General features: G+C 41.4%; 1 protein-coding gene and 1 non-coding gene across 2 annotated transcripts; both read right to left on the bottom strand.

The window, feature by feature from the left end:
• Positions 1-9,617: 9,617 nt before the first annotated feature.
• TIMD4 (T cell immunoglobulin and mucin domain containing 4) lies at positions 9,618-39,707 on the bottom strand. The gene is made up of 8 exons (XM_005902617.3): positions 39,553-39,707; positions 34,757-35,098; positions 31,389-31,670; positions 29,515-29,601; positions 14,102-14,148; positions 12,429-12,522; positions 11,043-11,082; positions 9,618-10,045 (listed from the first exon to the last, which is right to left on the bottom strand). The coding sequence occupies exons 1-8, from the start codon at positions 39,608-39,610 to the stop codon at positions 9,973-9,975; spliced, it is 1,023 nt and encodes a 340-aa protein (XP_005902679.1). The 5' UTR covers positions 39,611-39,707; the 3' UTR covers positions 9,618-9,972.
• Positions 11,359-11,431, bottom strand: TRNAG-UCC (transfer RNA glycine (anticodon UCC)). Its single transcript has one exon. It is a non-coding gene; the product is annotated as a tRNA-Gly (tRNA).
• Positions 39,708-72,089: the final 32,382 nt, after the last annotated feature.

The following is a 72,089-nucleotide window of genomic DNA, read 5'->3' on the forward strand; positions in this document are numbered from 1 at the left end:
GATTGTTATGATGAAATAAAACAATGTATGTATAGTGCTTAGGGCAGTGCCTGGCACTGTTTCCTCCTTCCTCCATTGACTCCAGACACTGGCATCAAAGTCACAGCTGCAAGGAAGTGTGCAGGCAGAATTCCAAACTTTCATTCTTTTAACCTCTCTTCCTTCTTTTTGCCTCTCAGGTATATTAGAAATGATTCAAGTCTCTATATTTTGCGCTTAGCCTAATAAAGACAGAAATGGCTTTAGAGACTATAAGTGTCTTGGAATGAGGAACAGGTCTCTCTAGTTCATTCTTAGACCCCAGCACCCAATAGGACCCTTGGAATATAGGAGACATCCATCACGCTTTTGTTAGATGAATGAATGTGCTTGAAATCAAGACTGTTTCAGTTCAGTTCAGTTCAGTTCAGTTGCTCAGTCGTGTCCGACTCTGCGATCCCATGAATCGCAGCACGCCAGGCCTCCGTGTCGTCACCAACTCCCGGAGTTCACTCAAACTCACATCCATTGAGTCAGTGATGCCATCCAGCCATCTCATCCTTTGTTGTCCCCTTCTCCTCCTGCCCCCAATCCCTCACCAGGGTCTTTTCCAATGAGTCAACTCTTCGCATGAGGTGGCCAAATTATTGGAGTTTCAGCTTCAGCATCAGTCCTTCCAATGAATACCCAGGACTGATCTCCTTTAGGATGGACTGGTTGGATCTCTTGCAGTCCAAGGGAATCTCAAGAGTCTTCTCCATCACCACAGTTCAAAAGCATCAGTTCTTCAGTGCTCAGCTTTCTTCACAGTCCAACTCTCACATCCATACATGACCACTGGAAAAACCATAGCCTTGACTAGATGGACCTTTGTTGGCAAAGTAATGTCTCTGCTTTTTAACATGCTATCTAGGTTGGTCATAACTTTCCTTCCAAGGAGTAAGCATCTTTTAATGTCATGGCTGCAGTCACCATCTGCAGTGATTTTGGAGCCCAAAAAATAAAGTCTGACACTGTTTCCACTGTTTCTCCATCTATTTCCCATGCAGTGATGGGACCAGATGCCATGATCTTAGTTTTCTGAATGTTGAAATTTAAGCCAACTTTTTCACTCTCCACTTTCACTTTCATCAAGAGGATTTTTAGTTCCTCTTCACTTTCTGCCATAAGGGTGGTGTTGTCTGCATATCTGAGGTTATTGATATTTCTCCCGGCAATCTTGATTCCAGCTTGTGTTTCTTCCAGTCCAGCATTTCTCATGATGCACTCTGCATATAAGTTAAATAACCAGGGTGACAATATATAGCCTTGACATACTCCTTTTCCTATTTGGAAGCAGTCTGTTGTTCCATGTCCAGTTCTGACTATTGCTTCCTGACCTGCATATAGGTTTCTTAAGAGGCAGGTCAGGTGGTCTGGTATTCCCATCTTTTTCAGAACTTTCCACAGTTTATTGTGATCCACACAGTCAAAGGCTTTGGCATAGTTAATAAAGCAGAAATAGATGTTTTTCTGGAACTCTCTTGCTTTTTCCATGATCCAGCAGATGTTGGCAATTTGATCTCTGGTTCCTCTGCCTTTCCTAAAACCAGCTCGAACATCTGGAAGTTCATGGTTCAGGTATTGTTGAAGCCTGGCTTGGAGAATTTTGAGCATTACTTTGAGATGATTTCAATTGTTCAGTATTTTGAGCATTCTTTGGCATTGCCTTTCTTTGGGATTTGAATGAAAACTGACCTTTTCCAGTCCTGAGGCCACTGCTGAATTTCCCAAATTTGCAGGCATATTGAGTGCAGCACTTTCACAGCATCATCTTTCAGGATTTGACATAGCTCAACTGGAATTCCATCACCTCCACTAGCTTTATTTGTAGTGATGCTTTCTAAGGCCCACTTGACTTCATATTCCAGGATGTCTGGCTCTAGGTCAGTGATCACACCATCATGATTATCTGGGTTGTGAAGATCTTTTTTGTACAGTTCTTCTGTGTATTCTTGCCACCTCCTCTTAATATCTTCTGCTTCTGTTAGGTCCATACCATTTCTGTCCTTTATTGTGCCCATCTTTGCATGAAATGTGCCCTTGGAATCTCTAATTTTCTTGAAGAGATCTCTAGTCTTTCCCATTCTCTTGTTTTCTTCTATTTCTTTGCATTGATCACTGAGGAAGACTTTCTTATCTCTCCTTGCTATTCTTTGGAACTCTGCATTCAAATGGGAATATCTTTCCTTTTCTCCTTTGCTTTTCGCTTCTCTTCTTTTCACAGCTCTTTGTAAGGCCTCCTCAGACAGCCATTTTGCTTTTTTGCATTTCTTCTCCATGGGGATGATCCCTGTCTCCTGTACAATATCACAAACCTCTGACCAGTTCATCAGGCAGTCTGTCTATCAGATCTAGTCCCTTAAATCTATTTCTCACTTCCACTGTATAATCATAAGGGATTTGATTTAGGTCAATACCTGAAAGGTCTAGTGGTTTTCCCTACTTTGTACAGTTTATATCTGAATTTGGCAATAAGGAGTTCATGATCTGAGCCACAGCCAGCTCCCGGTCTTGTTTTTGGTGACTGTATACAGCTTCTCTATCTTTGGCTGCAAAGAATATAATCAATCTGATTTTGGTGCTGACCATCTGATGATGTCCATGTGTAGAGTCTTCTCTTGTGTTGTTGGAAGAGGGTGTTTGCTATGACCAGTATGTTCTCTCAGCAAAACTGTATTAGCCTTTGCCCTGCTTCATTCTGTACTCCAAGGCTAAATTTGCCTGTTACACCAGGTGTTTCTTGACTTCCTACTTTTGCATTCCAGTCCCCTATAATGAAAAGGACACCGTTTTGGGGTGTTATTTCTAAAAGGTCTTGTAGGTCTTCATAGAACTGTTCCGCTTCTTCAGCATTACCCAACAACTATGCCCAGTTTCTCCATGTAGACTGATCCTAAGTTTTGCCTGAATGGCAGTGTGCATAGCCTGTAATAATTGGTGTAAATTGGTCCCAGACAGCTTTCAGTTCCCCTTGCTAAAGGATGGGTCTGTGACCCAGTGAAATGTATGGGCAGTGAAATATATGGGGAAGTTCTCTGGTTGATTCTAGGAAATAGTTCCCTTTTTGAAAAAAGGTAAGTATCATATCAGGGGGAAAGTCCCATTTCCCATTTCCCATCTACCTCTTCCTTCCTGCTTGTGATGCTTTTGTGGAAGGGTATTTTAGAGCTGTGGCAGCCATCTTGGGATCAAGAGGGTAGAGTCAAGGAAAGTCACAAAGACTCTAACATCTCATTGTCAACTAAAGAATGTCACTCCCCATCTGGCTCAACAAGGATTGAGTAACTGGCCCTCCGGCTGCTGATCTTTAACATATCCAAAGGAAGTTCAGGGTAGAGATCAGGAATGAGGTACTCTGTTCTCTGGGGAAAAGGGCAGAACAGGCCTTCTGATAATTAGATATTTTCAGGGGGAAATTTTTATGAACTTGGATTCTTGCATCTTCACATACTTAGAAGAGCACTAAAACCATTAACTGTTCCTTGCGATCAACAGTAACCTGGTGTCACTGCTAAGATATCCATTCCCTGTAACTAGCAGTGGCCTTCTACAAAGGTGTGTGCTTGGTGGTTGTACTCCTGTCACCAAATTCACACATACACGGGGACTCCTGTTGCAATTAGGTGCCAAAGGGCACAGGCTTGCCTTTGACCAAGTTGCTTCTTCGACACAAAGGCTTCCACTGAACCCTTTCTCCACATGTCCCTTGTCATCTTACTGCCATCTCATTATCCCTCTGATATCTCTTAACAGATTAATAGCATCACCTTGCCCCTCCAGACATTCCTTCTCTGTTTATCTTTGCTGTTTTCTCATTATCACTTTCCACAGACCAAATATTATATCTTGGTTTTTAATTACTTTAATGGGCCTTGTCCACAGTAAATGGGACACTGAGGTCATTATCTTGTCATTGCAGATCTTCTTGAGAAATTTTATTGATCATTTCTTGGAGCAAACTCACATGGGGGTACTAGACCCACATTAACTTGTGACTTAGGCCAAGAGTTATCCTGATTAATTAGCAACATTGCTTTCTGGTGCAAAGCTGCCCTCCCTGTAGACCAGTGCTTTGCAAACATGGCTGTATAGTAGAATTACCTGAGATGCTTTCAAAACTCCTGAAACCCAGGTCTCCCCCATGGAAATTAAACCAGGAGAGCAGAGGGGAATCCAGCTTCAGGATTTTTTTAAGTTCCCCATAATGTTCTAGTGTACAGACACGTTTGAAGATCAGTGCTTTGGACAAGTACTTCTTGATCTTTAATGTGCATATGAATCACACAGAGGTCTTGTTTAAATGCAGATTCTGAAGGTCTGGGGTGCCACGGATATTCTGCATTCCTAACAAGCTCACAGGTGATGAAAAGAGCTGTCTGAGGCCCACATTTTGCAGAACAAGGGTCTTAGAATATAGATTTAGTAGTCTATAACGCTGGAAGTGAAAGTGTTAGTCACTCAGTCATGTCCAACTCTTTGAGACCCCATGGACTATAGCTTGTCAGGCTCCTCTGTCCATGGAGTTCTCCAGGCAAGAACACTGGAGTGGGGAGCAATTCCCTCCTCCAGGGGATCTTCCTGACAAAGGATCTCCTGCCTTGCAGGCATATTCTTTACAGTCTGGGCCACCATTCCGAAATTAAACTCCCCTTGGGTCCAATTGCAAAGTCACAGAAAAAAAAAAAATAATGCCTGAAGTAAAGCCAAGTGCAGGGACACTATATTAAGGAACTCAAAGGAGTGTTGCTTGTACTTGGGCTGACCAACCATCCCAGTTTGTCAGACACCGAGGTGGTAAGGTTCTTGTGTGCCAGAATTTTCAGTCTTAAAACTGGGACAAATTGGTCACTCTAGTTAATGGCAGCAGCTCTAAGAAAGCAACAGTCAAGCTTTGCACTTCAGCATCCGATTCCTCCTTTCTAGGAACAGAAGGAGTCCAACAGGGTCAAGTGTGTGCTGGGAAAGACAAGCATAAGGGAAAGAAATGTGAGTTGTAGGCCCAATAAGAGCTTAAAGAATGCGACTTCAAAAGAGTAAAGAAGCAAGCAGATCCAAGTGGAATTAGAAAATTCTGAGAAGATTATCATATGGCCATAGATACTCTTATCCTATCACCTGGGGCTCCCCAGTGGTAAACCATCTGCCTGCTAATGCAGGAGACTCAGGAGACACAGTTTGATCTCTGGGTCAGGAGGATCCCTTGGAGAAGGAAATGGCAACCCACTCCAGTATTCTTGTCTGGAGAATCCCATGTACAGAGGAGCCTGATGGGCTACAGTTCATGGGGTTGCAAGAGTCAGACATAAGTGAGCACAGCACGCAGTATGTACAGATGAATCTGGGGTTTGTGGTTTAGCTCTCTGTTCTAGCACTGGCTTTCTATATAGCCCCGTTGGTAACCAGTTCCTCCTCTCTGGGCCTCAGGTTCAGCAACTAAGAAATGGGAGTTCAATAGAAGGATGTGAAGGGCTTTTCCTGCTTCCCCATCCCCCGATGACTTATGCAACATGAATAAAGCTACCTCTGCAGAAGTACACATTAACAGCACAGACAGTGAACCCACCTTCTGCTTTGGGAGCAGCCATCTCCAAGGCTTCCCAGGATACTGCTCAGCAGCGTTAGCTTCCTCATATTCAGGAACACTTCCCTTTGCTGGCCTTTGATGCTCAGAGAGCTGAGAACTCACAGTTCTTTATTTCTTTTTTTTTCTTGAGACTGTAACATGTTTACAAATCTAAATGAAACTCTATCTCAGACCCAGCCTTTCGGGTTACAAGCGGCTTCCTCCTTCTGCTCTTGCCTCCAGGCAGGGAACCCACTTCTCAACTTTTGTTTTCTTTAGAGAGACAGAGTCTCCCCAGCCACCCATTGCAGGATTTCTGTTAACCTTTCATTAAGCCTGCTGACAGCTGGCTTCATTTCTTCATAACTTAGTTCGACACATTCCCATTTCAATGGGTCCCACCTGGCTTCATTAAGGTTCCTGCCGGCTTCTCCACTAGCAGCTTCCTCCACAAATGCAAATAGACTCTGAGTAAATAATATGGGGACTGGGGAAGACTGAGCTATAAAGGGGTTGGCACTGGAGAACCATCATAACTCTCAGGTTGCCCTGGATCTGAGTCAACTAAAATCTAATTCAGACCAACTCCGGTCAATGCTGCAGTTTTAAATGTGTGAAATCTTACAAGGGCTGTCATGGTGAAGGACGGGTAGCGGTTAGAGCATGGAGTCCTTCAGGCCCGGTTCCAGACCAGCTCTGTCACAGGGGTAGGACTATGAGCAAAGTCTTTCAGCTCTTTTTGTTTTTCTGTTTTCTCGAGAATAATATACCTGTTTCACTGGGTGGCTGTGAGGATCCAGTGATCTTGCCTTCATTTTTTTAATTGGAGGATAATTGCTTTACAATGTTGTGTTGGTTTCTGCCATAGAACAAGAGAATCAGCTATAAGCACACATATGTCCCCTCTTGATTGTCAAGGTTGACACAGACTAAGGGTTTATCTCCCTGTGTTATACAGCAACTTCCTCCTAGTTATCTATTTTACACACGGTAATGTATATGTTTCAATGTGGTAGAGACCCTGGAACACAGCAAATGCTTCTAAGGATGAGATGTGATCTCTTTCACTTAGCCTAGAAAGGCCAAGGTCCAGGTTGCAGAATTAGGCTGCTCTAAATCCTCAACGTCTGATTGTGGTCCTACCGTGTAAAAACAGCTGTCAGAGCTCTGTCTCCACTAAAGTCTTTCCTTGTGGAAACGCAAACATGACACATGGTTCCTATGTGGGTTTTGTCACATTAAAATTTTTAGGCTTCTTGAGGGAAGTGATTCTCTCCTCTGGGCCAACCACACAGTAGATACTAGGGGGTTGTTTGTAGATGCTACCAATTCATCCTGATGGCACAGAGAGGGAAAGAGGAACCAGTACCCCAACCGCCTGCTCTGATCAATGAGTCTCAGGGTAAGAATTCTGGATGTATTCATTCTTTATCCTGTGACTCCCATCCTCCACCCCCTAGACCTTTGAATCTCACACTGGCTGCCTTGTTTCAGTTCGTGGCCATCCAGTTTGAGGATGTTATTTACTAAGTGTGGTGTGAGTGCCTGCAAGTGGACACACAACATTCCATATCAGTTTAGGCTACTTCACTCCTCTTCATTCCTCCTATCAGCTGCCTGGCCTCTGAGCTCCCCACTGCAGCCTGGGGCAGAGCCTAAGGGTGTTTCCTCTAAGTGCCCTTGAGTGGAAAATAGGAGACAGGAATCTCACCTCTGCATTTGGAAGATTCCTCAGCCACAGCATGGAGGACAAATTGGAGAGGGAAAGGAGCTTAGTTGGTGAGTGTAGTTAGAAGCTACCCTAAGAATTCAGCAGAAAGTAATGCTAGCTTGACTGAGGGCTGATGACTCCACTGGGACCTTGGCCATTGGCTGCTGGAAACTAACACCCCACCCCCACCCCACCTCTGTGGCCATGCCAATCATCACTGGGCCCTGGTTACAGAAGAGTCTTTTCTTAAAATCTCCACCTTCCTGTTAGAAATTATATGCTGCCATAGTTCTCTGGTGGCTTAGAGGTTAAAGTGTCGGCCTCCAATGCAGGAGACCGGGTTCGATCCCTGGGTCGGGAAGATCCCCTGGAGAAGGAAATGGTAACCCATTCCAGTATTCTTGCCTGGAGAATCCCATGGACGGAGAAGCCTGGTAGGCTACAGTCCACGGGGTTGCAAAGAGTCGGACACGACTGATCGACTTTTACTACTACTATAGTTCTCAAATTCTAGGGCACATCTTAACTTACAACAAATTAAAACACAGATCTCTGGGCTCCTCTCTGAGGTTTCTGAATCAGTAGGTGTGAGGTGGGGAGGAGAATGCGTGGGATTAACAGGTTCCAGGAGATGCTTAGGTTGCTGGTCTGAAGTGCCCAGTTTCAGAACCACAGAGCGAGAGCAGTGGTTCTCACCAACCACTCGGAGCATTAAAAATAAATAAATAAAAAATAAAATCAGATGCCCAGGTCACACACCCCAGATCAATTACCAAGAAACCTCCTAAAGGGTGGAACCCAGGAATCAACATAAAAATTCCCCAGATAATTGCAGTGTTCAGATAGGGTTGAATGCTACTATCTAGAGGCTCCTGGAGGACATTGTCATTTGTAAAATACTGTGATTACTCATTTAAGTGTTTCTGAATCTGATCAAGGGTCAGAAACATACTTGGGAAAAGATAGTAGATGGCTCCTGGCAAGACACAAATATACTCACTGAGCTGAGATATTAGGTTTAGGGAGCATGGTATTTGCTGTCATCTTTTCTAGTCATACCCAAGTCGGTGGTGGTATTGGTGGTGGTTTGGGAAGGTGGGTAGGGAGCATGAGCTAAGTTAGGATGGGGTGTCTCATTAACCCAGAAAATATTAAAACCTGACCATCTGTACAAGGTCATCCAGTCCCACCCCATTTTCCAGATGGGGACACTGAAGCCCTGTACCTGATTCTAGATCCATCGCCCCCCACCTACCCATCCCCAGGTTCTAAATCTCAATTGAGCCTGCTGGTCATTTCCAGTATTTTGAGTTAACACAGGGCGGAAAGCCAAGGCTAATAAAGAAGCAACCCGTGTGCTGCTAGTTATTTCCTTCCTTCCTTCCTTACTAGTCCAACCCTGCCTCTCCTCTTGGCACCAGGTGAGCCAGGCAGAGGGCTGGCTGCCCTGGGCAGGTGGTTCTCCAAGTGCTTGGGTGAGAGGGGGTGCTTTTACTAACTGCTCTATTTGTGTGAACCAACAATGGAGGGATCTAGAGGCTGTAGTGGTCAAGTGTTAAGACTGGTACTTTTTCCCTCTCTTAAAGTAATGTCAAGAGAGTCAAAATATAAAGCATGGCTACCTGAAAAGACTGTGCACCTGTTTCATGAGTGTGTCTACTGCCCCAAACATACCAGGAAGTATTTCTGGCAAATTTCTTTCAGCCCCAGCTGACTTTCCACATTTCTTCCCAGCCAGAGGCCTCTCACTGAGGTGCACATTCTTTCTTTCAGTCAATGACTGCTTGTTTTAACCTCTCTCCATGGTTCCTCATGCTACTGGCTCTGAAAGTGTTTAAATAAACCTGCTCTTACTGAGGAGCCAGTTCCCATGGACTATATACTTAGAGAAACTGATCTGGACTGCCTCAGTCACATCATCCAGGGACTGGCCCTGTTTGAACATCCACGTTATTCACCTTACCTTACTGTGATGAACTCTTGCCTGTTTCCAAAATCAAATTCCCCAAGCAAGAATTAAGATGTGACACTATGGTCATCTTTGAGTGAGTGAAGTCGCTCAGTCGTGTCCGACTCTTCACGACCCCGTGGACTGCAGCCCACCAGGCTCCTCTGTCCATGGGATTCTCCAGGCAAGAATACTGGAGTGGGCTGCCATTTCCTTCTCCAGGGGATCTTCCCGACCCAGGAATCGAACCCAGGTCTCTCGCATTGCAGGCAGACGCAGGCAGACGCTTTAACCTCTGAGCCATCATCTTTAAAGATACATAATTGTGAATGGAAAATAATAGAAAATCTGGGCCTTTTAGAGGTACATCAAAATGATGGTGTGATTCCACAGACTTTATTTTAAATGTTTTTAAGTCTCAGAAGTGCCCTGAGATTGAATGGACTTCCTTAGGTGCAATAGTGAGTTCACTGTCACTGAAGGCATTCAAGTATGTTGTGGACTTGTGACACAGCAAGTCCACAGTGTCACTACGACAGCAGTGACACTACAGAGGTTAAACCATGAGACAGAGACAGTGTGGTCTCTAAGATAACTGTCACTTGTGAAACTAAAGCAAGACGCGTCAGTGACACCAGTGCAATAGACGGATTCGAAAAAAACTCTAAGACTTATTTTGATGATTCACGTGTCATACCCACATCGTCAGTCCTAAGAAAAAGGGGCACATCACAGTGTGAAAAGACCATCTTCATCTTCTGTTCCATTGAGAACATCTTTACCTTCTCCAACATTGTCTAGCCTATAAAGAGAGAAGAGAGCCTGCTGATGAGAACACCAAGACCAGCAACCAACGGATGCTGCTAAATTACAAAATGACTAGCCAAGTAGTTAAAATGGCCCAGAGTCCATCCAGTCCAAGCCTCTTATTTCACAGATGGGAAAACTGAGGCCACAGGAGATAAAAGGCTCTTTGCCTATCTATTATAATAAGGAGATTTAAAATTCTTGTGTTAGCAAAACATAAAAACATTATCTAAATGTGTTTGTTTACCAGGAGGATCTCCAAGTATGACTTAGAATTACCTTGCTAAACCCTCAATTTTCCTACTTACTAATATTTACTTATTTATAGATATTGTAGTAATGATACAATTATTAAGTGAAAACCAGTTCTTAATCACAGTTTACACAAAATCCTTTCATTTCTTTTCCAAAAAATCTATGTAACAGGACAGATACGCAAAATCACTTTCCAGAGACTCTTCAAACTGTTTTTTTAAAAAGACAAAACAATATTGTAAAGTTTAAAAATAAAATAAAATTAAAAAAAAAAAAAAAAAAAAAAAAAAAAAGACAAAACAAAAAACTGGTCCTGTGGCCTAATTTGGTAGAGGAATTAAATCCCAGGAATGAAACTGTTTATGTTTTTGTCATTTTCCACGCTGCCAAGACTCCTTCAATGAGCTCCAGTTTAACAATGACCTTTTGAAATGAGTCACCCAGAGTTGAGCAAGTAATGGGTAGAATGGCATATCACTTTCCTTCTTCTGTGCGACATACTTCTGCTAATGCAAGCTGCTAGTATATTTGCATATTGGACAAATACCACAGTGTTATCCAAGACGGAGGTTAATGCAAGCTGAATCCCCATAACTTTTTTACCTCTAAGGCCACGTCTCTCCAGCTCTATATTTAATCAGAATGCAAGCCCAAGGCATTAAACCACTGAATAGTATCTGATCATTTGCAACAGCTTGTACAATCATTACAGCAATCAGTCATGCAAGATGAATTACCTGGTGTGTTTCTGGAAACAATTGGCTTTCACGAATTTCCCTGAAAAGACAAGGCCATGTTAGAAGCAGAGCAGCTGTACTTATGTGAACGAAATGCTGGGGAAGCACAAAGCAACCTTATGAAGAGCAGAGGTGGTCCAGAGGTGGAAACTTAGGAATTGGACTTGGCAGAGAAAGCCACTCCCTTCCCAGATCAGATGATTGCTTCTTTTGGCCTCTCATTACTTCCCACCAATTACAAGATTGTTCCAACATTATAGACAACGGTTTTAAGTTCCTTATTTTTGGCCATGCAGCATGGCTTATGGGATCTTAGTTCCCTGACCAGGGTTTGAACCTGTGCACTCTGCATTGGAAGTGCAGAGTCTTAACCACTGGATCATCAGGGAATTCCCTAAGCTGATTTATTCTTAAGTTACTTAAATTCAATTACTCACTTGGGTGTTAAAACACTTCCTTAGGACATACACCCAGAATTTCCCAAACTGTAACATGACTTTGTATGACGGTTAATGGCAAATGGCCACTAAGCTCCAAATTTCCTTTTGCAGTGTTCACTAGGGATAGGTGTAGAGACACATAAGTTTCACTATTGTTGTTCAAACAGGCTGAGATGATTATTGCTAGTCAGAGATCCTCATTACCAGCTTCTATTAATGACTATAGAGAAATTTTTTCCCCCATTTTTACAGGACCATTTTATGTGCCTGTACTTTGCATGAAACGATAAACCCTGGTTCATGGCTTCCTCATGCGTTGCTTTAAAACTTTTTTTTTGAAGATGGGGGAGGGCAGATACAAGGTTGTGGACCAGCTGGAGAATCTAATGACAATCATGGCCCCTACCCCCTGAAAAATAAAGATGTGAACATTTCAAGGATTTTACTGATTCCCTGGAGTTCTCTCTCTGGATCTTAGGTGAGGAAGTTTTACTTTAAGCAAACAAATAAGACTAGGATGACTCACGGCTCTCTACCTGGAGGCATTCCCAAACAGAAGAGTCCTCCACCCCAAGACAGTGATAAGACAGTACTTGCCACTTAAGGGAGTCAGGAGGATGAAATGAATTAGGAGATGTCAAAAATACAGCATCAGAAAACAAACAGAGTAAGTGTCTAGTAAACAAAGGTGCTCTTATTTTATGTTGTTTTTCTTTCTCAAAACATAAACATTATCAGATGATGTTCAAAGCCTTTGGCATCTCAGGGAGAATGAGTTTACCTGTTATCCTCCTTGATAGGTGAGGGCAATGATAGAAGTGGGGCTCTAAGGAATGGGGCGGGGGAGAGCAGACAGGGGCAGGAAGCAAAATCCATCGCTCTTAGATTCTCCTGGAGTTTCCAAAACTCTGAAAGGCTTTACCCGACCTGGTCCTGCCCTCCTTACCTCGAAGAAAAAACGCCAGAAGCAATGCCAACAGCACGAATCCCAGGGACGGAGCAATGATCATGAGCAGATCGTAGTTGCTGGTCATTCTTATCTGGTGAGACACAGGGAAGCCCCTTGGCCACTCATTTCCCAACATCATCCTCCCTGTTTGCCATCACCAGCATGCCTGCCAGTCACCCTCTCACTGCAGACCACCACATTTTGCCCAGTGCATTTCAAGAACAAAGCCAGCCTTACAAGTTAAACTTAAAAAAAAAATCTTGGAGAATCTGAAACGTTTTACCCAGAGCCCCCAAATTTTCCTAACTCTTAAGCATCAGGCAGATTGCTGTGAGCTGTGCTCTCCACTGTTGAATCACTTGGCCTGCCATCGCCTAAATCCTTTCAGTTCAACCTACCCTGTTCAGTTCTCCTGGCTGACTTAGACTTCTAGAGGTAACCAGGTAAAAGAGAAAGTGGAACTCGATTTCAAATTTTCTGTAGCAGTGATTCTCAAAGTATAGCCAGGGGATCCGTCCATGAGATCAAAATGATTTTCAGGACACATTATTTGCTATTTTTACTGTCATTCTTTCATGAGACCTGCATTGCAGTTTCCCAGAGGTTTCAATCGAATGATCTGTGATGTGAAGGTGTTGAGGCTCTGATGATGTAATATGAAAGCAGACATGAGATCCTCTATCCCTTACTGAGCCAGACATTAATAAGACTTGTAAATTTGTAAAACAATGCCACTTTCCTCACTAATATTTTTTTTCATTCAGGAAAAACTAGGTTATTTGTTTTTGTTTTCTTGGCCACACCACAAAGCATGTGGGATCTTAGTTCCCCAACCAAGGATCAAACTTAACGCCCTCTGCATTGGAAGCACAGTGTTGTAATGCCTCTACCACCAGGGAAGTCCTGGGAAAATGTCCTTATTTTTCATAAAATATTATTTGCATTAACATATTTGTTATCCCTTTTAATGAATTCATATTGTTTTTAATTTCTCAGTTCTAATTTCTAGGAATATAAAGGGGTCCTGACACCAAATAGTCTGAGAAGCACCACTCTATGGGCAGCATCCAGTTCCCTGGGGGCTACACCGTGTCCCATTGGCCAGGCCAGGCTGCATCCCTTCTACTTCCAGTCCCTTCTCTTACAAGGCAGTAAACGTGGCACAATCACCTCTCTTTGAGGAGAGAGAAAGGGAAGAAGGAAGAAGGGATGAGACCTTCACTTTTCCTTTATAGGCTGTTTATACTGCCTGAAGGATTCCCATGAAGCTGTGGTGAATCACTTTTGTAATAATAAAAATGAATGACGAATAAGCTCAGAAAATAAGAGGAATGCTGGTAACAGGTGTTGATGCTGTAGGATGTCCTTAATCCTGGGCCACCAGAGGGACTACATAATAGTTTCAATGTTTATATATATATGTATATATATAAATACATACATATATATATATTTCTTTTTTTCTTTTCAAAGCATCTATACATATAGAAGTGATGATATCAATGTAATTTCTGCCATGAGTGTCTACAAATCCTCCACTATTTCATAACAGTTGTAATGCATTTTGCCCGTGGATAGATATGCTCCCCCTAATCCATTTCTGCAAACGTTTATTGTGGATTTTAAAACTCTAAGTCATATGCTTCAAAATACTTCACACAAAGTTTTACCTGTTCTGGTTCGACTTCATTTTGCACAAGAAATGATGTCTCAGGTGCTGAGGAGAAAGAGAAAATAATGCTTATATTTTGTATGGGAGAATAAAATGCTACATCCTGAAACAATTTAGTTGATGTGCTTAATCTTTTAATCCTGGTTTTCCTTTTTTGCTTAATTTATTTATCCATTTTTATTTTTATTATTTTTTATTTTCAAATTATCTTTAATGACATTAACAAATACTTATGGTATAGTTTTTTTTTTCCTTTTTTTTTTTAATTTTATTTTACCCATCACAGCCATTTTTATTTTGATGTGTTTCTATCTAAAGCTCATCTGCTGTCTAATATTATCCCCCAGGAGCATCTCCATTTTATAGATGGGTAGAGTGAGTCACTAGGCAATTAGTCATCAGGCAATTGAATCTAAATTTTCTTTAACCACCAGTAGTAAATTCAGGACTTTTATCCTGAAAGAAAATTTTTCAGTCTGTCGGTTAACAAATTTTTATTAAGCATTTATAATAGGCCATGCACTATTCTAGCCATACTATCGACCTTCTCAATGGAATTTACAACTTAGTTGTTATTTAGTTGTTAAGTCTTGTCTGACTCTTTTGTGATCCTATGGACTGCAGCCCGCCAGGCTCCTCTGTTCATGGGAATTCCAGTCGAGAATACTGGAGTGGGTTGCCATTTCCTTCCCCAAGGGATCTTCCTGACCCAGGGATCAAACCCTTGTGTCCTGCATTGGCAGGTGGATTCTTTATCTTTGAGCCACCAGTAAAGGCTCTTTAGTAAGTCCCTCATAACTTAGGACAGAGAACCAAATTTAAACAAATACTGTGAATAGCTGGAAAAGTAATTGTGCAAAACTCTGGGCAGAAATAGTATAAGATGTCAGAGGGATATATCATAAGATGGCTGATATATCATAAGAATGTGACCTCTCGAGGGTCACATTCTTGAGAATGTGAAATTTAAGCTGAGACATGGAATCATTTATTTATAACATAGTTAAGTTCAGCCAAGAAAACAGAATCTACCAAATGCTAAGCATGGTTCTGGGTATTATAAGAATGTAGAGATGAATATGGCATGACCCCACCCTCATGAAATTTACAGCACATTAGAGAAGTGTTGTTGTTCAGTAGCTAAGTTGTCTCCAACTCTTTGTGACCCCATGGACTGCAGCACCCCAGGCTTCCCTGTCCTTCACTATCTCCTGGAAGAGATAAGTCTCAGATAACTCAAAGCTGAGTTAGTCTCAGAACTGAAATGAGTCTCAGATAACTTGAAAGCTTATTCGTCCTCGTGACACTGGGCCATTGCCTGACCCAGTGTCAGCAGATTGGGAAGAGCAGATGTGCAAGGCAGGGGGAGAAAGGAGAGGAGCTCAGATTTAGAGTCACTGATGGAAGGTACCCCAGGAACAATGCAAACACTATTTGCATAATAAGCAGCTGACGGATTTGAATCTGAATCAAACTGGGGAAGAGGCTGGAGCTGGAGGTACTGCTTTGGGAGTCATCAGGATCCAGGGAGCAGATAAAAACCAGGGAGCAGAGAGTACAAGAAACCCAAGGGCTGTGTGTTCAGAAAGAGGAAGTCAGAGGAGGTGGAGGAGAAGGAATAGGAAGCAGGCAGAGAGCAGGCAGTGAGAGCAGGGTCCCAGGGCAGAGGAGACTGTCCGGCAGGGATGCAAAGTCATCTGTGCAAGAAAAACTTCCCATAGAAGCCGAACACAGAGCCACACATAGAGGAGGCCCGAATGTAACAAATATCCAGGTTAATCGTTCTTGAAATTGATCACTGTTTCCCCCAAGCTTCTTCACACTCAAGACAAAAGGAGAAATGTGACAGATTTTATAAGGTTTATAATTTGATATAAGAGAGCATGTTTCAAGGGAAAGTGACTTGTAGGATGCCTAAGAGCAGAAAACTTAGAGGCGGGAAATTCAACATGTTTTCATGTCCTACAACTTAGTTAATGTTTTTTTTCTCCTAGCTATTATTCCCTAGAGCTGGAAATTTCAGGTAAATATTCAAAATTCCTACCCTGGTCTGACAAAATCCTGTTGTATTACAATCATTTGTGATGCGTAAGCCCGAAACTGAAACCATCAAAGAGAAAAGCCAGCCTGGGTCAGTTTTGTCAGAGTTAATCTGTATTTTAAAAAAGGGAGACACACATTGCTGAGTGATACCAAACAGTGCTTTCTCTTTCTCTCTTTCTCCTTTTCTTCCCCCTCTTTCTTCTGAAAATGCCAGAAACCCCAATGGAAGCCCTCATAGGACTGCAGTGTTACACACCAAAAAGCAACAAGAAACACATCGATGGTTGGCTTTTCTTCCTCGTGAACAGCAGCAATGCTAACGGCAGGGGTGGGAGTCAGGTGCAGACTACGGTTTCTTGTCTTCTGTGTTATGCTGGCTTTACATTCTCAAGGCCCTGAATCCTGCCACGAGCACATTCTGGCGAAGGCAGGGGCCTCCCAGAACTTGCCAGAAAAGCAATTCTGTCAGGGGGCAACTGTAGTAGGTGGAATATTGTCCCCACACCTCCCAAAATCTTGTTGAGGCCTGCCCCAGGCCACAGGTGCAAGGAGTTGCACCAAGGCCACAGAAGCAGAGCCCAGAACCAAGGTGATCTCTGAAACTGACTGAGCCCCTTTGTAACCATTGCCGAAAGCACCCCTGATCATCACTAACAAGCTTCCTGACTTTCAGGTAGGCAAAGATGCACACTCCAGTAAACATCCTTTAGTGCCCCAACCAATCACCTAACTCCAACCTTCCAGCAGGAATTTTCTTTGTCTTGAGACTATAACAATCGGCTATTAACCCATTAAAACGGTCAGGTTGGCCCACTGTGCTGGCAGTGCCCACATTTTCAGATCTGGGGCATTTCAGAAGAGAGTGAATTCATTAAGAACCAAGAGCAGAGATAACAGGGCACTGGAAACAGTGGGCAGACCTGACTGCCTCAACAATCATGTGCAAGCTGAACCTCATCTTGCAACCTTATCTAGAAAGAGGGTCTTTACAGATGTAATTAGTTAAGGATTTTCAGATGAAGTCATCCAAGATTGAGGAGTGGCCCTCAAAGATACCAATGGCTGGTATCTTTCTAGGAAGAGAAGAGGACACAGGGAGACACAGGCAGAGAAGGTCACGTGACTACGGAAGCAGAGATGGGAGTGATGCTTCTATCAATCAAGGAATCCCTACAGCACCAGAAGCTGGAAGAGGCAAGGAAATATTCTCCTCTAGAGCCTGAATTCAGAGAGGACAGGGCTCTGCTGACACCTGGATTTCAGACAGCTGGCCTCTAGGACTGTGAGTGAATAGGTTTCTGTCGTTTTAAGCCACGTGGTTTGTGATACTATTACCATAGTCCTGGGAACCTGATGCAGGAATGAAAGGGAACCGACATACAAACGATGAGAGAGCCTAAGAAGGAATCAGGAAATGGGTGCTGAGCACATGTGAGAAGACTAAATGGAATTGAAAGGCCTGGCATTTAAGCTCAAACGAGCATTAATCTAATATCATGTTATTACTAGCATTCCACTGAAAATTTAATCATCAGGAATAACCCTGCAGGCAAGACGTTGTCACATATTGCCAGTGAAAAAACTGAGGTTCCAAGGGTTGAGCAATGTGACCAAGGTCAGACAGGTCGAAGGTGGTGGGGCTGGAATTTGAACCTGTCAGATGGACACCAACATCCATGCTCTTAACAACCTTATTACAGTGGAGTTCAAGCACAACTGGACCATGTAAACTGCATGTTGCACTGAGGCAAGAAGGAATGCTCAGTATAATGATTTGCATTCAATCTAGAAAAGGGACGGGCCAGAACAGTGGTCTCCAGAGAGAGCTCGGTGCTCACCTGGGCTGTGCAAGGCCATCCACTGGGAGTGGGGAAATTGAGAGCTCCTGTTTGTATTTAATTAAATTGAATCGTTGCAACATTTATCCGGGAGGGATATATTTCAGCATGTACATGCTAGGTGGAGGTATGTTGAACAAATTGTCAATAAATGTTTTACCGCTTGTAATACATTGTTATTCTGGTCAAGAGGGAAAGAATGAGTTGCTTGGAGACTATGGTAGGCAGAGTAACGACACCCAAAGTTATCATGTTCTAATCTTTGAAATTTGTGATATGCACATGGCAAAAGAGACTTCGCAATACAAGTAAGTGAAGGATCTTGAGATGGGAAGATTATCCTGGGTTAGCCAGTGGCCCCAGTGCAATCACAGGTATCCTTATAAGGGGAAAGTCAAAATGCCAAAATTGGGTTAAGTGATGATGGGAAAAGGTCAGAGAGAAAGATTTGGAGGTGTTATGTTGTTGACTTACAGATGGAGGAATGGGTCCAAAGCCAAAGAAAGCAAGTGTCATCTAAAAGCTGGAAAAGACAAGGAATTCGATTCTCCCCTAGAGAATTCAGAAGCCAAGTAGCCCAATCGAGATTTTAGGTTCTGACCTCCCAGAGCTGTAAACAAAATCTGTGCTGTTTTAAGCCACTCATGCTCAGTCACTCAGTCGTGTCCAGCTCTTTGCCATCCTATGGACTGCAGCCTACCAGGCTCCTCTGTCCGTGGGACTACCATTCTGGTAAATTCTTATAACAGCAACAGAAAACTAAGACAGAGACACTGGCCTCTAAGATCTTCCTAGACAACAGTGGGTCTGCACAAGGGATGAAAGGAAAGTTACTTTTTATTTACAAGTTCTTTGTGCTTTGGCCACATATGTGTAGTATCTATCTTAAATTAGTAAAATTGTAATAACAACAACAAAAGAATCTTAAAAATTAACCATGCTTTTCCCAGGTCAATGTACTCACCGATGCTTCTGATTAATACCTGATTTTCCTACAAGGTGAGAACGTATTTACACAAAAAAATACCATAATTGGGACCCCTTGGCAGCTTGATTCTCACTGTAAGTTAGTATGGTTTGCTGGTTTAATTTGGAGAAGGCAATGGCACCCCACTCCAGTACTCTTGCCTGGAAAATCCCATGGACAGAGGAGCCTGGTAGGCTGCAGTCCATGGGGTCGCTGGGAGTTGGACACGACTGAGCGACTTCACTTTCACTTTTCACTTTCATGCATTGGAGAAGGAAATGGCAACCCACTCCAGTGTTCTTGCCTGGAGAATCCCAGGGACGGGGGAGCCTGGTGGGCTGCAGTCTATGGGGTCGCACAGAGTTGGACACGACTGAAGCGACTTAGCAGCAGCAGCTGTAGCAGCTGGTTTAATTTTAGGCTCTTAAGTTCTGGGTATGCATGGGTACTCTGATAAAATGGAATTTCTGTTAAAAAATCAACCCTAGACCTCAGAGCACAGTGAGACTGCCAATCAGCCTCCCTTACGCTTTACCACCACTAAATATTTCCCCCAGGCTTCCTGGCTCTGTGACCTTGGGCAAGATATTTTCTCTCTCTAAGCCACAGTTTATTCATCTGAAAATGCTGCTATTTCGCCAACTGATTTTGTTATGTCCCATTTAACCTTTATATCTCTGGATAATTTTTTACAAAGTATTTGAATGACCTGAGAAAATTATCATTACATACTAATTTTCTCAAGGATATAAAGCTATACTTAGTATAGGGAATGAGTACATAAATACTTCAAAATATACATACAAACACATACATACCTCTTGTTCCCCAAAGAAACCTAAAAAGAAATCCAAAAGGCTAACTACAGCTGACTGTGAGTGGAGATATTGTAGGCAATTCAATTTTTAAAATTAATACTTTAAATGATTTCTAAACTTTCTCAAATGTGAAAACTTTATAAAATGTTCTGTGTTGTTCAGTCGCTAAGTCCTGTCTGACTCTTTGCGACCCCATGGACTGTAGCCCGCCAGACTCCTCTGTCCATGGGATTTCCCAGGCAAGAGCACTGGAATGGGTTGCCATTTCCTTCTCCAGGGGATCTTCCCAACCCAGGGATTGAACTCTTGTGTCCTGCATTGGCAGATGGATTTTTTACTACTGAGCTACCAGGGAAGCTCAAAATAGTCTATGTATCTTGTGTTAATTACTAGAAACCTTGCAAAATGCCTGAGTTAAGGGAAAACTGTTGGGGTGTGTGTCATTTATTTGAAGCCAGACCACAGTGACATTCTAAGTGAAACTTTGAAGATAGCTGTTAGAAACTCATTCACCCGCAGCCAAAGAAAGGGTTTGTGGTGCTATTAGAAAAAAGGTACCTCTCAAGATCTGAGTACCGAGGAATAGAAAGATGAAATAGAATGTACATATTAGTTGCTTTTACAGGTCAAATATGCTTTTTATAATAGTGGGTTCATATAAAAACTGGTGAAATCCAAGTACAATTTGTAGTCAAGTTAATCGTATTGCAACAATGTAAATTTCTTCTTTTTGATAATTCACTGTAATGTAAGATCTTACCACTAGGGGAAGCTGGAGGAACGTATAGATCTCTCTGTACTGTTTTCTGCAAGTCGGTGGGAGTCCAAAATTATTTCAAAATAAAAAGTTTTTTTTTTTTTTTTTTTTTTTTAATGGCTTAAATACCAGCCATTTTATATAGGTCTATGTGATCTATGCATGATATGTAGTAGCCTGGCAGTAAAGACTTACTGAAAAAAAATGTTGAATGAACTTTAAAGCATGATTTAAAAGAATATAGAGAGAATGATTCTGAAAACAATTTGAATTTTTTTTTAATTGCTGTTATACTATGTTGTTAAGGAAAAAAAAAAATGATCTGAGAGGACATAGCACAAACTGTTACAGTAATTATCCCTTGATCTCAATCACTAGGGCGAGGATTGGGGGAAATATTTGAAAAACAAGAAACTTCCATTTTATAGTTTTAACTTTTTCTTTTACAAGAGCATGTATTTATTTTTGTAACATGAAAAATAAAGTTTAAACTTTAACAGTATGGCATGGAAACAGCCTTTCCCTTCAGAGGACTTCTCATCTATTAGGGTAGCGGGTGATGTTCAGTGCACGCTCTGGAAAATGAACCTATGGAAATAAACTCACAGCTGCCCTTTCTGAGAAACGCATCTACTATCTGGACAGTCTAGATTGAGCCCTGCAAGGGTGGCCTAAGGGCCAGATCCCCCTGCCACCTGTTTTTGCACAGCCTCAGAGTCAAGAATCCTTTTTATATTTTTTAATGGTTGGGGGGGAAAAATCAAAAGAAGAAGAACTCATAACACAGGAAAACTGCAGGCAATTTATATTTCATTGTCCATTGATACGGTGCTGTGGAAGCCTGGAGGCATCATTTGCGTATGTGCTGTCTCCAAGTGCTCCTGCAGTGCTAGGGCAGGGGTAAGTAGCTGAGGCAGAGGACAGCACGGAGGCTTGTGAGGCCTGAAGATGTCCTAGCTGGCCATTCAGAGAAAAGTTTGCTGACTACTGGTAAGCGAATCTACCAGTCCAGAAACAGTGTCTGTGGAAGCAGGGAATGCCATGAGTTTTGAGTACAATTTTGAAAGCCTTCAGACCCTAAGATGACGAGAGAGTTCCTTTCAAGGTGGTTTTATGTCTGAGGGGGTAGACTAGACCCCACTTTCTCACTCAAATAAAATCATGTGCTTTGTGCAGTTCTGGAATGGCACTGAATTTTTAGGCTAGAAAAATTTTTGAGAATCCATTCTGAAAATTGCCCCTATTTCTAGTCTTTTAACAGAAATGTGATTCAAAATTCCTAGAACCTTTCTCTCAGAATCAGTTACTGAGCACCTTAGCAGGCCTAGCGTAGGGATGAGCACTTCATGTAACTTATTTCATTTTGGTGCTTATAAAACCCATTTCACAGATGTATAAACTGAGGCTGAACATTTAAATCACTCTACCTCAGGTAACACAGACAATAAAAGGAAATTTGAACCCAACGCTGAATGACTCAAAAAATCCTGATGGTAACCACTCTAATAGAAAAGAATAAGGGCATATTAAAATCTTATTCGAAAACATGAATGCTCTAACCATTGAATTTCATACCAGAAATTACCTGGCACTATCTTCTTAGTGCATATATTACATATGCAGACTCATTACTGAATTCATAGACACTGGGACTCATCTGTCTCTACTTTTAAAACAAATTTAACTCTGAAATAAGTCAGTTCCATGATACAATCTTAACACACCTCTAGAACTTTAAAGGAGAAGGCAATGGCAACCCACTCCAGTACTCTTGCCTGAAAAATCCCATGGATGGAGGCGCCTGGTAGGCTGCAGTCCATGGGGTTGATAAGAGTCGGACACCACTGAGTGACTTCACTCACTTTTCACTTTCATGCATTGGAGAAGGAAATGGCAACCCACTCCAGTGTTCTTGCCTGGAGAATCCCAGGGAAGGGGAGCCTGGTGGGCTGCCCTCTTTGGGGTCGCACAGAGTCAGACACAACTGAAGCGACTTAGCAGCAGCAGCAGCCGCAGCAGCAGAATTTTAAAAGAGACAACTTCAAGGCTTCGGAAAAGTTTCTTACCTTTCATAGGTAGCAGCTGGCTTATGCTGCCCCCTTGTGGATTAGTTGTGGTATGGCCTTAAAATTCCAAAGGACAGCAAAAGGATCCAAAGTCTGAATATTTCAGATTTGAAAGAAATTCAAAATTATCTCCTCTGGTTCCCTTGTTTTAATCAAGAGAAAAATTTAAATCTAGAGAGACAGTTTCACTCGTTCAGGATTTCACAGTGATGAGTAACAATGAAAGTGAGTGACCACAACCCATATTTTCTGGCCTCACTTGGCAGCACTAAGACAGATCTGGAATTTCAAAACACATTTTGAAAATAGAAAGAGTCATTTACTGAATTCATATGCTCTCTTTAAATTTGGGAGACCTCTGAATGATCAACAAGAGTACTATGAACTTCAATCAATCAACAGAGCATCACCTACGTGAATCTGGCATTCCTTACCTCCAAGGGCAAAATTGGGTAGGATCTACTTGATTTTGAAAGGAAACAGAGAGAAAATTTAGTATCAGTGCCCAAAGTGGTTCATAAAGGGGAGAAACGATGACTTCGCATTCCACACAGGTGAGGTAACAAAAGGACACCAGAGATTCTAGAACATCATTATTTAAGAGTCACCCAGTTCCAAACTGTGCCTCAAACTTCCATTGCCTCCAAGGATGTCCCAGCAACACAAACACCCTCATCCTTGGGAGAGCCCAGAGTCACCACCTCAGGCTCCTGCTTTCACGTGCTGGTATCTGCACGTCTCAGTGAAACAGACAAGACGTCATCCCTGGACTCCTCTCTGTAGGGCAATGCCTATCCCTGCTCTGCCCCCACCAGCTGATCAATAAATCTTCACTGCGGGCAAGGTGCACATTTCACAGAGAGCCCTCTCAATTATTAGCAACAGCAGTAATAAGTGGGTGCCAGGCACCAAGTGCTCACTTCACGCCCAGCTCAGTGTGTTTTCCACGATTGATCTCTGAGTGTTCTGTGCTAGGCACCAGGAGTGTCCTCATCTCACAGCGGGAGTCCTGTGGCCTCGAGATGTCAGACGACTGGCTCAACTGACAGCTAGGAAGGCAGAAAGCAACTTCAGAGCCAGGATTTTCCACCTGCAGAGCCCAAGCTCTTGTGCTCTGGGTTCTGTTGCCTTCGGAATATATAGCAAGAGCTCATACACACTTGCTCTGAAAAGATCAGTGCTGGAGGGTGACTGACCATGCTGTTTCATGGCACAGTGGGAAGTGGTCCAGTTGGAATTGAACCCTAGCCCTCTGCTGTCTAGATGGGTGCAGTTTCTGGAAAGAGATTCTAAAAATTATTATTGATATTGCTCCTGCTGCTGATACAATAAGGGAAGTAGTTGAAAATGCACAAAGCACTTTCACATTTATTTTCATACTTGGACTTCAAAATGAATCTATGAGGTAAGTAAACTTGGGCAGAATTATTGAAAGAGAAGGAAACTGAAGCCCAGAGAGGTCTCGTATTTTGCCCAAAGGTGCAAAGCTAGTGCCCAATGCTACTAAAGGTAGCACAATGGTGTCTGATTACAAATTCCACTTCATTCTCCTCTTCTGCTTCTGGGTATCACAGGAGTTAAGATTCCACAAGTGTGGGGAGGTTCTCCCCAAGGACCATTGGTACCTTTGTTCATTGACTTGTTCACAGTGGGAGAACGGATTCCTCACCTCTTCACAGAGCTCGCTGTGGTTTATCCACTGATCCCACCCTCCTGTGAAACCAGGGATGTCTCCAGTGCCTGACTTGGTATCCGAGGGACACTGTGGTCTGCAGTGATCACCCAGCTCACCTGGCTAACCATGGGTGAGGACCCTCTTAGAGCCAGGTCCAAGTTCTAGTTCCAGTGGCTGGTATGTAATTTCATTTTCACTCTCTGATTGCTTTACCACAGACATACCTCTCCAAATAAGACACGTCTTATTTGGTTGGCCTTTCTGAAGGCGAACTGTTACGTGCTAGAATTGCGCGATTCAATTCCAAGTTTATTAACGAAAGAAAAAAACATTTGTGTGGTTGGTAGAATGTAACACTATTGAGAAAAGCATCCTGAGAATCCACTTTTTGTCCTTTTTCCTTTATCCCCAGACTGCCGGCCTCCTAACTGATTCCAGCACACGAACAGCACTGGGCCTGAGAGATAAAACAAATCAGCTAATGCTTCGCAAAAGATGTTGCCTTTGAAATCAGCTGCATCCAATTTCTTCCCTCTTGACACCGGCATTTGTGAGTGAAAATGAGCTTTGCTTCATCCCCTGTCTTCGTTTCTTCCTTCTGCTGAACTTGCTGCCAATTCCTCCCACAAGTCCTTTATGCCCTTGATAAACTGAGGGCCCATACAGTGTCAAGTTCTGACAGGGCTCAATTTTGGCTTCAAGGAAATAGTGCAGCGAAGGCGGGACAGCTCTGATTCAGGAGCCAGAAGAGAGTCCTATGTGTGACCTACTTCGTCTTCTATTTGATCTTTTTGTGCCTCTGTGCCTGTTTCCTTCCATGCAGGATAAAGAGTCTACCACACTGGCAGTTCCTGTATGCCCTCTGGGGCCAGGGCTGGGCTTCAGGTCCTTGGACCTGCCCCTAGGCCCTTAGAGGTCCTCATTCTGCGCATCTTTTGTTGTTCTGGCTTGCTTTGTCTTTAATGGGAGCATAAGTGCTTTACAGTGTTGTGTTGGTTTCTGCCTTACAGCAATGTGAGCCAGTCACATTATATATATATGTATCTCCTCCCTTCTGAGCCTCTCTCCCCCTTTCCATCCCCCACCTCTAGGCCATCACAGAGCACCGGGCTGGGCTCCCTGTTATATAGCAGCTTCCCACTAGTTATGTATTTTACACATGGTAGTGTGTATATATATATGTCAGTGCTACTTCCTCAATTCATCCCACCCTCTCGGACCCCACTGTGTCTGCAAGTCCAGTCTCTATGTCTGTGTCTCTATTCCTGCCCTGCAAATAGGTTCATCAGTACTATTTTTCTAGATTCCACATGTATGTGTTAGTATACAATATTTGTTTTTCTGACTTACTTTGCTCTGCAAGTCTTAGACAGAGTAGGGCCATCTATATTTTGAATAGGTTCCCTGTGGTTCCAGCCCATGGCCTGGCCTGGTATAGATGGGCTGGATGAGCCCAAAGTTCAAGATTTCCCAGTCTTTTCTACCTCCCTGGGAGGTCAATGTGAGATCTGATTGTGCTTCCCCTTTCATTTATACCAACCTGACTCCCTTGTCTCCCATCTCCACATCAAGACACAAACCTTGCCTCTCCCATTTTTGATTGTCCCTCTATCTCCTATACCAGGACAAGCCTTCTCTCTCACCCTGCCTCCTCTCTAAATATTCACCCTCCAACTCCTTGAAAGAACATCTAATATTTCTTCTCTGACAATTGCTCAGCATTGGACTTTAGGGTGTCCACCCACAAGCTTACCCTGTTTCCTTCATGGTCACTGTCTAAACACCTCATCCTACTAACCAGCATTTAGAATCCCCTCATATTTACCTACACACTCCATAACCTTTGTCTCCTGGACTCCTTTCTACCTTTGCTGGCTCTCTCTGCATCCTCAGCTGGCTTTTCTGCCTTCACTACATCCTCTCTCATGGTACTTGTTCCTGTAAGGAGGTGGGGTGTCTGCCTTCATCCTTCCATTCCTGTAGTGCATTTAGACAATGCCAAAGGATCTCCAGGTATCCCCTCTGCCAATGAGACAACAGATGAAGGGTTTAAGAGCTTAGTTTCAACAGCCAGGAGACCTGGAGTTCAAACTCTGGCAAATGTCTCAAGCTCTCCATACCTCAATTTCTTCTCCTTTATAACGAATGTAACAGTACAATCTTCCTCACATATCTGAACAATGCCTGACTATGAGATAATGCACTGATGGCATCAAGCCCAGCCTTCTCCTAAAAGCACTCAGTAACTGTCATTTGTTATCAATGACTTCCAAAATTATATCGACAATCCTGAACTCTCCCCTGTGAGATGGAATGTATGAAAGTTTTGGTATAGTGGCAAGTTCCTATTCAGCACTTACACTGTATCATCACAGTAATGATATTTGACCAGAGGGAGGTGCCAGTCATCAGACACCAATCCCCACCGAGGCATCTGTAGGTTGCCCAGCCCCACATTTCCAACTTCCTGTTAGACATCTCTCAGGGACACTTCAAACTCAAGATCACCGAAACAATTTTCACTCTTCCTCCTGGGGTTCCTTTACCAGTGAGCCCATCACATCAGCTAATCTCCCAAGTACAGAGAGTCAATCATCCTTCCTTCTTACTCTACCCACCAAGTCCTCTCAATTCCAACCCTAAATGGCTCTGACTGTCCCTTCTCTGCTGTTACTGCTGCCATCATTCTAGTCGAGACACTCCTTCCTGTCTGAATAACAGCAGGAGCCTCCTGGGGAGCCTCTCTGCCTCCAGGTTTACTCCTCTCCTGTACATCTAAAACTTTTTACAGACCGAGTTTTCCCAAAACAGAGCTGAAAATGCCATTCTCTACTCCAAACACATGAATTGGTTCCTTGGAACCCTGGAATAAAATCTGAATTCTTCAGCCCATTAATCAGTCCTTTAAGAACCTAGGCCACTCCTAGCTTCCAGTTTCCACTAGACTAAACTAGACTCTTAAATAATCAGAGATTCCATGCTCCTATAAGTCCTCCTATCTCTGCTCAGGCTGTTCTCCCTGCCTGTTCACTTTGCTCAATGAAATGTTCTCATCCATGAAGAACCAATTCAAGGATTTTTGAGAGAAATCATGCTGGCCCTCCTTTCCCAGTTAGAATCCTTCTCTCCCCTCTTTGGGTCCCCAGGGCACCTCCTCATACTTCTACCCCAAAACAAAGCCCACTGGATAGTGGTTTGCTCCACATAAGCTTGTCTCTCCCACTCCTTTAAGGACAGAGGTCAAGACTTCATCATTTTGATATGTTCTAGGCAGAGAAGTTCTAGGCAGAGAAGTCGGAGCAGGCAATGGCACCCTACTCCAGTACTCTTGCCTGGAAAATCCCATGGGTGGAGGAGCCTGGTAGGCTGCAGTCCATGGGATCGTGAAGAGTTGGACATGACTCAGGGACTTCACTTTCACTTTTCACTTTGATGCATTGGAGAAGGAAATGGCAACCCACTCCAGTGTTCTTGCCTGGAGAATCCCAGGGACAGGGGAGCCTGTTGGGCTGCCGTCCATCTGGTCACAGAGTCGGACACAACTGAAGCGACTTAGCAGCAGCAGCAGCAGGCAGAGAAGTAACCTGGTAAGCCATGTTTAATGAATGACAGATTTGAAAGGCCTTTACCAAGTATCATGCTGCTGCTGCTGCTAAGTCACTTCAGTCGTGTCCAACTCTGTGTGACCCCAGAGACGGCAGCCCACTAGGCTCCCCCGTCCCTGGGATTCTCCAGGCAAGAACACTGGAGTGGGTTGCCATTTCCTTCTCCAATGCATCAAAGTGAAAAGTGAAAGTGAAGTCGCTCAGTCGTGTCTGACTCTTAGCAACCCCATGGACTGCAGCCTACCAGGCTCCTCTGTCCATGGGATTTTCCAGGCAAGAGTACTGGAGTGGGGTGCCATTGCCTTCTCCAAAGTATCATGCTATATATTTCTATATATCCAAATGAAGTGCCAAGATAAAGATATAAAATCTCATCTCCAACCACTTTTCCCTCTGAGAATCCTTTGATTTGCTGGAAAAGCCAGCTTGTTCTGGACTGTGAAGCTTGAGTTGGTTTATTAAACAAAGAGATACAGTAAGAGAACAAATGCTCGTAAAAGTCCCTCATCCTCACACCCCCACCATCCAACCCTGGGACCAAGAAATAGCTACTATAAAAATCTCAAAGAAAGGAAAATGTGATGATTACCAGAGGAGGGTGTAATTTTTTCCCCAGTTTTCCTGGGTTCACAGAGAAGTCCTCATGCATATTTGGGTGCTTGAAATTTGAAATGATTTTACTGCTTAGACTTTATGCTGTTCATGAGCATAATGATTCACCTTAGGGCTAAGAAAAAGTGAATCAGTGGTAAAGAATCCTCCTGTTACCTACTAAGATAACAGCCACCTTTTGCATGCTTACTAGCTAGCCAGACACTCATCTAAATTTTTATATGCATGAAGTTATACAACGAAGGCCAGAGACCCCCAGGAAAAAGTAGTGCAGCTGATAATCAAGCCCAAGCAGTCCCTTCTAGCACCTCCAAGGCTGTGGATTAATTTCCGGATATTCTCTGCCCTTGCTGCTGTTGCTGTGGCTATTAGTCTCTAAACTGTGTCTGACTCTTTGCGACCTCATGGACTATAGCCCACCAGGCTTCTCTGTCTGTGGGATTTCCAGACAAGAATATTGAAGTGGGTTGCCATTTCCTTCTCCAGGGGAATCTTCTTGACCCAGGAATCGAACCCACATCTCCTGCTTGGCAGGTGGATTCTTTACCACTGAGACACCCAAGGAGCCCTTTTTCTGTCCCTGGGCCCTAATATTAATAAATACCTAAAGGAGTCAGGCAGGAGGAAGAAAGGACAAATGAACAAAAGAATACTCCTTCCACTATACAGAGCCACGGGGTCAAGTGAGTAAACCCTCTGCGGCTTCAAGGAAGAAGATGAGTGTGTTTGGAAATAGGATGAGATAGCAGAGCTCCACCCAGCCTAGAGTGGACAAGCAAGTATTCTAGAGATGATCTACCATGAAGTACTGAACCAATGAATCAAGGTCAATGGTATCCCTTATTCTCTAAAATCCACAGGAAGGAACAAGCCACAAATGCAGTCTTGACACCAGTGTGTCCTAGGAGGGCTTCATGGCTCACAGGACCCAAAAGTCGTCTCTAGTCATCGGACTCCATGACACTCTGTTCAGTGTTTCCCCTCAACCTAAGGGGCAAGGGAAGAAGAAGAGAGAACCAAACACACGTACTCTTGGATGTGAGTAAGGCAGTGCTGCGGTGAGAAGTCTCCTCAACACTTCTCTGAGAGGTCCTAGGGAGCAGGGCAGGCTCTAATTCTGGAAGAGAAAAAAAAGTTTGATAAAAGACAGCTAAAAGTTGGTGCTTGTGCCAAGCAATTTTTACAGTTGTCTTTGTAGTTTTCTACGTTTATTTTAGGCAAGTACAAACACAACTATAAAAATGATCCTGATCCCTGTGTATATTTTGAGGCTTTCCTGCTGGCTCAGATGGCAAAGAATCTGCCTACAATGCCAGAGACCTGGGTCAGAAATATCCCCTAGAGAAGGGACATATTGGCTACCCACTCCAGTATTCTTACCTGGACAATTCCATAGACAGAGAAGCCTGGTGGACTACAGTCTATGGGGCTGCAAAGAGTCAAACATGACGGAGCGACTAACACATATATATTTCAAGTTTTTTTTTTCAAGGATTGTAAGTAATTTTTAGAATCTAAGGGAACTGTAAATGTATTTGAAGATGATTATTTTAAGGACTAAAGGAATAAAACATACAAATTTGCTTAGGGTTCATGAACCTTAGGTCGGTACTCACAGTGTAATGGAATTAGCCAATTCATTACTGTAAAGTTGTTTAAATTAATCCAGGCCTTATTGAGGCATTTGAAATGCCTAAGCCTTCGAGATATCTCATGATTGTTTTCTAATATCTTTACCTCAGAATTAGAGTTTGAAACATGGTGAAAGCTTTGACAAGGGCCCATAATTAATGGAGCTAGTAACTCAGTAAGAATTCCAAGGTGTTGGATCAATAAGGATTCAGGAGGGAGGGTGGGAGGGAGGAAGAGAAAGGGAGAAAGAGGGGAGGAGAGGACAGAAGAGAGAAAGGAAGGAAGGAAGGAAGGAAGTTCACCATCAAGGAATATTTTAAGGCATCTGGAGGTCTTTCCTCTAATGCCTAAGTAGACAGTTGAGCCCTGGCAGGATGGAACTGGTCTTTGACCCAGGGTGACATTTCCTGGTTCTTTACTAAGTATCTGTACTCCTAGAAGGTCAAGTTGAGAACTAAAAATGATGATTTTTCAAAAACACAAAGGAAAAAAATAGGAACAAAAAAGGAAACCATAAAACAATGAAAAGGAACAATTTAATGAAACTACACCCCCACACACACACACACATGCACACACAGAGTTATGGGATGAATTCTGACCTCTGCCTCACTCCCACCCCTGCTTGTAAATTCATATTTAAAGCCCTAATTTCCAGTAACTCAGAACATGACTATATTTGGAGATAGAGCCTTTAAACAAGTAGAAGTGATACTATGTGGACAGCCCTACTCAAATATGACTGATGTTCTCACATAAAGAGGAGATCAGGACACAGATACACAAAGGAGAAAGAGGATGTGAGTACCAAGCAAGAAGACAGCCATCAGGGAGAAAGACCTCGGGAGAAACCAACCCTGCTGACCCCTTAGTCTCAGACTTCTAGCCTCCAGAATTGTGAGAAATAAACTTTTGTTGTTTAAAATGCCCAGTCTGTGGTGCCCAGCCCTGACAAACTCACACACACACACACACACATGCACACGCACACATATGTACACACACACACACGCACACACACATGCACGTGCACACACATATGTACACACACACGCACACACGCGCACACACACACATGCACACACACGCGCGCACACACATGCACACGCACACGCACACACACACGCGCGCGCACGCACACACACACACACATACTCACAGACTCTAGAGCAAGTTGCTGAGCTGCCCCATTCAGTAGGAGAACCCTTTGCCAAGGGACCCAAGGTACACCTGAGCAGCAGAAGGGAAAGAATGGCCAGGTGAGCCAAGTACCTGCCGTGAGGGTGGGCCCCTCAGTGGAAGGCTCAAGGGTCAGCAGTATCGTGTCTTCCTCCAGAAGGGAGCTCAGTGTTGTCAGAGGGCACACGGAGGCCGTGGTTGTGAGTGCAGCTGTAGTTCTCATCTGAAGTGGTGGTGTGGATGTGAGGTCAGAGGTGGTCACGACTGTTGTTGGAAGCACGGCTGTGGCTGTTGTCATGGCAGTGGTGGTGGCGACAGTGGTGGTGGTGGTTGTGGTTGGGCGGCGGGTGGTTGTCGAGGGCGTAGTTGTGGGGGCTGTAACCAATACACGATATGTCTGGTACCAAGTGGAGACGGAGGAAGAGGGAAACGCCACAGGTGTTGCTGGCATCCATCCCTTTGTCTGTGTTTCTATAGCCTCACCTGGTCCATGAGCCTGGACCATCAAAATGCCTAGGAAAACTGGGATTCTAAACTCTACGCTTGGCCTTTCCAACCTATTTTTTACACCCTAGCTAGAGTAATCTTTGACAATGACAAACCAAATTATGTCAGTCTCCAACTTAAAACTTTGTTTTAACTGGGTTCTCCTTGCCCTTCTGGTGAAGATCCAATCCCTAACCCCACCCACAGGGCCCCACTTGGTCTGGATCTTTCTTTCCAACCCCATGCCTCCACTCTATTCTCACATTCCCTTGCCCACAGGCCTTTCTTCGGTTCTTAAACTATATTACTGACCTTCCCTCTGGAGGAACTTTGTACTGACTGCTTCCTAGTCCCTCTCTTCCTTAGACTGACTCTTCTTTAAAGCTCATGTCTCAGCTAAAAGGTCACTTCTGCAAAGAGGTCATCCGCAGTCTACAATAACAATGTTTTTTGCACACTCGTACTTGACCACATCTGGTCCCATCACTTCATGGGAAATAGATAGGGAAACAGTATCAGACTTTATTTTTGGGGGCTCCAAAATCACTGCAGATGGTGACTGCAGCCATGAAATTAAAAGACGCTTACTCCTTGGAAGAAAAGTTATGACCAACCTAGATATCATATTGAAAAGCAGAGACATTACTTTGCCAACAAAGGTTAGTCTAGTCAAGGCTATGGTTTTTCCAGTGGTCGTGTATGGATGTGAGAGTTGGACTGTGAAGAAAGATGAATGCTGAAGAATTGATGCTTTTGAACTGTGGTGTTGGAGAAGACTCTTGAGAGTCCCTTGGACTGCAAGGAGATGCAACCAGTCCATTCTGAAGGAGATCAGCCCTGGGATTTCTTTGGAGGGAATGATGCTGAAGCTGAAACTCCAGTACTTTGGCCACCTCATGAGAAGAGTTGACTCATTGGAAAAGACTCTGATGCTGGGAGGGATTGGGGGCAGGAGGAGAAGGGGACGACAGAGGATGAGATGGCTGGATGGCATCACCAACTCAATGGACGTGAGTCTGAGTGAACTCTGGGAGTTGGTGATGGACAGGGAGGCCTGGCATGCTAAGATTCACGGGGTTGCAAAGAGTCAGACACGACTGAGCAACTGAACTGAACTGACTGACTTGACCACAGACTTTGTAGCATTTCCTAAAGACACATTTATTTGTTGATTGTTATATAATGTCTGCTTCTCCTAGTACATTGTAATCTCCACAAGAGAAAAGTTGGAATTTATGTTGTTCTCTTCTACAAATCTAATACCTATCACGGTATTAGTAGATATTCCTAGTAGATCTACAGTAGATCTACCTAGTAGATGTTGCAAAAATGTGGCATAAATGATTGCATCAAAAGGAAACCCAAGCATAACATTTCAGTCAAGCAAGGTGAATAAGCTCTAGAAATTTGCTGCACACATTGTACCCACGTTAACAATTGTTTATGGTACACTTGAAAATCTGTGAAGGGAGCAGACCTTATTCTAGGTGTTCTTTCCACAATAAAACTCAAGATCTAAAACAAATGATTTCAGAGTGTAAAGATTGATTCATGCCAAAACTGCTCACCTGCTAAACATCTGAATTTGGGTTCATTAGCAACAGATATTCTACACATACCACCCTTTCTTAAATATGCCAAATTTCCATTAACTCTAATGGACCAGAAAGACATCATTAGTTTCAAGTGAGCTGAGAAATGATGTCATAGAGTATTGAGGTCAACCAGTATTTTATAAAATAATATTAATAGCTGGTTATATCAGGTTTGAAAAGCAAAGACTTGGATTGGCATCATTTATCTTCAACAAATACAAATAATACCTTCTATCTCACAAAGTTGCTTTGGGAGAAAAATACACTAATGCTTATCAAATTTCTCTAACTAGAAGCATCCACATCAGTTCTTCTCAAATTTTAGAGCCCATGAGAGTCACCTGAGAAGCTTCTTATGCATATGGCTAGTGAGACCTTGCCTTCTGAGATGCCAGTCCAATTAAGAACAGAGCCCAAGAATCCTTGGTCTTTGGTGCAGGCTGAGCACAGAGCTGCCTTTGAGAGGCTCCATTCCAGACTAGCAGGAATGGTGATTATTGTTTATGTAATTGAACCATAGACCCTGCATGCATGCATGCAGCTCAAATCTTTAGGAGTTTTGCCATATTTCAAATTTCATCAAAAGCAGCTGATAGTAGCAGAAGGAAAAACCAGCTGAAAACTGCTATTTATGATTGTCTCCAAATCTCCTGCCCTTTCCCCTCACTGGAAGTAGCCCACCGTTGGTTTATGGATGAAGCTAATGCATAAACACAGTATTCTTGCCTGGAAAATTCCATGGATGGAGGAGCCTGGTAGGCTGCAGTCCATGGGGTCACTGGGAGTTGGACACAAATGAGCAACTTCACTTTCACTTTTCACTCTCATGCATTGGAGAAGGAAATGGCAACCCACTCCAGTGTTCTTGCCTGGAGAATCCCAGGGACGGGGGAGCCTGGTGGGCTGCCGTCTATGGGGTTGCACAGAGTCGGACACGACTGAAGCAACTTAGCAGCAACAGCAATGCATGAACAAAACACTGTATTTTGTTCACTCAGTGTTTGTAAAAGTTTTGTGATCTTTGCCAACATGCAAAAATCAATACAGTTCACATAAAAACTGGCAGCTCTGAAAGCCCTGGGCCCAAATTTCTTCAGTTCCCTAGGCAAGAAGCAGCTGCCCTCTTCATATTGACCTTGAATTTCACTGGTTCTTTTCCCCACGCCCTACTCCTCACCCTCTACCCTTTCATTCATTTCTGTGGGTTCCTCAGCTCCCACAGGCAATTGCTCCAGACTGTGGCTCCTGTAGACACAAACACATCTCAGGTTTAATCTGTCCACTCACCGCTTAAGCAGCTTAGTCTCTCTGCCACCACCCTCTGACTCCATGACCCAACACGAACTTCTCCACCCACAGACACAACCTCTGTGTGCTCACCTCTCCTCAGATCCAGGCGGATGTTCCTCTTCACATCATTGAACCAGCCAGGCACCTCTATGCGACAGCAGTACACATTCTGGTCACCTTCATTGGTGTCCATGATGGTCAAGGAGACATCCCCTCTCTGGATAATCCCCCGAAGTTGGTATTTTGGCGACTTGCTTGAGACCACCTTTGTCCCATCGGTGTAGAGAAGCTCGTCATCGCATTTGGACTTGGGACACTGGCCTCTGCCCCAGCACATGCTATTACTATGCGGAGACCAGGATGAGTATGTACACGGCAAAGTCACTGGCTGACCCAAAAATGCTCTCACGACAGTCTGTGATGCTGCCGGAGCTGTGAGGAAAGATGAGAAAATTAAGTTGTGAGGTATTGAAATCTCTCAAATATGCTCCACAGGGATCATGCATGCAGATGCTTCCAGGAAGATGAAGAAGGTTGTATTGTATGTTTCTTTAGCCCAAATTCTGGCCTGTCCTTTGCTGCCACTAAGCTCCTAACTTCACATTCTGCTATCCATAAAGTGGGAGCAGCTGACTACATGAGTCTGAACCCATTTCTGCTGCAGATTTGCTGATTAATTTGCTAATTTGCAGATTTGCTGACCTTGAGTACCATTCAATAAAATAAATTCTCCAGTGGAAAATTCTGACCCTTCAATCTAACTGCTGCTGCTGCTAAGTCGCTTCAGTCGTGTCCAACTCTGTTCGACCCCATAGATGGCAGCCCACCAGGCTCCTCTGTCCCTGGGATTCTCCAGGCAACACTGGAGTGGGTTGCCATTTCCTTCTCCGATGCATGAAAGTGAAAAGTGAAAGTAAAGTCAATCTAACAGTACTCTCATATAAACAGGTGTAAGTAGCATTCTACCCAGTGTATGTCAATAGGCAGTGATCATGTACTACTGACATGAATGCCTCAAATGGGTCTCCCGCTGTCTTTGACCCCAGAGTGTACTATGGCAGGGAGACAGGCTGTTGTTGTTTGGTCACTAAGTTGTGTTTAACTCTTTGTGACCCCATGGACTGCAGCATGCCAGGCTTCCTTGTCTTTCACTATCTCCTAGAGTTTGCTCAGAAATTAATTGCTCTAGACCATGTGTTTGTTGTTAGAGAATATGAAATAAGGTGGAAGTTTGTGGATTTTTTTTTAAAGTTAGAACTGGAGAGGAATCATAGGAATTCTTTAGAATGGCAAATGTGACTTAAAGGTGCTAGAAGATTATGTTGATCATGTTAGCTATATGCAATGGAATATATTACCATTTTAGAAATGCAATATCTGTGTTTCCCAATTTCAACTGATCATCAGCATGGCCTGCGGAGCTTGTTAAAAATACTTGTTATCTTGCCCAACCTGAGTCAGAATCTCAAGACTGAGGCCCGTGGTAATGTACAACCAAGGTCAAGGTCAAATGACAACCAAGGTCACTGAACACTCACTCTGTGCCTTTTCTAAGATAACTTCCATCTATGAGAATCTACGAAACTTTTCCACTGCTGCAAATATTAAGCCCTTTGGTTTAATTGATCATCAGTGATTGTTCTCAATCAAACCAAGCTATTGAAGGGACAGCCAGGCAGGCCATAGCTCCAGATCGTCAGGATGACATCCTGCTCCTTCTTGGGTACCTTGATCTCTGCTCATTATTTTCTTCAAGGTGCCCTCCTGTAAGACTCTCCATTCACTAACTCTGTTAACCCCAACGGCTGAATTGTGTAAGACGTGGCCAGCAGCACTGTGTTCCTCCCTGGCACAGCAGTCAGCAACTTCCAGCTATCCTTATCTGAGAGAAGATGAGCATGAGTCCTAACAGTGGCCCAGGTAGAAAGCCAAAGAATGTGCATGCTGGGTTTTCCAAAGTTTGCTCTCAGGATGAAAGGTCATTGTAAATTCAGACCTGCCTGGGACCTTCTCTGAACCTGTCGTCTCTTTACCTCGCCACAGTAGATATTCCACACATTGTAAATGCTGTAGAAGCCCATTTTGCCCCACCCCATGAAGCCAGGGGGTGGGGGGTGGGGGGCGGGGCGGGGAATAATTGTCATCATCCTCAACTGTCATAGCAGTGCAGAACATGTGCACCAAAGACCAATAATTTCTAAAATATGAGCTTGTTCTCAGAACTAGTTGGTAAATTAATTTTTAAAATATGTGACAGAATTATTTCCACTGGAGATTCAACAGCTTGTTTTCCCAACTATCACAGTACAGAAGGAGGCACCCCATATTCACTAAGGAAAGCCTTTTCCAGATAGAAACAAACTGGCAAAAGACAAAACAGGCAATTCATAGACAGATGAGGAAATATGAGTGGCCAGTAAATTTCCCCTATCAGACTGGCAAAAATTTAGAACACTGATAATATCAAGTGTTGCCCAGTCAGGGATCAAGCAAATGACTGGAGTAACCTGGAGTGAAATGGGATGTGAATTGGTACAGCCACACTCTGGGGCAATTTTGCAGTTTTGGTTAACACTCAAATGGAACTAAGCCTGAAAAATTTCATGGTGTGTTTTCTGCTGCAGAAAAGCACACATGCACAAGGAAGGCAATTTGAAAATGTTTACTGCCAGGTCATATGTGTGCGACGGAACGAACATGTGTACGTGGGTAGCGGCTAACCTATGGCGCCATCCTTCCATTGAGCCACACGTACAAGATTAATAGGATGAGACAGATTGATAACTAATGGTGTGAAAACTCCAAGGCTTATTAATGCACAAAAAGTGGACATTTCAAAATGACATTTAAAATATAAAACCATTGAAAAAAAATGTTTGCAGGATTTGCGGGCACAGACATATGAAAGTAAATGCATAGAAAAGTGGCTGACAGGACACACATCCAACTCACTGAGTCAGCATTGCCTTGATCGGAGACTGGGGTTGAGGGTAGTAGTGTCAAAGGGGATATTAGCTTTATAACAATTTAGTTGTTTCACCAAGGGTATTTCTGTATTACTTATTTGTCAAAAATTAATGTTAAAAAAAGGAAGCAGGCGTGGCAGAAAAACACCCATTATGCTTACAATGAAAACCTCATTCTGCCAGTTACTGCTTTTGTGTTCTCTGGAGGAAAGCCACAATAATCCTGACCTCATTATCTTCATGCGGCAAAGGGGAGAGATCGTGCTCACCTCAGAAATAGTTCTCAGGTCCACATGAGGTGGAGCATTAAAGGCCACATGAAACAAATAAGCTATTAAAACAAATCACCAAGCATATCAGAATGTAGAAATAGAAAAGAGACTGTTCTTTCCAGCTCCAAAATTACCCTGAAACAAAGAAATTAAATCAATTTCTCTTTTCAGCAATTACCCAGAATGGTGGGTACAATCTAGGTTCTGGCACCAGCTGGGTTCCTTCTCTAGCTGGTGGCCTTATCCAAGGTGTTTCCTCAATCTGGGGCTCAATTGTATCATTGACAGAGTGAAGGGTTTGATTTGGCATCTCTAAAGAGCGATTCAGCTCTGATCCTTAATGAGTCTGAGTAGTCAGTGTCTTCTAAAGGGTCATTTTAGAAAAGGCACAAATTGAAAAAACAAAAGAAATCATCCACCAGGCACTGTCTTCTTCAAGTAGGGTTGGAGAAGCTCACTCACTCAGTGTCCAGCCAGTAGCTGGAAAGGTGACCATAGCAACCATCACCAAATCCTCCACACTGCCAGCCCACGGGACAAGATAAGGCCAGGCAAAAACAGTGATAAAGAAAGCGACAGGAACTGCTTTCATTCCATTAACTCCCACACGTATCTGGAGAGAGAGGTGGTTAAATGAACAACTACTATAGGGTCAGGGTAATGAGTTCTTTAATGGGGAGATTTCAGGGAGGACAGGAACTCATAGCAGACTCACTGAAACCAGTTTGGAGGCTACCAGTGGTCAGAAAAAAGCCTGATTTAGGTGGAGACCTGAGAATGCATGGAGTTATAGAGGAAAATAATAAGCAAAGAGCAATAAGACAAAGGCTTGTTTTCTTGAAATACAGGTGTTTTCTCATGCAGCACATCTGAAAGACTCAAGTGCAGAAACTAGGAACTGTTTAAACTGCAAGGGACATTCAGATCAGATCAGATCAGATCAGTCGCTCAGTCGTGTCCGACTCTTTGCGACCCCATGAATCGCAGCACGCCAGGCCTCCCTGTCGCTAGATGTTGTCTAGTCCTAGAGTCATAGACTGTGGAAACTGGTCTTATCCAGGTCCCTCCTTTCTTACATGAAAGGGCCATAGTCTTCAGTGTCAAAGGATAATAACCAAGATGTGACTTCAACTCAGCCCACAGTATCCCGTCCTATAACTCAGGATGTGAGTGTCTGCACCAATCCACACCAAGTGTGTACATTTGCATCGTCCAAAAGCCGGAGATGATGTGTGGACAATGTAAATCTTATCTGGACACTTGACACCCCACAAAATAAACCAAGAAGCAAATAAAAAATCCTAAAAATAAAGATAAAATATGATTTATAATAATAGCTCTTAGCAGAACAAATCCCCCTGGCATTTACTGTGCTAGTAACGCCTGTAAAGGACATTTCTTTTCCCCATGTTATCCCATCCCTTATCTATATTTCTTCTTAAATTGCCATTTCTGGTATTAACATAAATACCCCCACCCTAAAACATCCAAAGCAATCTCAGGATAAACCCTGTGTCACAGAAAGGGAGAGAGACCTTCCAAGAAGAGAAGCTGAGTGGATGCAGGAATGCAATGGATTTCTGTTTTATAGATCAGCCATGGGAATCCATCACAGGGACTCCTGGATGGAAGGACTGAGAACACTTACTCAGACAAAGCCGCCCAAGTTCAATCACCAGCCAGAGAATCAGAGGCCCTTTGGACATTTTGGCTGTTTGCAGATGTCAGGAGTCTGTCTGTCTGTCCGAATTCCATTTCTTATACTCCAGTTAATGCTGACAGGGTGGGACCTTTAGGTTTCATTTCTCTTTTTGCCTCATAATCTTCCCTTTCTTTCTTCTGAATGGCCTCTCTCAATCTGGGATGTATGATGAAATGTGCTGAGTACATTTCTCCTGGCCATTAGTGTGTGTGCAGACACATGGAGTGATGGTGTGGACATGCATGGACTCCGTTGTCCACTTATACAGGCGGTTTCCTACATGTACATGAGCACCTATTTTATGTACATGCACACTCATAAACTGTGGGAACTTGGGAATTTGGCTCTGCTGCCATTCTGGTTTCTCCCTCTCCCAGAACCTTAGCCCCCTTGCCCTAATAATGGAGAAGTAAAACCAGGGTCGAACTCCCCTAGTGGCCCAGTAGTTGAGCTTCTGCCTGCCAGTACTGGGGACACAGGCTTGATCCCTGGTCCAGGAAGATTCCATATGCCACAGAGCCCCTAAGCCCACGTGCCACAACTACCGAAGCCCACTCACCCTAGAGCCTGATCTCTGCAATGCAAGAAATCACCACAGTGAGACACCTTCACACTACAATAGAGAGTAGCCCCTACTCACCTCAACTAAAGAAAGCCCATGTGCAGCAGTGAAGACCCAGTGCAGCCAAAAATAAATTTAAAAGTTTAAAGAAAAAATATTAAATTAAAAAAATAAAGAAATAAAAGCAGGGCTGCCATCAACCATCACATGAGCCAAAAATACCATTAAAGTTTACTGGGCAAGGAAAGAAGAGATTCAGTAGAGGAAGCATATGGTGATAAATACCAGACAGGCTCAGATAACAAAAAAGTCCATGTCTGGGCCCAATTCCACCACTTGTAGTGAAACCACTTGATGGGGAAGAGCACACAAGACAATTCACGAACCAGATTTCAGGGCTTGAATCTCGTGATACTTATGGCGCTTCTGGACTCTATGGATTCAGCAATATATCCAGGACTGCAGAATCAGTTAGATGAGGAATAAAATCAATGCTCACCTATCAGATGTGTTTTCTAAAATAGATTTATTTCATTAGTTACTGGATGCTTAAATGATAGGCACTCTGCTAATGCTAATGATGTAGATGTATTATATTTAATCCTCACAACCCTGAGAAATAGATATTTTTCCTATTTAACAGATGAGGAAACTGAGGCTAAAGGGAGCTAAAGAAATGACATTCACAGCAAAAATATAGTAGAAACAGAACTCAAGCCAAGACTTTCTGACTCCAAAGCCCCTGATCTTAATCACTGCACACTCCTTTGATCTGTGACCCTTAGGGCAATACACCATAAGACCAAGTATATCAGTGTCTAGCTCCTATCTAGCCCCAGAGAGGGAATTTAAGGGTGCACAAATGTTCTGGAATTAAAAATATATATATATCTCATTTAACTGTAACCAACCAAATGAGCCTTAAACCTTCACATTTCTCACACTGAAGGATTAATGAATATACAAATATTGGGGAAACACTGGACTCAGAGAAGGCAGAACAGGGAGGAAGGGATGAACATAGAGGGATTCAGAGAAAGTCGTTTCGACCAATGCTCACTAAACTGTGGAATTCTTTCTCACCTCATTCCCAGGTACCTGGGGGATATAAAATCTGAATAAACTGAATGGTCCAAATAAAACACTCAAAGATACTGAGAGTTTCATTGTCCCAACAATATCACCCAACCTCCCTTCAATAAAGCCATCCATCAGAGCATGAGTTTAAGTCCTGTATGCACCTCTCCTAATTAGTGTTTAGGCCTTCACTTTTAGGTATAAATAGACATCTGAGGATCTCCAGCTGCTGCTAAGTCGCTTCAGTCATGGCTGACTCTGCGCGACCCCATAGACGGCAGCCCACCAGGCTCCTCTGTCCCTGGGATTCTCCAGGCAAGAATACTGGAGTGGGTTGCCATTTCCTTCTCCAATGCATGAAAGTGAAAAGTGAAAGTGAAGTCGCTCAGTTGTGTCCGACTCTTAGTGACCCCATGGACTGCAGCCTACCAGGCTCCTCTGTCCGTGGGATTTTCCAGGCATGAGTACTGGAGTGGGTTGCCATTTCCATCTCCAGACATTTCAGGAAAGTCTTCCATATGAAAAGGATACATAGACATCAAAGAAAGCAGAATAAAACAAGCAAGCAAACAAACAAAAAAAGTCACAAGTATCTTTCAAGGAAAAAGGAGAAGGGACAGAGAAACTATAAAAAAGAAAACATCAGAGAAGAGAAAGATATCTTAGAAATTAAAAAGACTATACTCACACCAAAATGTTATGGAAGGTTTGAAAAATAAACTTAAGTCTTCTAGAAAACATAACCTTACTTATAAAGTCTAATGGTTAGGGATGTTTCAGAATATTAAAACAGAAAACAGAGAGGAGGAAATTATTAAAGAAATAGCTTTCTTAATTTTTGTAACGAACAAAAATGAGTCTTCATTGGGAGGGCCAACCAAATCTTAAATTTCATGAAAAAAGATCCCCACAAAAATAGTATGTTATCATGAAATATGAGAATATTAGACATAAGAAGAAGATATTAAAAGGCTCCAGAGTGAAAACAAAGAAATACATATTGTATTGAAAGTGTTTAGTATCAGAAAGGCATTGGTCTTCTAAATAGATAATCTAGAAAATAATGCAGGAATACTTTCAAAAGTCAGAGGGGGAAATGATGGTCACAATAACAGAAAATCTTGCTACTGATTTGACAGAAAATTGTCATATGGCATCATGGGAAGATGGGCAGACAGAAAGTAGGGTGGTGGTAGAAGAGAGGCAAACACTATTTGCACTTATATGAGGTCAATATTTAATGTCTAAATTAACCAAACACTATCAGCATAAGCATAGTAATAGTACCACAGATGTAAAAACAATATTTCAAGAAGAAAAGAAAGATCTCAAGAAGTTAAAATTTTATGCAAAGGAAATTATGGAATTGACTATATTTTTAGTAATAAGTCTTTTAAAATAACTAGATTCTTCTAAATAATTTAACATACTCTATGGCATTTAGAATATATTTTCTTAAATGTACATATTGAGCACAATTAGCACCCAGAACTTAGTTTTCAACATTGCTCTCCAACAAAAGGAACTAGAGCATCTTGGGAAAATGGCTGATTCTGGGAGTGAGGCAGGAAATATTTAAGATCGGTTTGGAGCTTCTTGCAGTGCTAGGAAGTAGAGAATGCTCAGGAGAAAAAATCCATTAATTTAAAATAGGATTATTAAAAAAGGACAGAGGAGACAACTGAGAGAGTTCACAATGACCAGAGCTGGAACAATCTGAACAGAAGTAGTACTGTTTTATAACCCAAAGTAGTAAACGATAAAAACCTGTGAGTCCATACTGATACAGTAAATAATCAATATGTTTGTGGCGGAGAAGAGACAAATCTTCACAGAAGAATTCCAAATAATTGATGTAGATACTCACCCCTCAAGGAGGTGAAGCAAAACTCCCCTCCTCGAGTGTGGGCAGGACACGGTGATTTTCCTCCCTGAAAATACAGAATGGAGAGGGAGAGAAAAAGACCAACTTTCCAGTGGAGAAACCTGGCAAACACTGCCAGAGGCAGGAGGTCAAGATAAATGTCAAGAGAGATCAATTATGTTGACAGTTTAAGAGATGCGAGGTAAATGGGACACAATTTACCTCTGTGGTCTCCTCCTAAGAACTCACAACCTAAGTTTGCTTCTGCTGCTAAGTCACTTCAGTCGAGTCTGACTCTGTGCAACCCCATAGACAGCAGCCCATCAGGCTCCATCGTCCCTGGGATTCTCCAGGCAAGAACACTGGAGTGGGTTACCATTTCCTTCTCCAACGCATGAAAGTGAAAAGTGAAAGTGAAGTCGCTCAGTCGTGTCCGACTCTGTGCAACCCCATGGACGGCAGCCTACCAGGCTCCTCCGTCCATGGGATTTTCCAGGCAAGAGTACTGGAGTGGGATGCCATTGCCTTCTCCGCAACCTAAGTCTAGACACAAGAAAACCATCAGACACAATTAAATAAGGGGCTGACAAGTGTTTCTGAAAACTGTGAAGGTCACCAAAAATAAGGAGAGTCTAAAAAAACTTAGAGCTAAGAGGAGCCAATGGGACACAGCGACTGAAAGTAATGTGGTATCCTGAATGGAATCCTGGAAGAGAGAAAGGCCATTACATAAAAACTAAGGAAATCTTTGGACTTTGGGTAATAATAATTATCAATGTTCACTCAGTAGCTGTCATGAATATACCACACTTATGGAAGATGTTAACAATAGGGGAAACTAAATATTGGCTATATGGGAACTCCCTGCACACTCTTCAGAATTTTTCTATAACTCTAAAGCTGTTCTAAAATATATTAAGTGTATTTTTAAAGAAGTACATGTACCTTTATTTTATAAGTGAAAATGTTAATAGTAATTAGGTATTTAGAAGTGCCCACATTAGAAAATGTGAATAAGCTTGAATGTTTTCTCTTCCTAAGATAGCTTCAGTGGACAGACTTCAGGGATTCATAAACATCCTAATTCTGGATAGTTAACTTGTATCATTGGAGAAGGCGATGACACTGCACTCCAGTACTCTTGCCTGGAAAGTCCCATGGACAGAGAAGCCTGGTAGGCTGCAGTCTGTGGGGTCACTAAGAGTCAGACGTGACTGAACGACTTGACTTTCACTTTTCACGTTCATGCATTGGAGAAGGAAATGGCAACCCACTCCAGTGTTCTTGCCTGGAGAATCCCAGGGATGGCAGAGCCTGGTGGGCTGCTGTCTATGGGGTCACATAGAGTTGGACATGACTGAAGCGACTTAGCAGCAGCAGCAGCAGCAGCTTGTATCATCGTATGAAAGCATACTGTTTTGGGGAGGGGTGCCATAGCAGTTCTGGACGCTTCATGTGTTTGCCACCTTCTCTACGTACGCAGTGTATTCACTTCATGTGCATGCAATTTGCCTCTGGAGAATAAGCTCTCCCTCTTTCTCAGTCAACAAAGTTCAGCTGGCATTGATTTCATTTGTGGTGATTGGCTCAAGGATGGAGAGGCAACCCAAACAAAGCCAAGGACACACAGTCTTGTCACATTTACTGGAGCTCTTGAGAATAGGGACTTTCCTGTTTTCCACCTGGCTTTGAACTGTGTGGACAAAAGAATGAAGCCAATATTAGTCATCATGCCACCAATGGCTGAAGCCTGTCTGATAAGAGAACCAATCAAGCAGAAGGCAAGTGGAGCCCTAGAGTGGATTTCTGACAAGGTTTGACCCTCTGAAACAAGGCACATCAATGTGCCAGTAAATTCCCTTTGGGCTTCAACCAGTTTGTGTTGAGTCTTCCATCATTTGGAACCAAAAGACCCCAAGTCTAAACCTAAAAGGACCTCTGCATAGCAGTTATTTGTCTGGAGGACTAACTAACACTTAGTTTTAGGAGTTTATACTATTATCTAGCCCAACTATCTGCTTTACCAATCATCTGCTTTGCCCCAACTAGTGATTGTCACCTATTTTACTCTAGGCATGTGGGAATTCTGCTACACTCTGGGCTCTGGGAGTAAGGACAAATAAGACATAGATTACTCTTAAAGACCTGATAGTTTCAAATCTTAAAGGAGAGGTGGTATCTTCAGTCGCCATTTTAAGACAAGGCCTTGGAAGCCACAGAGGATACAAATCTTTCAAGTAACAGAAAGAAAATAGAGTCCACGTTTTCTGATAAAGGGCTCCTTGTGGTAATTCCTCTCTGGTTAAATGTAATCCCACTCATTCATTTTAATGTGTTCATTTCTTCATCAGTTATAGTGGGACTCAGCAGACTATGGCCCACGGACCACATCCAGCCCATGCAAAAAAAAGTCTTACTGCAACACAACCATGTTCATGCATTTACTTATTTTATCTGGCTGCTTTCATGCTGCAGTGGCAGAACTGAGTGAATGGGACAGATACGGTGTGGTCCACACACCCAGAAATGTTTACTATCTGGTCTTCACAGTAAAGAACTGTCAACCTCTAAATTATATACTGAGTTCTCGCTGTGTGTCAGGTTGCAATGTTAGCCCAGCCAGTCTTGTCCTTAACAAGCTCAGAGGCTGGTGCTTCCTAATGGGAGACGAGCAAATTAACAGACAACAGAGAACACTGTGATAAGATGTGACAGGGAAAGGAGTGTTAGGAAAAGATTCCTAGCCCAAGTTTTAGGTGGAAGAAGACAGTCAAGGACACTTTCTAAGCCTAGACCTAAAGGACACTGGAGAGGACTGGGGTAGAGTAGAAGGATTTCAGGCAGAGGAAGGAGCCTACCAGCAGTGATAGCTGCAAGGCATTTCAGCCTAACTAAAGAATTCAGGTATTAAAGTGTTTATTATATTATTTAAGCTATCTAAAGATGTATATTTGGAGAAAGCAATGGCAATCCACTCCAGTATTCTTGCCTAGAGAATCCTATGTACAGTGGGGCCTGGCGGGCTAAAGTCCATGTGGTCTCAAATAGTTGACGTGACTGAGCTGCTGCTGCTACTGCTGCTGCTGCTGCTAAGTCGCTTCAGTCATGTCTGACTCTGTGCGACCCCATAGACGGCAGCCCACCAGGCTCCACCATCCCTGGGATTCTCCAGGCAAGAACACTGGAGTAGGTTGCCATTTCCTTCTCCAATGCATGAAAGTGAGAAGTGAAAGTGAAGTCGCGCAGTCGTGTCCAACTCTTAGCAACCCCATGGACTGCAGCCCACCAGGCTCCTCTGTCCATGGGATTTTCCAGGCAAGAGTACTGGAGTGGGGTGCCATTGCCTTCTCCAATGACTGAGCTACTAACACTTAAACATGCATATTACAATATTTTAAAGAAAAGGTAGAACTTAAACATTCTCTCCAAAAAAAAAAAAGATGGGAAAAAAAAAAAAAAAAAACAACCACCACCACCACACAGGGCTTTGTAGACTAACAATGAGATCATGGAGTGATCCAAGTATTATTGATTTATGTTGGGAGGGGGATGAGGCGGGGGATGGTGTATTTCACTATGTCTGAACTTGAATCAGAGGAAAGAAGTGGAAGCACCAGTTAGCATGCTGAAACACAGGCTGGAGTCAGATCACCAAGGACCTGAAAAGCCACATGAAGGAGTCATGAGGGCGAAGAGGAACTCACTGTCTTTCTTTTTTTAACTGAAATATAGTTGATTTCTATCTTTTGTGTATGATCATGGAACCTGAAAGTAAAACTTATAAAAAAAACTCATAACTGGGAAATATTTTTAAGAGCTAACTAGTTGTAAGGTCTCTAAATTTCCTCTAACTTATACAGTCTATGACTCTTGAAATCAGGAAATGATTTTAGCCTGAAAAGGGAGCTATTTTTATGGACTCTCTTACTGGGAGGAAAAGGGTAGCTTCTGCTTATTGTCAACAATGAGGATCCCCCCTCAGCAAGCTTCCTCTCATTTATCACCCTTGCATTAGCCTCCATACTTTCTGTGATTTTCTGTGGGATGGGAATTCAGACTGCCTGGATTCCTTCTCAACCACAACCAGCTGTGTGGCTATGAGCAGTTTACTTAACCTCTCTGTGCACAACTGTGAATGATGAATGTGGATGCGCAGTTGCTCAGTCGTGTCCAATTCTTTGTGACCCGTGGACTGTAGCCCGCCAGGCTGCTCTGTCCCTGGGATTCTCCAGGCAAGAATACTGGAGTGGGCTGCCATTTCCTTCTCCAGAGGATCTTCCCAACCCAGGGATTGAACCCTGATCTCCTTCCCTACAGGCAGATTCTTAACCATTTGGGCTACAGGGAAGTCCTTAGCATGACTACATCTCTCTAAAATGGAGATAATAGTACCTACATCTTGGACTGCTGTGAATATTAAACAACATGATCCATGGAAACCATTTAGCATAGTACCAGGTAAACAGTGAACACCTAACAAATGTTAATTATTATTCAAGTAGTTGCTATTCAGGTAGTGTTGAGGAGAGCAGAAGACACAGATACCTGTTGCACCGTATGTCTTGTCCCTGCCTACTCAACAGCCTTTCCTTTGTGGAACCATCCCTTCCTGTGTGGATCCAGTCCAGCATCTGAGTTGATGGGTACAGCCAGTCATTTAAACCATTCTTTTGTAGAGACTGGTACAAGGTAAAGAAAATTGGTTAACTGGGAGAGGCTAGTTCAGAGACACGGGGAATCATGAATCTTGGAAATGAAAGTCAAGAGAAAGATCACTAATTTACCATCCATCATGGTCAAGCCTCTGTTACATCTTTCTTCCAAGTAGTCTTCTCTAGCTCCATAGAGCCCTGCTTGTTAGAGAAATGGGAAGGAAGTAATACTCAGCTGCCACTATGTGCCAAGTACTGTGTTGTTCACATATGATCCCAACTACAAACCTGTACAGAAGTATTATCTTTTACATTATGTATGCAAAGAAAGGGGGGGTATGGTAAAAATATAACTCACAATATAACTTTTTCTCTCTAGTGTACTAGAGAGTAAGTTACAGCTTACTTGAGGACAAGGACAGTGGGTCACTCATACTGTCCCAGGAAAAAGGTGACTTTTGACGAGGGCCCTTATGGTCAGGAATCACTGCCCCATCAGGCACCTCCAAGGCATCACTTGCTCTGCTCTTCTCTTCCTGTACCTCTCTGAACCACTCCTCATCATCTTCCTCATAACCTCAGCTTGCTACTGGTCCACATCACACATTCCAGCCCCTCTCTGTGAACCTCACCTCAGCTCTCCAAGCTCAGTGACCCATTCTCTCAATTATAAATTCCATAGCCCTGAAAGAGGACTCCAGTCCCCCCCAGTTCTTATTTCCCATGTCAGACCTTAGTTTGTAGTTTACTAGCAGGTCTGTCGGAGAAGGCAATGGCACCCCACTCCAGTACTCTTGCCTGGAAAATCCCATGGATGGAACGGCCTGGTGGGCTGCAGTCCATGGGGTCGCTAGGATTCAGACACGACTGAGCGACTTCACTTTATTTTTTCACTTTCACGCATTGGAGAAAGAAATGGCAACCCACTCCAGTGTTCTTTCCTGGAGAATCCCAGGGACGGGGGAGCCTGGTGGGCTACCGTCTATGGAGTCACACAGAGTTGGACACGACTGAAGCGACTTAGCAGCAGCAGCAGCAGCAGGTCTGTGGTTAGAACCTTAGGATCAGTCATGACCATGAGAAGAAAGACCCCACTATGCAGAATATACACAACACTTTCTTTAGTAGAGCACTCCTCTAAGACAAGAGACCCTGAATATGCTCTCTCTGCAGCTGGCCAAATACTTCCAATAGATAATAATTTTTGCTGAGTGAATAAATGAAAGAATATTTTGGTTCATGAAAAAGAGAAACTAATCTCCTGAGATCTTATCTCACCTCTCTAAACCTCATTTTTTTCATCTGTAAAAAAAAAAAAAAGAATAAACCATTCACTATAAATTTGACTTGGGGAGGATTAAATGAAACTACTAATGGGTAAATTATTTGAAACCATAAAGAATTAGGAAACACTGTTTCAATTTACAAGCAAAGGAAATAAAAATGGGAGGAAATAGGCATGAGTCAATAGGCCTTGGAAATTGTCCTTGGCTAGGGTGGGTTGAGGGGTGGGAGCAATCCACAAATAGAAAAGGAGAAATGGAGCCTGTGTGGATACATGTTCTGGTTATTTCAAAGAGTCATTGTTAGTCTAAACTTACCCTCTGTAGATTTAAGATGGTTTCCATCTGAATAATACAGGAAGTGCTGAAATCTTGGAAACACAACTCTGGCAAGTTCATAACTTGGATTAAAAACTTGAAAGTGCAAGTATTAGACGTAAGAAAGAAAAAGTACAGCATTCAGTTCCCCTGGGGATATCCTAATTGGCCCAAATGTAGTGAGATCACTACTTCCAGGATATATTAAATTGTGGAATGGCAGATGAATGTAACTGGTTGCCTGTGGCAATTAAGCGCAACTTGATATCAGAGAACTTGGTGATAGTTGCCTTTACAAATGTTTCAGCTAACTTTAGGCTCATGGTGAAGGAGCATTCCCCACCCCCATGATGTCAGATGGCCACCAGGCTTGATCTGGCCTGTGCATGTAGGCAGAAGTGTCATGAGTCACATGCAGGTAGAAGTGTGAGAACTGGTGTACAATTCACTATCCTCCCTCCCCTGACAGAGGGACTGGCTCCAAACAGTGGAAGCTCCACAAGCCTGGGTCCCAGGGTGAGAATGACATCAAGCATGAACTCCTCCACTATGACCCTCCATGGAAGCAAACAGAAACACAAACAGCACTGTATTGTTCTAAACCACTGAACTGCTTCACTGCAACATGATGTCACGTGTCCTAAAAACACTGCAGTCGTGTGGAAGCAGCAACAGGAGGGGTTGAAAACATTCTTTGAAATGAGAAAGTCCAGGATTGGAGGCTCTGACACTTACTATCCACATGGCTTACCACTCTGCACCCTTTAACCTCACTCATGTTTGTCTATCAGCCTAGATCCGTGCTTCTCAGATCTGGCTGCACCTTCGAATCTCAAGGGGAACTTCCAATACATGCCCAGGTTCTATCCCAGACATTGTGATTTCACTGGTCTTGGGTAGGGCCTAGGTATTAGTATTTGTTAAGCCAGATGTGCAACTAAGTTTGAAAGCTACTTGTTTAGAATTTTTTAATGTTATTTAAGGGGTTCACCTTCAATGCTCAGACTGAGAGAGGCTCCAAAATGTCCTCCTGAATCCAAAGTTACCAGGTGAGTTCCAGGAGCACCTGGTCACATTTGATTTCTCTAATAAGAACATCACATAGAAGTATCCATTTCCATGTCTACTTTTCAACCAGAGTGTGATCTCCCAGAACACAAGGACTGTACTAAAATCTTCCGGTAGCCCTAGTACCTAGATCCTGCTATCATGCTACATACCAGGGTATATATAAACTGTGTCTATTTAAACAGAGAAAATACCGCTTTATTAAAATTAAAAAAAAATTGGCAACTTCTGAAAAAAACAGCTTTCATGGAAGTTTGGAAGAAGTAGCAACTGTCCTAACTTGAGAAGTGAATGTGAAAGTAAGTTATTTGAAAATGTTGTCTTGATACCAGAAGTAGAAAGGCAGATGATAGTGGTCAAGAGAATGGGTAATTTTTCAGGATGGGAATAAAGCTAGTTTTGTAGCATTGGGAATGATATCACTCAATAGGAAAAAATGTGTTTCAGCAGAATAGTATAATCTTTGTTAGTCAAGAATTCAGAAATAGGAGAAGGAGGTGGAGAAAAAAGCACAGGTATACAAAATGTTAAACATGGTTAATTTTATGTGGTGAGATTTGGTGATTTTGTCTTCAAATAGGTGCTCAGTAAGTGCTGTTGAATGAATAAGTGTTCTCTGTGTGAGTAAATGTGTGTATGGTTCCCACTGCCACAGAGTTGATTTCATAGTACAGTTTAAGGCATAATATCATCTTAGGTCTGCTGTTGTTATTGTTCAGTTGCTAAGTCGTGTATGACTCTTTGTGATCCTATAGATTGCAGCACACCAGGCTTCTCCCAGAGTTTGCTCAAACTCATCTCCATTGAGGCAGTGATGCCATCCAATCATTCATTGTTTGTCGCCCACTCCTCCTCCTGCCTTCAATCTTTCCCAGCATCAGGGTCTTAGCCAATGAGTCAGCTCCTCCCTTTTATCTCCACATGGATCCCAGTTTTTATTTAATGCATTGTGTAAATGTCATTGGACATATAAGTATCCTTGAAAGATATATAGTATTTCTTTGTATATTATGTTTTAAACCCACAAAATATTTTGCCATAGATCTCATTCAGCTTCTTTGCTTACTCAGTCTGATGTTCTTGAGCTATAACTATGTTACCATATGTACATTTTCCTCATTGTTTCTAACTGCTGTATATCATTATAGTATATTCCATATTAGAGCCATCAATTTTCTTAATGATGGAACACATAGTTTACCTCCAACTCCCTGCAACACAAAAAAAATTTCAATAAACAAACTCATATATGGCCTGACATGGACTTGAGAAATAGCTTCTTAGAGGTAGGTAACCAGACAAAGAATTGTTAAATTATAGACTAGTGGGCTGCCTTCTATGGGGTCGCACAGAGTCGGACACGACTGAAGCGACTTAGCAGCAGCAGCAGCAGTACCACACTTAATTTCAACATGTATTGATGAAGCTCTCTCTGTAATGACTCATAGTTTCACTTATACCAGCTGTGTATGAAAGTGGTTTCTCTATTATCTTGTTAGCAATATGATCCTTCTATAATTTTTGCCAAGCTGACAAATGTATTTGTTCCATTTGGATTTCTCTGCCTACTTTTGACTTTAATAGTCTCCTCACCTACCAGCATCTGCTTGTGTTTCCCTTTCAGTGAACTGACTTCTCTTATCTTTGCCCATTTTTCAAATTGTTTCCTTTCTGTCTCTCAATCTGAGTGTGTGTGTTTGTAATGTCATATCTGAAATTTACAAGTAATTTCTTCTGCCACGTCATTCCTCTGCCGGCATTGTCCATTGACTACTTCAATGAACTGAAATACTTAATAACGATGTATTAAAATCCACCAAACTTTATCTTCAAGACTTCTGCTTTGAAGGTCTTATTTGAGAGTTCCTTTTCCAAAGTTACTACTATATTTGCCTGTTTTTTTTTTCTATTAAGTTTATAGTTTTACTTTTGAAATTTGTCTTTAATTCCTCTGGATTTCATCATATATATGGTATGAGGTAGGGATTAAAGTTTATTTTTTATATATAGTAAGCTAGATTTAGTCAATCCTAAAAGAAATCAGCCCTGTATATTCATTGGAAGGACTGATGCTGAAGCTGAAGCTCCAATACTTTGGCCACCTGATGAAAAGAACTGACTTATTGGAGAAGATCCTGATGTTGGGAAAGATTGAAGGCAGGAGAAGAAGGGGATGACAGAGGATGAGACAATTGGATGGCATCACCGACTCAATGGACATGAATTTGAGCAAGTTTCAGGAGTTGGTGACGGGCAAGGAAGCCTGGTATGCTGCAGTCCATGGGGTTGCAAAGAGTTGGACATGACTGAGCAACTGAACTTAAGTGAACTGAAGCTAGTTTTCTTACTACTTTTTGCTAAAAGTCTGTTCTTTCTTCATTCATTGGTGATGCCATCTCTAACATATGCTATGTAAAATATTAGACAGATAAAGTTTGTGAATGTATGTGTGTTCTATGTTGTTTACTCTGGTACGCTGGGGACTCTTGTTGTTCTTGTACATTATTTATTATAACAGCTTTGCATCAGGACTTAATATTAAGAAGGGTGACTCTAAACTCTTCCACTTCCTTTGGTTCTCTTTTTAAAAAATTTAAAGCTATTTAGATTTTATAAATTTATGAAAATTCTAGATTCAATTCTTGAGTGCTTTAAAAGATCCTGTTAGGACAGATGGTAGGCAAAATCTGTAAAGGTGGTCAGAAGGTCAAAACTTTCAGTTATAAGATAAATCAGTTCTGAGGATATAATATACAACATGGTGACAAAAGTTAATAATCTCATATCGTATATGTGACAGTTTCTATAAGGGAGTAAATCTTTAAAAGTTCTCATCACAAGGATAAACTGTAACTGTAAGATGATGAAGGTTAGCTAGACTTATTGTGGTGATCATTTTACAATGTATATAAATATCTAGATATAATATTATAAGTTAATTATCTCTCAATAATACTGGAGGAAAAAAGATCCTATTATGTTTCTATTAAATTAGCTTTTGTGATCTGATTCATTAAGGAAGCTGATATATTTACAAATGCTAAGTCTGATGGATTAAGAAAGAAATGATATCTTTACAAATGTTGTCATTCAGTCTATGAACTTAGTACATCAGGTTTTCCTCTGCTCTATAACATACTTTAAATTTTTTCTTCATAAAGCTTTTGTGTCTCCTTGCTTAGGTTACTTACTACATATTTTATGTTTCCTATAGCTAACATGATTTCTATCTCATATTTTCTCGACAATTATTGCTGAGAGAGTGATTGCTGTTGGCATCTTAACTACCTTATATTTTGTATTCAATTAAAATGGATTACATTTATTTAAAAATTTTATGAAAATTTATGATGGGTTTGAACATCATCTCTTGAGAATGAAAATGCTTTTCTATTAGAAAAACCCAAGTCAGTCATTGTGAGTCAGAGTTACTAGGGCAACAACTCCTTTCAAGAAGAGATATATAATATAAGAACTGAAAAACTAAAACTTAAGAGTGAAAAAGAAAACAAAGATCATAATGGAAACTAATTAATATATTCTCCACCTACTTCCTCATCTATAAAATGAGGAGACTGTACTAAATGTTACCTAAACTTCCTTCTACCTCAAGTCTCTGAAGATATTCCTTTTAGAAAATGAAAAAGTCGGAGTGAAAAAAAATTCTAAGTGTAAATTAATCTCTTCCATTGACTTTCCAGTTCTATTGAGTTTTTAGCAAAGAGGCTTTGAGAGGAGTTATTCTTTGTGGGAACTCAAGAAGAGTAAGTTTAGTGCATATGACCTCACAGAGACAATTGAGAATGGATGCTTTGGGAGAGGAACTGGATTATTTTTATCACTGTCATTGTGACTACTGAACTGGCTCCTTCCCTGTCATCAGCTCTACCCTCACTCTAACATTGAAGGTCTTTTCAACAGGGTCCTTATATTTTAAGAGTTTTCTAGTTTGGGAAGAGAAGAGGAAGAGGAAGAAGTGAAACTTCTGGAGTTGCATTGCTAAAGAAAGCTTGTTCTTTCAGAACTTGGCTGCCAAGTTTTTACTCAAAGTTCCTCTTTTGTGAGGCAAAACTTTTTGTTCATATCCAAACAAAAAAAATATTTGTGACAAGTACAAAACCCATCAGTGGAGTGTCTTGAATAACAGATAAATATATTTTCAATTAAATAAGCTCCATCTTTCCATTCCTCCATCTAATATCAAATCTAAACACCTTACCAACATCTCCAGGGTAACTTGGAAAGAAACCAAAGTTACACTTTTGAAGAACACCAACTCTTCAATCAAATGACCATTTCAAAACACAAAAGTATGGTTTAGAAAAAGGTGGTGATACAAATAAATTATTAAAAACAAATACAAGACTATGGTTAATAATATCACAAAACTGAAAATAAGGTGAGTGTCATGTGCCATAGATATGAAGAGTTAGACTGAATCATCTACATAGAGATTCAGCAACAATTTAAAAGGATGTTACAGGTGTACCCTTATTGAGGTAAAAAGATTTCCTTGAAAGAAGTGAGAAAAAATGATTTGTGATTGAGTATGACATTAAAGATACAAATGATTGTGCACAATCATTTTGTAAGAAGAAAAACACACACCCAGATACAAGCCTGAAGTCATATAAAGTGTTAGTTGCTCAGTCATGTCCAACTCTTTGCAACCCCATAGACTGTATTCTGCCAGGCTCCTCTGTCCATGAGATTTCCCAGGCAATGTCATATAAAAGATGTTAACAATGCCCTTCTGTGAACAGAGAAAACAGGTGATTTGTGGTTCCCTATTTCTTTATAATCTATATTTTAAAATTTTCTATAACATTTAGCTTATATTCTTACATTAGCAAAAGTTTTTAAAGAAAACAGAAAATAAACTGAAGACAAATGAATACTAGAAATACATGGCCCAGTCTTCTGTTCAGTTCAGTTGCTCAGTCATGTACAATTCTTTGTGACCTCATGGACTGCAGCAGGCTAGGCTTCCCTGTCCATCACCAACTCCCGGCACTTACTCAAACTCATGTCCATGGAGTTGGTGATGCCATCCAACCATCTTATCCTCTGTCGCCCCCTTTTTCTCCCACCTTCAATCTTTCCCAGCATCAGGGTCTCTTCCAATGAGTCAGTTCTTTGCATCAGATAGTCAAAGTATTGGAACTTCAACTTCAGCATGGGTCCTTCCAATGAATATTCTGAAATGATTTCCTTTAGGATGGACTGCTTGGATCTCTTTGCAGTCCAAGGCACTCTCAAGAGTCTTCTCCAATACCACAGTTCAAAAGCATCAATTCTTCGGCGCTCAGCTTTCTTTATAGTCCAACTCTCACATCCATACGTGACTACTGGAAAAACCTTAGCTTTGACTAGATGGACCTTTGTTGGCAAAGTAATGTCTCTGCTTTTTAATATGCTGTCTAGGTTGATCATAGCTTTTCTTTCAAGGTGCACGCGTCTTTTAATTTCATGGCTGCAGTCACCATTTACAGTGATTTTGGAGCCAAAGAAAATAAAGTTTGTCACTGTTTCCCCATCTATTTGCAATGAAGTGATGGAACCAGATGCTATGATCTTAGTTTTCTATGAGTATTGAGTTTTAAGACAACTTTTTCACTCTCTTCTTTCACTTTCATCAAGAGACTCCTTAGTTCTTCTTTACTTTCTGCCATAAGAGTGGTGTCATCTGCATATCTGAAGTTACTGATATTTCCTCCCGGCAATGTTGATTCCACCTTGTACTTCATCCAGCCTGGCATTTCTCATGATGTACTCTGCATATAAGTTAAATAAGCAGGGTGACAATATACAGCCTTGATGTACTCCTTTCCTGATTTGGAACCAGTCTGTTGTTCCATGTTCAGTTCTAACTGTTGCTTCTTGACCTACATACAGATTTCTCAGAAAAGGCAGGTAAGGTGGTCTGGTATTCCCATCTTTTGAAGAATTTCCCACAGTTTGTTGTGATCCACACAGTCAAAGGCTTTGGTGTAGTCAATAAAGCAGAAGTAAATGTTTTTCTGGAACTCTCTTGCCTTTTCAATGATCCAGTGGATGTTGGCAATTTGATCTCTGGTTCCTCTGGCTTTTCTAAATCCAACTTGAACATCTGGAAGTTCATGGTTCACATACTCTTGAAGCCTGGTTTGGAGAATGTTGAGCATTACTTTGCTAGCATGTGAGATGAGTGCAATTGTACGGTAGTTTAAACATTCTTTGGCATTGCTTTTCTTTGGGATTGGAATGAAAACTGACCTTTTCCAGTCCTGTGGCCACTGCTGAGTTTTCCAAATTTGCTGGCATATTGAGTGCAGCACTTTAACAGCATTGTTTTTTAGGATCTGACATAGCTCACCTGGAATTCCATCACCTCCACTAACTTTGTTCATAGTGATGCTTCCTAAGGCCCACTTGACTTCACATTCCAAGATGTCTGTCTCTAGGTGAGTAATCACACCATCGTTGTTATCTGGGTCATGAAGATCTTTTTCATATAGTTCTGTGTATTCTTGCCACCACTTCTTAATATCTTCTGCTTCTGTTAGGTCCCTACCATTTCTGTCCTTTATTGTGCCCATCTTTGCATGAAATGTTCCCTTGGTATCTCTAATTTTCTTGAAGAGATCTCTGGTCTTATCCATTCTATTTCTTTCCTCTATTTCTTTAGATTGATCCCTGAGGAAGGCTTTCTTATCTCTTCTTGCTATTCTTTGGAACTCTGCATTCAAATGGGTATGTCTTTCAAATGGCCCAGTCTTAGGATGTCACAATTCTGAGTGGAAAAGTTTGAGTAAATCCCAATTTTTTTTTTTTCATGCCTCAGTTTCCTTTTCTGTAAAATTGGAAGAGCTGCTTTCCTCTGGCACAGAGTTTTCATAATATCAAAACATTCTCCCATGAACAGTTAGTAATAAGTTAAACATACCCTTGCTGTGAGGTTCAGCAATTTCACTCTTAGGTATTTACCCAACAGAAATGAAAACATGTCCACAGACATGTCCACAAGCATGTCCATGAATACATCAATGTCTGTACCATTATTCTCAGTAGCCAAAAACTGGACTGTTCACATATTCTAAAATTCTAATAAGCAAAAAAATAAAAGAGAACATATTACCAGTATGTGCAACTTGAATCTCAAAAATATTATGCTGGGTGAAAAACCAGATTGCAAAATCGTGTGACAGCAGAGACAGAAGATTATTAGATCAGTAGTGGCTTGGTTGAGGAGGGAAGTAAGGAGAGGGGGTGGGGATTGTCTGCATAGAGGGACAAGGGAACTTGCTGGAGCGCTGGGCATGTCTGCATTTTATGGTATTTACATAATTGTATGCATTTTGCCAATATGACCAATGCTTCAAATTGGTGAATCTTATTGTGTGTAAATTTTACCCCAATAAAGCAAACAGCAAACTTAAAAAAATCACTGTCTAATAAAGTATGTGAAAATATATTTTAAAATGTAAAGCTCTATAGAATGTAAGAAATATTTCTTTTAAAATGAAACAAAGTACAAAGAAACAGCTTTGGAATGTATTCAGCTAATGACAATTTATTTATTTATTCAGCAATTTATCCCTTGGATAAATTGGGGATTGGGTGTAAGCAAAGACAAAAAGAATTGCTATTTATTCTTTGATTTCTTTTAGCTGTGTTAAACTTTACCTAGCAGTTTAAGGAAAACATATACCTTCTAAATTACTCTAATACAGTTCTCTGTTAAATTCTTGGAGAGTAGAGAGGAGAAAGGAGAGGAGAACAAAATTCATCAGTTTCAGCCCCAAATCCTACCATTGGAAACTAGCATATTAAATATTTAGAAAGCTTTTAAGTCCACATTTTCCATTTCTAATGATACTTTGGAGAAACTGGGTCTGAGAATTAATTATTTGCCTTAAGACACATGCCAACAAGTGATGGAGCTAGACTTTACTGTCTGGCTTTAGCCTGGGCACTTGGTCACTACCGCATTCCCCCTCAAACAATGCGCCAAGTAAATATACAGTTAGAACCAACGAGGGGACCTTGAGGAGGACGTCCTTCGGAAGTAAGAAATGGGAAAGGTGGGATAGCCACACAAGGAGAAGGACTCGAATGGCAAAAGGCAAGGTGCCAGAAGTCAGGTCCTCCTTTCACAGCTGTGTCATGACTAGCCTTGGGTGCCCTTTACCATGACCATGGGGGAGGGTAGCCACATGACAGTCTTTTTAAATGAACAATGCAAAGAACTAGAGGGAAACAACAATATTTTTAGAAAGACTGGTGATCTCTCCAAGTAAATTGGAGATATCAAGGGAATATTTCAAGCTAAGTGAAGTGAAGTGCAAGTCACTCAGTCATGTCCAACTCTTTGCAACCCCATGGACTATACAGTCCATGGAATTTTCCAGGCCAGAATACTGGAGTGGGTAGCCTTCCCTTTCTCTAGGGGATCTTCCCAACCCAGGGATCGAACCCAGGTCTCCTGCATTGCAGGTGGATTCTTTACCAGCTGAGCCACAGATGGGCACAATAAAGGAAAGAAGTGGTACAGACCTAATAGAAGCAGAAGATATCAAAAAGAGGTGGCAAGGATATAAAGAAAAACTATACAAGAAAGATCTTAATGACCCAGATAACCACAATGATGTGATCACTTACCTAGAGCCAGACATCCCGGAGAGTGAAGTCAAGTGAGCCTTAGGAAGCATCACTATGAGCAAAGCTAGTGGAGATGATGAAACTCCATCTGAGCTATTTGAGGATTTAGCTAAATCCTAAAAGATGATGCTGTTAAAGTGCTGCACTCAATATGCCAGCAAATTTGGAAAGCTCAGTAATGGCCACGGGAGCAGAAAATGTCAGTTTTCATTCCAATCTCAAAGAAAGGCAATGCCAAAGAATGCTCAAACTACCATACAGTTGCAGTCATTTCACATGCTATTAAGGTCATGTTCAAAATCCTTCAAGCTAGGCTTTAGCAGTACATGAACTGAGAACTTCCAGATGTACAAGCTGGGTTTCAAAGAGGCAGAAGAGGCAGAGGAACCAGAGATCAAACTGCCAACTTTCCTTGGATCATGGAGAAATCAAGGGAATTCCGGAGAAACATCTACTTCTGCTTCATTGGCTCCACTAAAGCCTCTGACTATGTGGTTCACAACAAATTGCGGAAAATCCTTAAAGAGATGAGAGTACCACACCACCTTACCTGTCTCTTGAAAAACAGCAGATCAAGAAGCAACAGAACCAGACATGGAACAAATGACTAGTTCAAAATGGGGAAAGGAGTACCTCAAGGTTGTATATTGTCACCCTGCTTATTTAGCTTCAATGCAGAGTACATTATGTGAAATGTTGGGCTGGATGAAATAGCTGGAATCAAGATTGCCAGGAGAAATATCAACAACCTCAGAAATGCAAATGATACCACTCTAATGTAAGCAGAAAGTGAAGAGTAATTAAAGAGAGCCTTGTTGAGGGCGAAAGAGGAGAGTGAAAAAGCTGGTTTAAAAACCAACATTCAAAAACTAAGATCATGTCATCTGGTCCTACTACTTTATGGCAACTAGATGGGGATAAAGTAGAAACAGTGGCAGATTTTATTTTCCTGGGCTCCAAAATCACTGTGAACAGTGACTGCAGCCATGAAATTAAAAAACACTTGCTGCTTGGAAGGAAAACTATGACAAACCTAGAGACCAAATTAAAAAGCAGAGCTATCACTCTGCCATCAAAGCCATGGTTTTTGCTGTAGTCATGTATAGATGTGAAAGTTGGACCATAAAGAAGGCTGAGCATCAAAGAATTGATACTTTTCAAATTGTGGTGCTGGAGAAGACTCTTGGGAATCTCTTGGACTGCAAGGAAATCAAATTAGTCAATCACAAAGGAAATCAACCTTTGTAATGAAAACCTCCAGTATTCATTGGAAGAACTCATGCTGAAACTGAAGCTCCAATAGTTTGACCACCTGATGCAAAGAGCTGACTTGTTGGAAAAGACCCTGATGTGGGGAAAGATTGAGAGTAGGAGGAGAAGAGGGTGACAGAAGATGAGAGGGTTGGATGTCATCACCAACTCAATGGACATGAATGTGAGCAAACTCTGGGAAATAGTGGAGGACAGAGGAAGCCGGCAGGCAGCAGTTCATAGGGTCGCAAAGAGTCAGACACAGCTTAGTGACTGAACAACAACAATGACAAAGAACCAAAGAGGGGACGGTGAGGAGGAAGTTCTTTGGAAATAAGAAGTTGGAAAGGTGGGATTGCCACACAGGGAAAAGTAGCCCAGAGGGCAAATGGCAAGGCTCCAGCAGTCAGGTCCTCCTTTCACAGCTGTGTCTTGGCTGGCCGTTCATGTCCCTTAACCTAGGCATGAGGGGGGTGCCCATGTGACACAGTCTGAACTGTGCCTAGGGTGTGGTGACCGCCCAGGGTGTCTCAATCATGGTGGGGAGAGGTGGGCATTTGTGTGCTGAAGGCTCCCTAAATCTCTGGGTTAAAAGGATAAGTTACGTGTTGTTTTACATGTCATTTCTCATTCATCTTTTGTCTCCTTTCCCAGGTTTCTGGGCTCCTAATGTTAGAACAGCCTAAAGCTAGCCAGACATTCTGCATTTGAAGAAGTTATTCTGCAGGAGCTGAGGAACCTGCAGGAAGCCAAGGTTTATACTCTTTTTATACCATTCTGTTTCTGGGGATGCTGTTTAAACATAATTTGCATTGGTTTAATATTAGGATTATTATAAAGTAATGTATGATCATTATGTCTCTCTTTTTATTTCCTACAAAGTAATACAGGACAAATAGCTAATGATCCCACCACTAACTGATAGTGTTGTGATGCAGCTCCTGCCAGTCATAACCACCACCTATGCTCTAGTGACCAGCTTTTTAAATTACATGTTTCATAGTCTCAAATTTTAATTTTAAATCATCTTTTACTTCATGTTTTTAATATCTTCAGGATTAGTTGCACACTGTAAGGATATGTTATAACTTATTTAAATAACAAATAAGTCTTATTTACTGGATAGTTAGTCAATGCCTTCAAATTTTTAGTTATTAGATATAACATTTTAATAACACCACTTTTGAAATACTTTTAACAAAAATATTGAAATTGGATCTAATCAAGCATTTAGCTCTAACTTACAATTTAAAGGGAATGAAACAATCTGAAGAGCCCACAAGGTAGGACATTTTACAGAACTCATCTAGTTTTTCAACAGATCAGAGGCATAAAAAAGGGAGAGTCACTGCTCTCGATGACAAGACACTTAAAAGATTAAACAACATGCAATCTGAGGGTCTTATTTGAATACTGATTTGAATCACTCAATCATAAACAGATACTTGGGAGAAATAATTAAAGAAATACGGGCTGATATTAAAGTGTTACCACTAATATTTTAGGTGCAGTAGTGGTAACTGCACACAAATTTTATTTAATATTTTAGAGATGTGTACTGAAATACCAATAATAAGTAAATGCCATCATTTAAAGAAGTATCCTTGTCCCTAAAAATGTCTAGAATTAAGAACAAATAAATGGAAATTACATAATTGAACCAAATGACAACCATGGGATTGAAAAATATGACAAAATAGCTGACATAAAAGCCATGTGAATGAACCCAATATTAGAATGGAGATAATAGAGGAGAGAAGCAGAGAACTTGAGAAGAGATTAATTTACCCAAGTGTTACCAAGTAACACAGAGAAAATAAATAAAAAAATAACTGAGACTCAGTGACTTGTGGAGAAGGCAATGGCACCCCACTCCAGTACTCTTGCCTAGAAAATCCCATGGGTGGAGGAGCCTGGTAGGCTGCAGTCCATGGGGTCGCTAAGAGTCAGACACGACTGAGCGACTTCACTTTCCCTTTTCACTTTCATGCATTGGAGAAGGAAATGGCAACCCACTCCAGTGTTCTTGCCTGGAGAATCCCAGGGATGGGGGAGCCTGGTGGGCTGCCGTCTATGGGGTTGCACAGAGTTGGACATGACTGAAGCAACCTAGCAGCAGCAGCAGCAATGACTTGATTGATCACAACAATCACTTCTGTGGAATTTCAAAAGGATAGGACAGAAAGAGTGGGACTGAAATAATGGACTGAAGTAAGGACCCAGTGACTTCCCTGGTGGTCCAGCAGTTAAGAATCTGTCTTCCAGTGCAAGGGTTCTATCCCTGGTCCAGGAGCTAGAATCCTATATGCCTAGGGAACTAGGCCCACTTGCTGCAACTAGAGAAGCCTGTGTGCTGCAGTTACTAAGCCTGTGCACTCTAGAGACTGAGGGCCACAGCTAGAGAAGTCTGTGTGCTGTAACAAACAACCATAGCAGCCAAAAAAAAGTAATGGTCCAACTGGGTGAAAACATAACCTTGCAGATTCCAGTAACTGAGAAAGCCTCAAAGGAGGGAAATAAATAATTCAACACCAAGAAAAATCAACTCAAATTTCTAAAATTATGAAGAAAAGATCTTGAAAGCAGCTAAAGAGATATGATGTTTATTTATGGGGAAACACAAATTTTAGTGTCAGTGAATTTCTCATCTGATATCATGCAGACCAAAAAAAGTGAGACATTTTGAAGTGATAAAAAAGCAACTGTCAAACATGAATTCTGTATCTGGCAAAAATACTTAAATGAACAAAGGGGAAAAGAAATACACTCTAAAATGAAAGAAAATCTGTTGCTAGCAGATCTACTTTAACAGAATGACTTAGGAAGTTATCTAAGCAAAAAGGAAATAACAAATGAAGGAAAACGAGAGAGAAGAAAGATGTTAACCAAAAATATTGATGAATATTCTGTTGTTTTACAATTTATTGAATCAAATTTATAACACTATCTGCTGAGGCTCTTAGTTAATGTAAAGGAAATATTTCAGACAACCATATTAGAAATAGAAGGTTAAGGAAGTTCAGGTTTCTATACTTCACTCAAATTGATAAAATAATGACAAGAGTAGACTGCCATAAGTTATGCATGCATAATGCAATACATAGAGAAACCAGTAAAACTTTATACAAAGAGATGCACTCAAAAACACTATAGATAAATCAATTCTAGACCACGTTCAAGTAATCCACAGGAAGGCAAAAAAAAGAAAATAGAAAGAAAAAAACAGAAGAGAAGGAAAACAAATACAAAATGGGAGATTTAGGCTTTAACATATCAATAATAACACTAAGTAAAAATGGCCTAAATATGTATTTTAAAAAAGAAAGATGAGAAGAGAGTAGATTTAAAAAGCAAGACCAGTTTGGAGACTTCCGTGGTGGTCTAGGGGTTAAGAATCTGCCTTGCAATGCAAGGGACATGGGTTAGATCCCTGCTCAGGGAGCTAGGACACCGCATGCTGAGGAACAACTAAGCCTGAGCGCCACAACTACTGAGCCCATGTGCCACGATTAGAGTCCATGCACCAAAATGAAGAGATCCCACATGATACAACCCAACATAGCCCTGACCCCCGCCAAAAAGAAAGATTTTCTTTTTATATGCTGTCTATACTTCAAATATACAAATATAAGCAGGTTGAAAATAAAAGGATAAGAAAAATACACTGTTATTTGCTGCATTGTATTACCACCCAAGTTAATGTTGATGTTTTAATCCCCAGAATCTCAGAATGTAACAGTATTTGGAGATAAGGCCATTAAAGAAGAAAACTAAGTTAAGAGGATCTTTAGGATTGAAGGCAATGGCATCCCACTCCAGTACTCTTGCCTGGAAAATCCCATGGATGGAGGAGCCTGGTTGGCTGCAGTCCATGGGGTCGCTAGGAGTCCAACATGATTGAAGTGACTTAGCAGCAGCAGCAGCAGCAGGATTGACCCTCACTCAATATGGCTGATATCCCAAAAGGAGAAATTAGGACACAAAAATTCACAGAGGGGAGATGGAGTGAAGACACAGTGCGATTTGGCAGTCATCTATAATCAGTAGAGACCTCAGAAAAAACAAAGCTGGTGATGTCTTGTCCTAGACTTCTAGACTCCAGAATTGTGAAAAAATAAATAAATTTATATTTTTTAAGCCACCCAGCCTATGGCATTTTGTTATGATAGCTGTAGCAAATAAATAATGATATGTATCAAGCAAACACCAATCTAAATGTTAATCAAGAGAGAAAGCACAAATGCCTATATTACCATTATATAAGCAGACTTTCAAAGAATATTACCAGACACACAAAAAGGGCCCTATATAAAGATGAGAAGACCAGCCCAGCAAGACATAAAAATCATAAATGCATAAGCATCAAATAACAGCTGCAAAATACGTGAAGCAAAAACTGACTGAAAAAAAAGAAAAAGAAAATCTCACAATTCTAGTTGAAAACTTCAACACCTCCTCTCAATAACTGAAAGGATATCTAGACATAAAGTCATTAAGGATATAGGAGAATTCAACAACACTATCATCCAAGAGGATGTAATCAACATTTATAAAACACATACAGAATACACATTCTCATCAAGTTACCACAAAACACATATCAAGACAGACAATGCCCAAGACAAAAATAACAGGAAAATCTTCAAACACAGAAACTGAACAATACATTTCTAAATAATTCATGGATCAAAGATATTAAAAATATATTGAGCTGAATAAAAATTATATCAGAATTTGTGGAACACAGCTAAAGCTACATGGAGATGGAAATTTATAGGAATTTTATGCATACATTAGAAAAGAGGAAAAATACTCATATTAGTAATCTAAACTCTAACCTCAAGAACCTTTGAAAAAGTTGAGAAAAGAAACCCAAAGGAAGCAGACAGAAACCATGCCAAAAGAAGGAAGAAAATAATAAAGATAGGAGTTGAAATCAATGAAATTTAAAACAGAAAAACAATATAGGAAATCAGGGAAAGAAAGAGTTGTTTTTTTGAAAGATCAACAAAGTTGATAAACTTCTAGTAAGACTAAACAAAATAAATAAATAAATAACAGAAAAGACAAATTACCAATAACACAAACGAAACCAGGGATGTCACTATAGACCCTACAACCACCAAAATGATAATGCAAAAATACTAAGCATAACTCATTCATCTAGAGCCAGACATCCTGGAATGTGAAGTTAAGCGGGCCTTAGAAAGCATCACTATGAACAAAGCTAGTGGAGGTGATGGAATTCCAGTCGAGCTATTTCAAATCCTGAAAGATGATGCTGCGGAAGTGCTGCACTCAATATGCCAGCAAATTTGGAAAACTCAGCAGTGGCCACAGGACTGGAAAAGGTCAGTTTTCATTCCAATCCCAAAGAAAGGCAATGCCAAAGAATGCTCAAACTACTGCACAATTGCACTCATCTCACATCCTAGGAAAGTAATGCTCAACTAGAACAGTTGAAACAATTTTGGAAAAGTAGAACAAAGTGGGTGGAATCAGTCTATCCAATCTCAGGATTAATTACAAAGCTACAGTGATCAAGATTGTGCAATGTTGATCAATGTGTTTCTATTGAAACACAGACTACTGGGACAAACAGAGGCCTCAGATATCTGATAAGGGGTTAATATCCAAAACAGATAAAGGACACATAAAACTCAATAGCAAAAAAACATTTTAAAACGGCAGAGGATCTTGACATTTTTTTCAAAAACACCCAAATGGCCAACAAGCAGAGCAAAGAGGATTAACATTACTGATTATCAGAGTAATGCAAGTCAAAACCACAGTGAGATATCTCATCACACCTTATTACGGAAAAGATAAGAAATAACAAGTCTTGGAGAGGATGTGGAGAAAAGGAAAATCTTGAGTATCATTGGTGGGAATGTAAATTGGTGTAGCCACTATGGAAAACACTGTGGAGGTTCCTCAAAAAAATTAAAAATAATAAAACTACCATATGATCCAGCAATTCCACTCTGGGAAATTATTTGAAGAAAATTAAAACACCAATTTGAAAAGATATATGCAGCCCAGTATTCACTGCAGCATCATTTTCAATAGCTAAAGTATGGAACAACCTAAGAGTCTATCTGTGGAAGAATATATAAAAAGATATGATCCAGTGGCTAAGAATCCATGCTCCCAAGGTAGGGGGAGATCCCTGGTCCAAGAACTAGATCCCTGGTACAGGAACTAGATTCCACATGCAGCAACTTTGAATTCTCATGCCACAACTAAAAGAACCTTCGTGCTGCAATGAAGATCAAAGATTCCATATGCCACAACTAAGACCAGGTGCAACCAAATAAATAAATATTAGATAAATAAAGTCACCTAAAAAGTAAGTGATCTATCTATCTATCTATGTGATTTATACTACACACACATACACACAGAAACACACTGGAATAGTATTCAACCATAAAAAATAAATAAATCTTGACATTTAGAACAATATGGATAGAACTTAGAGGTATTATGATAAGTGAAATAAGTCAGACAGAGAAAGACAAAGTATGATCTCAAATTAAACAACAAATTAAACAACGTCAAATTAAACAACAGGAAAGCTCATAGATACAGAGAAGATTGGTGGTTACCAGATATGGGGGATAGGGGACAGAAGAAATGGGTAAAAGTGAAAAAGATACAATATAAACTTCCAGTTACAAAATAATTAAGCTATGGGGATATAAAGTAAAGCATGGTGGTTACAGTTAATAATATTGTACAGCATATTTGAAAACTGTTAAGAGAGTAGATCCTAAAAGTCCTCATCACAAGAAAAAAATCTTTTCTGTGTATGCCATTTTGCAATATATAGAAATATTAAGTCATTGTCTTGTACACCTGGAGTTAATATAATGATATGTTAACATTATCTCAATTAAAAAATAGAAGACCTAGAAATAGACACACACAGATAAGCCCAATAGAGCTGGAAAAGACCAGTCAGTAGTTCACAAGCAGGCCTAAAGCTCAGGAGAGAGATATGACTGTAATAGAGATTCAGAGATCTCCAGTAAAGAGGGAGATGATAACAAGAAAGAAGTAAGCAATGGATTGAGTTCTGGGGATACTAACATTTTGCGAATTAGAGAAAGAGGATCCAGCCACAGGTAGTAACACCAAATGCATAAGGGTAGGAAGAAAATCAGGATAAATGGCACCACTTCCTGAAAGCAAAAGGGAAAAGAAACTTGTGAGAAGCATGGCTTGGTCAGTGGAGTCAAATGCTACAAAGAGGTCAGAAATGGGAAGAATTGAGACATAACCACTGCACTTACACTGAACTTGTGCTTGATGGCTTCAGTGGAGGAGTAGAGCCAGAAGCCAGGTGCATTAGCTTAAAAGTAAATGGGAGGCAGGAAAGTGGACATTTGGAACAGAAAAGTTGGCTCAGATATAAAGGAAAGAGGAAGGAGGGTAGCTAGATATGGTTAAAGCATCGAATGGTCAAGGGAAAATTGTTAAGAGCCTTTGTCATGCTCACAGGCAGAGGGGATGATTCCAATAAAAAGCAGAAGGCTAGAGATACACATGAGACTGGATTGTGCACATATGAAGATATCTTATAAAGTTCTCATAGTCATGGCTTTTGTTCAAAACCTGAACAAGGTGCTTTTCCATTAAGTTAAGAAACAAGGTAAAGTTATCCGCTCTTCTTTTCAACATCATACTGGATATTCACACTAATGCAGAAAGACAAAAAGATAAAATAAAGGGTATACAGATTCAAAAGAAAAGCAAATCTCTCTCTGTTCACATATAATATGATAGCCCATATAGAAAATTCCAAAGAAGTGATCAAATAATTCCTGAAACTAATAAGCAATTAAATCAAGGTTATAGGATACAACGTTAACGTCCGAAGTCTGTTGCTTTCCTACATAACTGCAATGAAAAATTAAGAATTGAAATAAAAAATACAACACCACTTATATTAACAAACACAGAAACACTTAGGCATAAACCTAACAAAATATGTATAAGATCAACATGAGGAAGGCTACGATACTCTGAAAAGAAATCAAAGAATTATATAAACAGAGATCTGTTCCATGTTCATGGATCAGGAAGCCCAATACTGTTAAGATGTCAGTTCCTCTCAACTTGCTTTAGACTCAATGCAATTTCAACACAAATCCCAGAAAGTTATTTTATTGATAATAACAAACTGAATCCAAAGTGTATATGGAAATGTAAAAGACTCAGAATCAGTTCAGTTCAGTTGCTCAGTCATCTCTGACTGTGATCCCATGGACTGCAGCACACCTGGCTTCCCTGTCCATCACCAACTCCTGGAGCTCACTCAAACTCATGTCCATTGAGTCAGTGATGCCATCCAATTATCTCATTCTCTGTCGTCCTCTTCTCCTCCTGCCCCCAATCCCTCCCAGCATCAGGGTCTTTTCCAATGAGTCAGCTCTTCACATCAGGTGGCCAAAGTATTGGAGTTTCAGCTTCAGCATCAGTCCTTACAATGAACACCCAGGACTGATTTCCTTTAGGATGGACTGGTTGGATCTCCTTGCAGTCCAAGGGACTCTCAAGAGTCTTCTCCAACACCACAGTTCAAAAGCATCAATTCTTCAGTGCTCAGCTTTCTTCACAGTCTAACTCTCACATCCATACATGACCACTGGAAAAATCATAGCCTTGATTAGACAGACCTTTGTTGGCAAAGTAATGTCTCTGCTTTTTAGTATGCTAGTTTGGTCATAACTTTCCTTCCAAGGAGTAAATGTCTTTTAACTTCACGGTTGCCGTCACCATCTGCAGTGATTTTGGAGCCCTCCAAAATAAAGTCTGCCACAGTTTCCACTGTTTCCCCATCTATTTGCCATGAAGTGATGGGACTGGATGCCATGATCTTAGTTTTTTTGAATGTTGAGTTTCAAGCCAACTTTTTCACTCTCCTCTTTCACTTTCATCAAGAGGCTCTTTAGTTCTTCGCTTTCTGCCCTAAGAGTGGTGTCATCTGCATATCTGAGGTTTCTGATATTTCTCCCAGCAATCTTGATTCCACCTTGTACTTCATCCAGTCCAGCATTTCTCATGATGTATTCTGTGTATAAGTTAAATAAGAGGGTGATAATATACAGCCTTTATGTACTCCTTTCCCAATTTGGAACCAGTCTGTTGTTCCATGCCCGGTTCTAACTGTTGCTTCTTGACCTGCATACAGATTTCCCAGGATGCAGGTAAGGTGGTCTGGTATGCCCATCTCTTGAAGAGTTTTCCACAGTTTGTTGTGATCTACACAGTCAAAGGCTTTGACAGAGTCAATAAAACAGAAATAGATGCTTTTCTGAAACTCTCTTACTTTTTCGATGATCCAGTGGATGTTGGCAATTTGATCTCTGGTTCCTCTGGCTTTTTTAAATCCAGCTTGAACATCTGGAAGTCATGGTTCATCTACTGTTGAAGCCTAGCTTGGAGAATTTTGAGCATTTCTGTGTTAGCGTGTGAGATGAGTGCAATTGTGTGGTAGTTTGAGCAATCTTTGGCATTGCCTTTCTTTGGGATTGAAATGAAAACTGACCTTTTCCAGTCCTGTGGCCACTGTTGAGTTTTCCAAATTTGCTGGCATATTGAGTGTAGCACTTTCACAGTATCATCTTTTAGGATATGAAATAGCTCAACTGGAATTCCATCACCTCCACTAGCTTTGTTCGTAGTGATGCTTTCTAAGGCCCACTTGACTTCACATTCCAGGATGTCTGTCTCTAGGTGAGTGATCACACCATCGTGGTTATCTGGGTCATGAAGATCTTTTTCATATAGTTCTGTGTACTGTTGCCATCTCTTCTTAATATCTCTGCCTCTGTTAGGTCTATACCATTTATGTCCTTTATTATGATAACACAATATTGAAGAACAAAGTCAGAAGATTGGACTTACCCAACTTTAAGATGTATTATAAAGCTACAGGAATCAAGACAGTATGCTGCTGGCCAGAGAATAGAAAAATACATCATTGGGATAGAATAGAGAGCCAAGAAAGAGAAAAACACAAATAAAGTCAAATTATCTTTGACAAAGGAGCAAAGGGAATTCAATGGACAAATGACTGTTTTTTCAATAATGGTGCTGGAATAACTGGATCTCTACATTGAAAAAAAAAGAATCTAGATGCAGACCCTACACCTGACATGGATCATACTCCCAAATGTAAAACCTAGATTATAACACAGGAGAAAATCTAGATGATCTTGTATATGACAATGGCTTTTTAGGTACAACACCAAAGATATGACCAATGAAAGAAAAAATGGTAAGCTGGACATCATTAAAATTAAAGACTTCTACTCTGTGAAAGACACTGTCAAGAGAATGAGAAGACAAGCCAGAGATTAGGATAAAACACTTGCAAAAAACATATCTGATAAAGGACTATAATGTAAAATATTGGGCTTCCCAGGCAGTGCCAGTGGTAAAGAATCCACCTGCCAATTTCCAAGATACAAGAGACTTTGGTTTTGATCTCTGGGTCAAGAAGATCCCTTGGAGTATGCCATGGCACCCCACTCAATTATTATTGCCTGGAAAATTCCACAGAGAAGCCTAGCAAGCTCTATAGTCCATGGGGCTGCAAAGAATTAGACATGACTGAGCACACACATCTCTATCTCTGTAATGTAAAATATACAAGAATGCTTAAAACTTAACAATAAGAAAATGAGCAACCTCATTAAAAAATGGTCAAAAGATCAAAATAGACATGTCACCAAAGAAGATAAAAAGAAGGCAAATAAACATAGAAAAACATGTTTAATATCATGTGTTATTGGGAATGCTGATTAAAACAACGAGAGGACAACCCTGGGGGTGCAGTGGTTAGAACCCACCTGCCAGTGTAGAGACACAGGTTTGATCCCTGGTCCAGAAAGATTCCACAAGCCATGGGGCAACTAAACTCATGTCCACAACTACTGAAGTCTGCGTGCTGTAGAGGCATGCTCTGCAACAAGAAGTCACCACGATAAGTTCATGAACTGCAGCTAGAGCATAGCCCCCACTCGCTGCAACTAGGGAAAGCCTGCACACAGCAACGAAGACCCAGCACAGCTAATAAATAAACACAAACAAACAAAACAACAAAAACGAGACACCACTACATACCTATTGCTATTATTCAGTCACCAAGTCATGTCCGACTTTTTGTGATCACATGGACTGCAGCATGCCACATTTCCCTGTCCTTCACTATCTCACAGAGTTTGCTCAAACTCATGTCCAGTGAGTCCGTGAGGCTGTCCAACCATCTCATCCTCTGTTGCTCCCTTCTCTTCCTGCCTTCAATCTATCCCAGCGTCAGGGTCTTTTCCTATGAGTAGGCTCTTCATATCAGAGGCCAAACCTATTAGAATCATTATAATCCACCACCAATTGCTGTCAAGAATGTGAAGTAATAGGAGCTCTCATTCATTGTTCACAGGAAGAAAAAATGCTATTTTGCTATTTAGCGATTTTGGAAGACACTTTTGTAATTTCTCACAAAACTAAACACTTACCATACAGTCCATCAAACATGCTCATTAACCTGAACATGAATGTTTATAGCAGCTTTATTCATAGTGACCAAAATTGGAAGCCAACAAAATATCCTTCAATAGGTCAAAGAACAAACTGCAGTATATTTAAACTATAAAATATTATTCACAATAAAAAGAAATGTGCTATGAAGCCACAAAAAGAAACAAAGGAAACAGAAATGCATATTGCTAAGTGAAATAAGTCAATCTGAAAAGGCTTTA

Source organism: Bos mutus, unplaced genomic scaffold (genome assembly GCF_027580195.1).
Source record: "Bos mutus isolate GX-2022 unplaced genomic scaffold, NWIPB_WYAK_1.1 CTG220, whole genome shotgun sequence".
Classification (NCBI taxonomy): Eukaryota; Metazoa; Chordata; class Mammalia; order Artiodactyla; family Bovidae; genus Bos; species Bos mutus.

Coding starts and splice junctions, on each gene's coding strand:
- TIMD4 (XM_005902617.3), bottom strand. CDS start 39,610: ATGTCCAAAGGGCCTCTGATTCTCTGGCTGGTGATTGAACTTGGGCGG. Junction 35,099..39,552: donor ACTTGGGCGGCTTTGTCTGA/GTAAGTGTTCTC, acceptor CTTTCCTCACAG/CTCCGGCAGCATCACAGACT. Junction 11,083..12,428: donor TCTGGCGTTTTTTCTTCGAG/GTAAGGAGGGCA, acceptor TTGTCTTTTCAG/GGAAATTCGTGAAAGCCAAT.